Below are 71,031 nucleotides of genomic sequence, written 5' to 3'. Positions count from 1 at the left end.
AGACAAAGTTGACCGCTGGTGTGCAAAATGCTTTTCTGAGACTATCAGAAAGTAATACAATGGATCCCCGATTCTTAGGAGCCAGTGTGATCCAGGCCTTACACTGATCGATCATTATATATAGCTTATGCGTGTACATTCAAGTTCATTTGACATTATGTAGACCCTAAAATTCGCTCGACTTCATGGATTACTCTGCGTCCTCTCATTGAAGGCAGTAAAACTTTTAGTTCTATACTAGAAGTTCATCTATTCTCGCAGCTTAATAATTTCCACTAAATAAATGTTTGTTTGTAAGACTGCTTTATATTTCCATATTTATTGTGCTGAGAGAGCATGTCCCAAAGGACTAATAGTCTTGATCTATCTTATGACATGAAAATTTACACCGGCATTGCATGCGAGTTATAATTGTTTTCTAACATTTCACAATCTTGTGCTTGTTTCGCGACCATCATATAAAAATTAATAGTGTCAGGTGCAGGTATATGGGATGCTTTTTCGACAATCCTATGCTACAAAATTTATGGAAAATACCGAAAATATAACGAATTTTGAAAACATTGCAATCGACTATTTACTTTTAACGAACATCAACATGCTTACATGCATACATCGTCTCATTTGCAATTATTATACATCTAGCCAATCACAATTAGAACTTTTACGTTCGTACATTTGCATAACTGAATATAACGTCGCTTACGGTCTTCGGTGCATGTTAACTATTATGAACTGAAAAAAGTTTAAGTAAAAAACATCGTCAATTGTCTCCCAAGTTACCAGTCGATGGTTCGAATCCGAGTGTACCTATTTTTCATTATATCCTTCGAAGAAAGGATAAAGTAAATTAAATAATCATAACCGTTCAGCACAAGTTCCAGTAGTCTCGTGGCGAAAGCAATGGTTTCCAATGTGGTAAGTCGATGATTCGAATCCAAATATCGCTGTTTTTTATTATGTCCTTCGAAGAAAGGATGAAGTAGTTTAGTGGGGAAGACAATGGTCTCACAAGTGGTAAAGCGATGGTTCGAATCCTACCATAACCGTTTTTCATTATGAACTTCGTGAAAAGGATCAAGTAAATTAAATAACCATAGCCGTTCAGTAAAAGATCTTCTAGTCTAGTGGCAAAGACAATGATCTCCCAAGTTGTAAATCCATGGTTCGAATCCTACCATAACCGTTTTTCATTATGAACTTCGTGAAAAGGATCAAGTAAATAAAATAACCATGGCCGTTCAGCAAAAGCTCTTGTAGTGTTGTGGCCAAGATGTTAGCCTCATGTATTGACAGTCAAAGGTTCGAATCTCGTTTTAAATGAAAGTTGATGTTTGTGTCAGTTTTCAAGAACCGAGCCCAAAGGGCAGGGAAACAGGGTCAACAGTAAACATCGATGGTAGATCTGTACGATTGATCTTTAATCTGTTATGTTTGCGCTCTTTATATCTTCTTAAATTGTCTTTGATAAGTCTCAAGAGGCCTGCAAACTTAACACCAATTCCCGTAATGGATCTGAGCTTGAAAGATCAACAAATCATCAAGATTGTTATCCAGTTTATTGTAGCCTTGGGCATTTGTCCCAACCTTTTTGAAGGAGTGGGTGCAGCCTTTAAAGAAAGAAATGTATTTTGTAGCGGTACGTAATGCACAACAATTGTCGGTAGACAATGTGATAATCCCCACGGGGATTACATGGTGGAGTATTTCCGAGTGATCAGAGTCATTCGAAGGCATCTACCTCTAGCTACTTGGTTAAATTTAATTAAAATTGTGATGGCGACGTCGGATGTGGAACGAGAACTCCTCGCTAGTGGTAACGAAACCAGTGCTGTGCCGATTAATTTCGCTCAACCCGTTACACAACCGTCGGGATCCGCTTCGCAATCTACAGTAAACATGGCTAACAACGAACACGTATTCCATCGTCTTGCCCAAATCTTGGACAACAAACTAGACCAAAAGCTCGCGAGTCTTAAAAGAAACTTCGACGAAAGGGAAGACCTTCATGCCTCTCAGCTTAAAAAATTGAAGACGGAATCAAAAGCTTCGATCAAGTTCATTCAAATTCAAAGGCAACAAAATTCAATATGAATTCAACGTGGCCTCATTAGACAGGCTTGCTACGGTCTCAAAGTGTTTACTAAACGGAGATTTATCGAAGGCGAACGCTCAGCTAGAGAAGCAAAGATCTGCCATCGAGAAAAAAAATAAGCTCATTCGATTCGCTGATAAAAGCCCTGCTGGTTGGACGGCCGTAGATGAATACCAATCGGACGACTTGGCCAAAAACTCCAAAGATGAGAAAAAAATACGTGCTGCTGAACGCAGAGCTTTGACGAAGATAAAACTGGAAAAGCAGTCGAAAAAATCTACTAATATGAGAAGAGATACTCCGCAGTAGCGATCGTCCTTTCAGTCCACTTTGTCGCAACCGGCACAATCATTCCGCGGTTTCCAGCCCTTTCGTCCGTCCTTTCGTCCGTCCTTTCGTGGCAACCGACAACCCCAACCAACCGACAAATGTTTTAGCTCTGGGCAGTATGGCCACTGGGCAAGCTCCCCTATTTGTGTCAACAGGCAGCGAAACGAACGTCGACATACTGTATCCGTCCCTCAACACTGACTTCCTTACGGAAAAACGACAAAAAGCAGCGGCTGAAAGATTGAGTGCATTTAGTTCTTTATTTTTTTATATAATCCTCAAACCAATTACATTAAAATTAGGTAAGGATCGCATTGCAACCCCTAAAGAGAAAAGTCACATGCCAAGCAAGACACAATCCCACGAGAATCCCCTACGAAATTTTACGCAACGAAAGACCGAAGTAATACTTGATGAAAATAAAGTAAAAAATGATGGAGGTCTTAAATTACCTGATAAAGTTTCAGGAAAAGTTTCAGAGTTTAAACTGGAGACGACGACCGATACAAATTCTAAGATGCAGGAAGAAAATAACGATAATGAGGATAAGATACGAAAAGAAGGTTCTGGAATTAATACAAAAGGATGCACCAAAAGATTCCTAAAAGGTAGGAGTGCTTATTCGTGGTATTCGTTTATTATAGTCTAATATGTAGGTACATCAGGCCCATAAAATTATATTTATGTATTTTATAACGATGTAAATAAGGCAATTTGATTGGCTAAGAAGCGTTTTACAGCAGGCCGATATTTTTCATTCGAAGTTCGGGTCTCGTGGTGAAACCATATATAACTGACTGTATAACTTTGTTCCCTATTGATTTTGGTTGTTTATACGCTTATAGAGACAAAGATGAAAGGTTCTATGTTAAAATACAAGCAAAACAACCCGCAGATTCAGGTAAGTAATGTAATTTCTTATAACATCGAGAAGACTGCAATTACCTTTGCAGTGTGCTTTTTCACTAAAACCGGCTTACATCATGAAATTATTCAGGTAAATAATTCTGCACTACCAACGCTGAATGCTGCAGAGAACAGAACATCTGTAAAGGTAGATACTGACGTATTCTCTTTGACGTATTATAAGCTATACAGCTGATAGTCTAGCTAGTCATACCAAGGTATTATTCCATGCATGGAAATGAACAAAGAGTAAAATCGTCTCTCGATTATAATTCGATTAAGGCGACTCAAATGCAGAGCGAATACCCTGGGGACGAGGTTAGCTAATAACACGGTACACTAAGGGTGAAATAAAGACATCCCCCGTCATTCACAGGCTGTTATTTTGTGCATCGAACTTCATTTTCCCAAACATTTCTTCTTGCTATAGCTATCTCACACACCTGAGAGAATGGATAAGATATTTCATTGGATACAGAGGTCAAGTGGGAAAGGTAGCATACATTATGTAAACTGCTTTATATTTCACTATTTGTTTAAATATATTAACTTCTTTTCATATAGAACGGGAAGTGGCATTTAATTTACTGTCCACGTTCAGCACTAGTGAGAAATTTCAAACCAAAACAGCGAAGAAGAAGGAAAGAGTGAAAATTACACTGCAAGTGTTGGAGAGGTTTGTCACTATTACACTTTTTTTCTTTGGTTTCCATTTCTTTTTTGGAGTTTATCGAATTGTCTGTTGCTGCTTCAAGCTACTGTATAATATAATACTCGGCAAATAACAAGTGAAAACGTACTAGACCTCTTGTTTCAACCAGGAGTAAAATGCCCAAATCCATGGAACCAATGCAACTAAAGACGTCGAAACGAGATTCAACTGCAATGAGACTTGGTCACAGAGAAAGCTATAATAGGCTTGTGAAACAAAGAGAGAAAGAAGAGATGAAGACATGGCATCATGTACCATTGTACCATCACAGTAATACAAGTAACAGAAGCGCGCTGTTTCTCCAACCATCAAAAAGATATCAAAGTCATTTCTCAATCCACCCAGATTGGGGCCTTCATTCACAAGCGAGATTTACGAAGTCGATAAAAACATAGTGTATTTGTACATAGTAACATTAACTAAGTTGCATGTTTTGGTTTATTTCAACCTCTAAAACACACCAGTATATTGACTATTGGAAGAGAAACTGTAGTTTATTGTAGAGTCAGCATTAATTAACTTCCGAAGCTTGAATTATAAGTTCTGTAAATACATCAAATTCCAAATTCAAATTTTTCCCGGATAGTATCAAAATTAATGATCAGTAAGAGTTCGTCATTAAATATTTTTTGCCCTTTGAACACATTTTCACCGCTTCATAAAAAGTGCGTGCTCTAGCTGCTAGGCGTTAAAGCGATCCAATTTTGAACAAAATGACTATTTTCTTTTAATTGTTTGCGCCGCGCGAAAAAGCTGAATTAACCCTACGTCATTGCATCTTTCAATCAACCTCGTGAGGGTGAGGTTGTAGACCTCTCAATATATTCTGATAAGGCGGGATTAAACTCGTGGTCAGGTTGCGAAACCCGAGGAAAAAGGTTTAAACTTTATATTGAACTGTATACATACAATAAGCTTTCATTCAGAATAAACCTGACACAAGCTCATATAGATATGTGAATATTTTAAATGTACCTTTTCAGCAGAAACATATTTTTCCTAGTCCAGGATATCCAAGCCATATTCTTCATACATCATTTTAGTCGTTTTCCCTTCAATATCCGCTATAAAGACAAGAATTGACAATGAATAATTCTAAAGACAAATATATACAGTATATATAAAATTACGAGTTGGCAATGTCCTTAGGTAATTTTATAAAATAAATAAATCTTGTCAATTTCATCTTCGATGACTTCAAGAGAAAATAATGATCGTAACAGTCCAATAGACTTGAAACGTAAAAAATCACAATCTTCAAAGCAAATTTTCATTACTTTATATACTTCAATACTGGATACTGCTTTGACTTTGTTTCTATGAGCACACGTTAAAATCTTTGAGCATTTTCATTTTTGTTTTCATGCCAAAACGGTTTCAAACAATAGAAGTTGAAGCTAATTTAACATATTGAGCATAAGTTCTCTTGTTTAAACGATGAACCAGACAAAAGGATTTTGAAGACGCTCAAAATCGTGTGACGCTCTCGTGTGCATGCACGCAGCCTGTGTTCAATTTTACCCTTTATGCACATGGTAAAGCACCACGCTTACCAATTTTCCCCAGCAAAACCTGTCCTACATCTTTAATTTCATTATATTCATGTAGTTTATCAATATGCATCTGTAGTTCGTCTTCAGAATATTCTATTTCCAGTTCATCTATTTCTTTGTCAATATTAGCAATTCTGTCTTTCAAAATATCAACATTGGAGCCCGCTGTTTGAGCAAATCCGTCACAATGTTTCCCAGGTAAGTCTAACAGCTACAAGAAATAAATCCACACATGAAATATTTGATGATTACATAGCTAGGTTAAGGTCTGATGTATCAAGAACTAATCAAGGTCTAATCCACCCAGTAGTAGTACTGAATCACAGGAGCTAATCCAAGCTCTAATCCACCCAGGTATTAGTTGAGATCTGATCAATCACAGGAGCTAATCCAAGCTCTAATCCACCCAGGTATTAGTTAAGATCTGATCAATCACAGGAGCTAGTCAAGGTCCAATGCATCATGGAAGCTACTCATTTAGGTCTGATCCATTGTGGCCGGAGGCTTATGTTGATTAAGGTTTTATCCAAGCAAGCTAGTTAAGGTCTGATCTATTACGCAAGCTAGTTAAGGTCTGATCTATCAAGCAAGCTAGTTAAGGTCTGATCTATTACGCAAGCTAGTTAAGGTATGATCTATCATGCAAGCTAGTTAAGGTCTGATCTATCAAGCAAGCTAGTTAAGGTCTGATCTATCATGCAAGCTAGTTAAGGTCTGATCTATTACGCAAGCTAGTTAAGGTCTGATCTATCAAGCAAGCTAGTTAAGGTCTGATCTATCAAGCAAGCTAGTTAAGGTCTGATCTATCAAGCAAGCTAGTTAAGGTCTGATCTATCAAGCAAGCTAGTTAAGGTCTGATCTATCAAGCAAGCTAGTTAAGGTCTGATCTATCAAGCAAGCTAGTTAAGGTCTGACCTATCAAGCAAGCTAGTTAGGGTCCGATCTATTAAGAAAGATTGATGAGGTCTGATCTATTAGAAAATGCAGTTGAGAAAAGATAAATTGGCAGAGCCAATGCATTATGTCATATGAATCTTTGATAATTAATACAATGACTGATTACCACCTCTACCAACTGATAGCAGGTTTGGTGAAATATGAGAATGCATATATATATATACTATCAGAAGAAAAAACTGTCTATAGATATGGAAAGATGCAATAGCATTATATTAAGCAATGTTCAAACAGGATACTTACTGGAGATTTGAAGGGTTGTCTCAACCTTGATCTTGATTTTGGTCTACTATCACTGTAAAATAGACACCAGTAAACTAATATTAAACCTTGTGTCAAATATGACTGGCCAAATCACTTGCTAAAATTTAGTGGATATATAGCTATATATTTTCCTGAAATTTTATGTAGAGATGTTGATGTGATCTTTAAAAATTATATATTATACCTTGTTGGTGTGGAAAAGTTGGATTTCTCTTCATGATGGGTGTCAATTTTCCCAGCCATATACCATGATAACTAAGGAATAATATTTATTAAAAAATAAACCAAAGAGCCCCAGACATATTTTCCCAGGCTGGAGTTGTTCAAAGCCTGACTATTAACTTGATTTGACATTAATGTATGTAGCCAACAATTTAAAAAAGTAAGGTAAAAAGCAAATTCCAAATAAACAAGACATCGTGAGAATCAAAATATAATTCAAACAATTGCTTTTTACTTTACTTTGTTAATGTATGTATTTCAGGAGTTTCAGCTTCCGGGAAAAAAATCTCTTTTGAACCAGGAGTATTACGTCTGATACAAGTCAGAACACCTATTCAACTTTATAAACTGTTGGAAATTTGACTTGTGGAGTGTGAATTCATATTAATCCACTAAATCCAGCCATCCAGGGTTATACAAATTGCAAACTAGTTTTTGAACAATCATTGAATTACTAGTATTAATACATTTAGAAAAAACAATCGTACTCACATTCTCCTTTCTTAACAACTGAAAGTTTAATTGCAAAAGTAATTTGCTAAATACTAGCACGAAAAAAAAAGCGGCAAATTTATTTAATTTTTATCTTTATCAGTTTGTCTGCTGTGACAGCTGTGTTTTCAATTTACAAATTTCCCGCATTTAAGAAGCGACATTTGCTTCGGCGTATTTTTTGACGCAAAAAACGCAGCCCTAACACTAACATAAACCATACCAACTGACATTTCTCGGGCTGAAGGCACTAACGAGAATACAGAGTTAACTGTCTGAATGTCTCTGTCGCTGTTTTACTGCTGTAAGGTTGATGAAGATGTTTGATGTTCATGAATGATTTCTGGTATTGTGCTATTGTTTAATTCAGAGACTCAGCCATGCAGAGACTGGGGAGAGTATTCAGGGGTTAATTAAGGTGGTTTTTAGTCTATATAATTTTTTTTTCGAACCATATATGTTTAATACCAGTATTTTTTTGTATGTAAAAGAAATTGGAAAGCATGCCAAAAAATTTCGGGAAAGAGGATAAAAACACCCAAAAAAGATTAAAGATCATCCAGCCTATGCCACAATCTAACTTGATGATACAACCAGCTGCAATATACCAGCATAGATTACAACTGCGAAAGGTGCAAGGACAGTTGCTATAGGAAGATCTCTCCCCCCCCCAATAACTCACATCTTTACGGCCGCCTAAGGAGGAGATGCACTACGGCCCCCAGACCATGATGTATGTGCACCTAACCGTTAGTGCGTTATGTGCACCACACGCCTAGCATAGCAGTCGGAAGAAACAAAATATTCATAAAAACTAGGGCGGAATCTGCTTTAGTGGTCTCAGAATTGAGCCTGGTCAGTGGTAATTACCATGAGCAAAGGGGACCAGGTGACGTCAAAATGACGCCAAAATCCGTCATGTTTTTTGCTTCACTTTTTGAGCAAAAACATTAGGAGCAAGTCCTCCAGGAATATAGCAGCAAGCCCTCGTCGCTACTTTATAGCTAATATCACTGCTCAGTTAAAATATAATGGGCATAACGAATTGCTGATTGTGCATTTATTTCAGTGAATATAGCTCAGTGGACAGAACATAGGCGAATCCAAAGTTGCCCTAATGTCACAGTGAAATGTGATAGCTCAGTGGTCATGGACATTCAATGGCACTGAGCTATATTAAATTCCTGGAGGACCGGCCAATGGTCCATAGAGATTATAAATAACACAGTGTTATTTATAATCTCTATGCATCCATTGAGTTCACTGTCTCTATGCAATGGTCATGGTAGTTGTGCGCATGCGCGAAATTTGAACGAAGAAAGAACTGTCGTCTACAACTTGCTGATTGGCTAAGACAAAAAGAGAGCATGCATGAGAGCGTCAGCATTTTAACTGTCATTTTGCAAACTATTTTTTGAAAATATAAATGAAATCATGGAGTCAAATATTAAAGCAATAATAAAAGATTTAAAGATCATCACAGCACAGAAACAATTGGTGAGATAGGAACGACTGGTAGTTTATAATCTTTGAAGTGGTAGGTGTCTATATTTTGCTTATTCAGTGTTTGCTGTAAGAATGCATTGTTATTTTGACAAGTACGAACTTGGTATGTCGTTTTACAAGGAGCTAACCGACCGTTTAAGGCTTTACATCATCGCTTAAACTTTAAAAAGAGTTCTCAAAAGTGTACTTCAGAGTTTTGATAAAACAAATATCACTTTGCAGCTTATATAGTCATTAAAATCATTGAATAAAATAAATAATCGAAAAACAATATTCGACGTTTAGTGCTTGTATGGTTATTATAATTATTTGTGCTGCTTTGATGTTTTCAAGGTTTAGCTATAGAAAAGTTTAACACTCGCTTAAACTGCAACGTAATGCAGCTGGCAAACAGGTCATTTCTGTCCACCGACTTCCTGTTTTACGACTGTCTTTGTTTCCAAAAATTTGCACGAGTTATTTCATGTTAGCCTAGAAAGTTAGGTCTGGGTAGCTCACAAAATATTTTGCTTCGTCTTAAATAGCGAGCGGTTGCTGCATACATGTATTTCTAGTTAGCGTTGAATCTATGTTTGCTTTTTGAACTGAGCTCAAAGAGCAGGGGAAAAGGGTCAACAGTAAACAGCGATAGTAGATCTGTACGATTGATCTTTAATCGGTTATGTTTGCGCTCTTTTAATATATCTTCTTAAATTAATATAAACACAAGTTCCCGTAATGGATCTGAGCTTGCAAGATCAACAAATCCTCAAGACTGTTATCCAGTTTATTGTAGCCTTGGGGTATTTGTGCCAACCTTTTTGAAGGAGTAGGTGCAGCCTTTAAACAAAGAACTGGTTTTGGTGATGCTTTTGCGTGCTGAACAAGACATCAAGTGTCCAAAATGTTTGTATAAGTGTGTAATGGTCTAGGTTAACTGTCTTGACGACCCTTCATTGAGCGGAGAGATGTTGAAAAGCACCCATGCACTGTGGCAGTGCTGATGTTAAGTTTATCTATAACTCCGGGTTCAGCTTATGTTACCTGCGGGGTTCGATTCATTCTGGCGAGGATTCGAATGTTCCCGGTAGGTTTGTCCACTTTCTCTGCAAGTGCCGTCCCAAACTTCGAAGTTATGCATTTGAAATTAAATCAACGTTTGGAATATACAACAATTGAATGTGTGCTCTTAAAATTGCCATAAACATGCCGTGTTGCTTGTTGTGGGATGAAAATTTAGCTGCAGAAGAATTCAGGGTGATTTGATAACCTGGATTACCATACTGCACTGGTATACCCAACAATGGTGAAGTCTTTGTTCAAACTATCTCATGGAGTATTAATGAATAAACCAAGTCCACAATTAGTAGAAAATCTCGATGTTTTCAATGTCAGATATTTTGAAATATGAATTTGAAAACTCGCAGGGAAAGCCAGGAGATTTATCCAGACTTTTCATCGACAGTTCTCGGGCTGAAGGCACTAATGAGAATGCAGAGTTGACTGTCTGAATGTCTTTGTTGCTGTTTTACTGCTGTAAGGTTCATCAAAGTGCTGATAATACAGTAAATGTTTGATGTTTATGAACGAACCCTGCTATTGTTTAATTCATTGCCTCCTATATCATGTAGTACTGGGGAGAGTATTCAGGGGTTAATTCAGGTGGTTTTTAGTCGATACAATTTTTTTTTCGAACCATGCATATCCGTTCCATATATGTTTAATAACAGTGTTTTTTGTATGTAAAAGAAAAATTTGAAAAGAAAAAAAAATTCTGGAAAGAACCTAAAAACACCCAAAAGAGATCAACCAGCTCATGCCACAATCTAACCTGGTGATACAACCGGCTGCAATATACCAACATGATTACAACTGCGAAAGGTGCAAGGACAGTTGCTATAGGAAGAACTCCCCCCCATAACTCACATCTTTACGGCCGTCTAAGGGGGAGATGCACTACGGCCCCCAGACCATGATGTATGTGCACCTAACCGTAACGTCTCAGTGAGAAACAGAGTAGGCTTTGCCACACGCCTAGCGCGTCATAGACGAATCAGCTACGGTGGCTAGCCTTGAGAGCGAAGAGAAATTTAACGTATTTAAGCTTTTCCTGTTCTCGGGAGGCGGTCTCTAACAGCATATGCAAAGAAAACGACTAATAAGGCACACGCTTGGAAATGACAAGATTTAAAAGCCTAAACGTTTTTTAAGTGTTTTTAGCGAGAAATTTTAGAGTTTTCATATACTTTTAGTGTTTTGAAACAATCCTTGTTGGTTTTTAACGTCGAAATAATCGTCATTCTCGAAAGGAAACTCAATAGAGCAGGGAATTAAAGGGTCAACAGTAAACAGCGATAGTAGATCTTTACGATTGATCTTTAATCGGTTATGTTTGCGCTCTTTTCTTTTATAAATCTTCTTAAATTATAAAAAACACAAGTTCCCGTAATGGATCTGAGCTTGAAAGATCAACAAATCCTCAAGACTGTTATCCAGTTTATTGTAGCCTTTGGTATTTGTCCCAACCTTTTTGAAGGAGTAGGTGCAGCCTTTAAACAAAGAACTGGTTTTGGTGATGCTTTGTATGCTGAGCAAGACATCAAGTGTCCAAAATGTTTATATATGTGTGTAGTGGTCTAGGTTAATTGTCTTGACGAGCTTTCAATGAGCGGAGAGATGTTGAAAAGCACGCCGGCGCTGATGTTAAGTTTGGCTATAACTCTGGGTTCAGCTTATGTTACCTGCGGGGTTCGATTCATTCTGGCGAGGATTCGAATGTTCGCGGTAGGTTTGTCCACTTTCTCTGCAAGTGCCGTCCCAAACTTCGAAGTTATGCATTTGAAATTAAATCAAAGTTGGGAATATATAACAATTGAATGTGTGCTCTTAAAATTGCCATAAACATGCCGTGTTGCTTGTTGTGGGATGAAAATTTAGCTGCAGAAGAATTCAGGGTGATTTGATAACCTGGATTACCATACTGCACTGGTATACCCAACAATGGTGAAGTCTTTGTTCAAACTTTCTCATGGGGTATTAATGAATAAACCAAGTCCACAATTAGTAGAAAATCTCGATGTTTTCAATGTCAGATATTTTGAAATATGAATTTGAAAACTCGCAGGGAAAGCCAGGAGATTTATCCAGACTTTTCATCGACAGTTCTCGGGCTGAAGGCACTAACGAGAATGCAGAGTTGACTGTCTGAATGTCTTTGTTGCTGTTTTACTGCTGTAAGGTTCATCAAAGTGCTGATAATACAGTAAATGTTTGATGTTTATTAATGAACCCTGCTATTGTTTAATTCATTGCCTCCTATATCATGCAGTACTGGGGAGAGTATTCAGGGGTTAATTCAGGTGGTTTTTAGTCGATAGAATTTTTTTTCGAACCATATCCGTTCCATATATGTTTAATAACAGTGTTTTTTGTATATGTAAAGAAAAATTTGAAAAGAAAAAAAATTCTGGAAAGAACCTAAAAACACCCAAAAGAGATCAACCAGCTCATGCCACAATCTAACCTGGTGATACAACCGGCTGCAATATACCAACATGATTACAACTGCGAAAGGTGCAAGGACAGTTGCTATAGGAAGAACTCCCCCCATAACTCACATCTTTACGGCCGTCTAAGGGGGAGATGCACTACGGCCCCCAGACCATGATGTATGTGCACCTAACCGTAACGTCTCAGTGAGAAACAGAGTAGGCTTTGCCACACGCCTAGCGCGTCATAGACGAATCAGCTACGGTGGCTAGCCTTGAGAGCGAAGAGAAATTTAACGTATTTAAGCTTTTCCTGTTCTCGGGAGGCGGTCTCTAACAGCATATGCAAAGAAAACGACTAATAAGGCACACGCTTGGAAATGACAAGATTTAAAAGCCTAAACGTTTTTTGAAGTGTTTTTAGCGAGAAATTTTAGAGTTTTCATATACTTTTAGTGTTTTGAAACAATCCTTGTTGGTTTTTAACGTCGAAATAATCGTCATTCTCGAAAGGAAACTCAATAGAGAGGGAATTTAAGGGTCAACAGTAAACAGCGATAGTAGATCTGTACGATTGATCTTTAATCGGTTATGTTTGCGCTCTTTTAAATATCTTCTTAAATTAATATAAACACAAGTTCCCGTAATGGATCTGAGCTTGAAAGATCAACAAATCCTCAAGACTGTTATCCAGTTTATTGTAGCCTTTGGTATTTGTCCCAACCTTTTTGAAGGAGTAGGTGCAGCCTTTAAACAAAGAACTGGTTTTGGTGATGCTTTGTATGCTGAAGCAAGACATCAAGTGTCCAAAATGTTTGTATAAGTGTGTGTGGTCTAGGTTAATTGTCTTGACGAGCTTTCATTGAGCGGAGAGATGTTGAAAAGCACCCGGCGTGAGTGTTAAGTTTGGCTATAACTCGGGTTCAGCTTATGTTACCTGCGGGGTTCGATTCATTCTGGCGAGGATTCGAATGTTCGCGGTAGGTTTGTCCACTTTCTCTGCAAGTGCCGTCCCAAACTTCGAAGTTATGCATTTGAAATTAAATCAAAGTTGGAATATATAACAATTGAATGTGTGCTCTTAAAATTGCCATAAACATGCCGTGTTGCTTGTTGTGGGATGAAAATTTAGCTGCAGAAGAATTCAGGGTGATTTGATAACCTGGATTACCATACTGCACTGGTATACCCAACAATGGTGAAGTCTTTGTTCAAACTATCTCATGGAGTATTAATGAATAAACCAAGTCCACAATTAGTAGAAAATCTCGAGTTGTTTTCAATGTCAGATATTTTGAAATATGAATTTGAAAACTCGCAGGGAAACCAGGAGATTTATCCAGACTTTTCATCGACAGTTCTCGGGCTGAAGGCACTAACGAGAATGCAGAGTTGACTGTCTGAATGTCTTTGTTGCTGTTTTACTGCTGTAAGGTTCATCAAAGTGCTGATAATACAGTAAATGTTTGATGTTTATGAATGAACCCTGCTATTGTTTAATTCATTGCCTCCTATATCATGCAGTACTGGGGAGAGTATTCAGGGGTTAATTCAGGTGGTTTTTAGTCGATAGAATTTTTTTTTCGAACCATATCCGTTCCATATATGTTTAATAACAGTGTTTTTTGTATATGTAAAAGAAAAATTTGAAAAGAAAGAAAAATTCTGGAAAGAACCTAAAAACACCCAAAAGAGATCAACCAGCTCATGCCACAATCTAACCTGGTGATACAACCGGCTGCAATATACCAACATGATTACAACTGCGAAAGGTGCAAGGACAGTTGCTATAGGAAGAACTCCCCCCCATAACTCACATCTTTACGGCCGTCTAAGGGGGAGATGCACTACGGCCCCCAGACCATGATGTATGTGCACCTAACCGTAACGTCTCAGTGAGAAACAGAGTAGGCTTTGCCACACGCCTAGCGCGTCATAGACGAATCAGCTACGGTGGCTAGCCTTGAGAGCGAAGAGAAATTTAACGTATTTAAGCTTTTCCTGTTCTCGGGAGGCGGTCTCTAACAGCATATGCAAAGAAAACGACTAATAAGGCACACGCTTGGAAATGACAAGATTTAAAAGCCTAAACGTTTTTTACTGAAGTGTTTTTAGCGAGAAATTTTAGAGTTTTCATATACTTTTAGTGTTTTGAAACAATCCTTGTTGGTTTTTAACGTCGAAATAATCGTCATTCTCGAAAGGAAACTCAATAGAGGAGGGGAATTTAAGGGTCAACAGTAAACAGCGATAGTAGATCTGTACGATTGATCTTTAATCGGTTATGTTTGCGCTCTTTTAATATATCTTCTTAAATTAATATAAACACAAGTTCCCGTAATGGATCTGAGCTTGCAAGATCAACAAATCCTCAAGACTGTTATCCAGTTTATTGTAGCCTTGGTGTATTTGTGCCAACCTTTTTGAAGGAGTAGGTGCAGCCTTTAAACAAAGAACTGGTTTTGGTGATGCTTTTGCGTGCTGAACAAGACATCAAGTGTCCAAAATGTTTGTATAAGTGTGTAATGGTCTAGGTTAACTGTCTTGACGACCCTTCATTGAGCGGAGAGATGTTGAAAAGCACCCGCCCGGCAGTGCTGATGTTAAGTTTATCTATAACTCCGGGTTCAGCTTATGTTACCTGCGGGGTTCGATTCATTCTGGCGAGGATTCGAATGTTCGCGGTAGGTTTGTCCACTTTCTCTGCAAGTGCCGTCCCAAACTTCGAAGTTATGCATTTGAAATTAAATCAACGTTTGGAATATACAACAATTGAATGTGTGCTCTTAAAATTGCCATAAACATGCCGTGTTGCTTGTTGTGGGATGAAAATTTAGCTGCAGAAGAATTCAGGGTGATTTGATAACCTGGATTACCATACTGCACTGGTATACCCAACAATGGTGAAGTCTTTGTTCAAACTATCTCATGGAGTATTAATGAATAAACCAAGTCCACAATTAGTAGAAAATCTCGATGTTTTCAATGTCAGATATTTTGAAATATGAATTTGAAAACTCGCAGGGAAAGCCAGGAGATTTATCCAGACTTTTCATCGACAGTTCTCGGGCTGAAGGCACTAACGAGAATGCAGAGTTGACTGTCTGAATGTCTTTGTTGCTGTTTTACTGCTGTAAGGTTCATCAAAGTGCTGATAATACAGTAAATGTTTGATGTTTATGAACGAACCCTGCTATTGTTTAATTCATTGCCTCCTATATCATGTAGTACTGGGGAGAGTATTCAGGGGTTAATTCAGGTGGTTTTTAGTCGATAGAATTTTTTTTTCGAACCATATCCGTTCCATATATGTTTAATAACAGTGTTTTTTGTATGTAAAAGAAAAATTTGAAAAGAAAAAAAATTCTGGAAAGAACCTAAAAACACCCAAAAGAGATCAACCAGCTCATGCCACAATTAACCTGGTGATAACAACCGGCTGCAATATACCAACATGATTACAACTGCGAAAGGTGCAAGGACAGTTGCTATAGGAAGAACTCCCCCCATAACTCACATCTTTACGGCCGTCTAAGGGGGAGATGCACTACGGCCCCCAGACCATGATGTATGTGCACCTAACCGTAACGTCTCAGTGAGAAACAGAGTAGGCTTTGCCACACGCCTAGCGCGTCATAGACGAATCAGCTACGGTGGCTAGCCTTGAGAGCGAAGAGAAATTTAACGTATTTAAGCTTTTCCTGTTCTCGGGAGGCGGTCTCTAACAGCATATGCAAAGAAAACGACTAATAAGGCACACGCTTGGAAATGACAAGATTTAAAAGCCTAAACGTTTTTAAGTGTTTTTAGCGAGAAATTTTAGAGTTTTCATATACTTTTAGTGTTTTGAAACAATCCTTGTTGGTTTTTAACGTCGAAATAATCGTCATTCTCGAAAGGAAACTCAATAGAGGAGGGAATTAAAGGGTCAACAGTAAACAGCGATAGTAGATCTTTACGATTGATCTTTAATCGGTTATGTTTGCGCTCTTTTAATATATCTTCTTAAATTATAATAAAACACAAGTTCCCGTAATGGATCTGAGCTTGAAAGATCAACAAATCCTCAAGACTGTTATCCAGTTTATTGTAGCCTTTGGTATTTGTCCCAACCTTTTTGAAGGAGTAGGTGCAGCCTTTAAACAAAGAACTGGTTTTGGTGATGCTTTGTATGCTGAGCAAGACATCAAGTGTCCAAAATGTTTGTATAAGTGTGTAGTGGTCTAGGTTAATTGTCTTGACGAGCTTTCAATGAGCGGAGAGATGTTGAAAAGCACGCCCGGCGCTGATGTTAAGTTTGGCTATAACTCTGGGTTCAGCTTATGTTACCTGCGGGGTTCGATTCATTCTGGCGAGGATTCGAATGTTCGCGGTAGGTTTGTCCACTTTCTCTGCAAGTGCCGTCCCAAACTTCGAAGTTATGCATTTGAAATTAAATCAAAGTTGGAATATACAATTGAATGTGTGCTCTTAAAATTGCCATAAACATGCCGTGTTGCTTGTTGTGGGATGAAAATTTAGCTGCAGAAGAATTCAGGGTGATTTGATAACCTGGATTACCATACTGCACTGGTATACCCAACAATGGTGAAGTCTTTGTTCAAACTATCTCATGGAGTATTAATGAATAAACCAAGTCCACAATTAGTAGAAAATCTCGATGTTTTCAATGTCAGATATTTTGAAATATGAATTTGAAAACTCGCAGGGAAAGCCAGGAGATTTATCCAGACTTTTCATCGACAGTTCTCGGGCTGAAGGCACTAACGAGAATGCAGAGTTGACTGTCTGAATGTCTTTGTTGCTGTTTTACTGCTGTAAGGGTTCATCAAAGTGCTGATAATACAGTAAATGTTTGATGTTTATGAACGAACCCTGCTATTGTTTAATTCATTGCCTCCTATATCATGTAGTACTGGGGAGAGTATTCAGGGGTTAATTCAGGTGGTTTTTAGTCGATACAATTTTTTTTTCGAACCATATCCGTTCCATATATGTTTAATAACAGTGTTTTTTGTATGTAAAAGAAAAATTTGAAAAGAAAAAAAATTCTGGAAAGAACCTAAAAACACCCAAAAGAGATCAACCAGCTCATGCCACAATCTAACCTGGTGATACAACCGGCTGCAATATACCAACATGATTACAACTGCGAAAGGTGCAAGGACAGTTGCTATAGGAAGAACTCCCCCCATAACTCACATCTTTACGGCCGTCTAAGGGGGAGATGCACTACGGCCCCCAGACCATGATGTATGTGCACCTAACCGTAACGTCTCAGTGAGAAACAGAGTAGGCTTTGCCACACGCCTAGCGCGTCATAGACGAATCAGCTACGGTGGCTAGCCTTGAGAGCGAAGAGAAATTTAACGTATTTAAGCTTTTCCTGTTCTCGGGAGGCGGTCTCTAACAGCATATGCAAAGAAAACGACTAATAAGGCACACGCTTGGAAATGACAAGATTTAAAAGCCTAAACGTTTTTTAAGTGTTTTTAGCGAGAAATTTTAGAGTTTTCATATACTTTTAGTGTTTTGAAACAATCCTTGTTGGTTTTTAACGTCGAAATAATCGTCATTCTCGAAAGGAAACTCAATAGAGCAGGGAAATTAAAGGGTCAACAGTAAACAGCGATAGTAGATCTTTACGATTGATCTTTAATCGGTTATGTTTGCGCTCTTTTATATATCTTCTTAAATTATATAAAACACAAGTTCCCGTAATGGATCTGAGCTTGAAAGATCAACAAATCCTCAAGACTGTTATCCAGTTTATTGTAGCCTTTGGTTTGTCCCAACCTTTTTGAAGGAGTAGGTGCAGCCTTTAAACAAAGAACTGGTTTTGGTGATGCTTTGTATGCTGAGCAAGACATCAAGTGTCCAAAATGTTTGTATAAGTGTGTAGTGGTCTAGGTTAATTGTCTTGACGAGCTTTCAATGAGCGGAGAGATGTTGAAAAGCACGCCCGGCGCTGATGTTAAGTTTGGCTATAACTCTGGGTTCAGCTTATGTTACCTGCGGGGTTCGATTCATTCTGGCGAGGATTCGAATGTTCGCGGTAGGTTTGTCCACTTTCTCTGCAAGTGCCGTCCCAAACTTCGAAGTTATGCATTTGAAATTAAATCAAAGTTGGGAATATAACAATTGAATGTGTGCTCTTAAAATTGCCATAAACATGCCGTGTTGCTTGTTGTGGGATGAAAATTTAGCTGCAGAAGAATTCAGGGTGATTTGATAACCTGGATTACCATACTGCACTGGTATACCCAACAATGGTGAAGTCTTTGTTCAAACTATCTCATGGAGTATTAATGAATAAACCAAGTCCACAATTAGTAGAAAATCTCGATGTTTTCAATGTCAGATATTTTGAAATATGAATTTGAAAACTCGCAGGGAAAGCCAGGAGATTTATCCAGACTTTTCATCGACAGTTCTCGGGCTGAAGGCACTAACGAGAATGCAGAGTTGACTGTCTGAATGTCTTTGTTGCTGTTTTACTGCTGTAAGGTTCATCAAAGTGCTGATAATACAGTAAATGTTTGATGTTTATGAATGAACCCTGCTATTGTTTAATTCATTGCCTCCTATATCATGCAGTACTGGGGAGAGTATTCAGGGGTTAATTCAGGTGGTTTTTAGTCGATAGAATTTTTTTTTCGAACCATATCCGTTCCATATATGTTTAATAACAGTGTTTTTTTATATGTAAAAGAAAAATTTGAAAAGAAAAAAAATTCTGGAAAGAACCTAAAAACACCCAAAAGAGATCAACCAGCTCATGCCACAATCTAACCTGGTGATACAACCGGCTGCAATATACCAACATGATTACAACTGCGAAAGGTGCAAGGACAGTTGCTATAGGAAGAACTCCCCCCATAACTCACATCTTTACGGCCGTCTAAGGGGAGATGCACTACGGCCCCCAGACCATGATGTATGTGCACCTAACCGTAACGTCTCAGTGAGAAACAGAGTAGGCTTTGCCACACGCCTAGCGCGTCATAGACGAATCAGCTACGGTGGCTAGCCTTGAGAGCGAAGAGAAATTTAACGTATTTAAGCTTTTCCTGTTCTCGGGAGGCGGTCTCTAACAGCATATGCAAAGAAAACGACTAATAAGGCACACGCTTGGAAATGACAAGATTTAAAAGCCTAAACGTTTTTTACTGAAGTGTTTTTAGCGAGAAATTTTAGAGTTTTCATATACTTTTAGTGTTTTGAAACAATCCTTGTTGGTTTTTAACGTCGAAATAATCGTCATTCTCGAAAGGAAACTCAATAGAGGAGGGGAATTAAGGGTCAACAGTAAACAGCGATAGTAGATCTTACGATTGATCTTTAATCGGTTATGTTTGCGCTCTTTTATATATCTTCTTAAATTAATAAAACACAAGTTCCCGTAATGGATCTGAGCTTGAAAGATCAACAAATCCTCAAGACTGTTATCCAGTTTATTGTAGCCTTTGGTATTTGTCCCAACCTTTTTGAAGGAGTAGGTGCAGCCTTTAAACAAAGAACTGGTTTTGGTGATGCTTTGTGCTGACAAGACATCAAGTGTCCAAAATGTTTGTATAAGTGTGTATGGTCTAGGTTAATTGTCTTGACGAGCTTCATTGAGCGGAGAGATGTTGAAAAGCACGCCCGGCGCTGATGTTAAGTTTGGCTATAACTCTTTCAGCTTATGTTACCTGCGGGGTTCGATTCATTCTGGCGAGGATTCGAATGTTCGCGGTAGGTTTGTCCACTTTCTCTGCAAGTGCCGTCCCAAACTTCGAAGTTATGCATTTGAAATTAAATCAAAGTTGGGAATATAAACAATTGAATGTGTGCTCTTAAAATTGCCATAAACATGCCCTGTTGCTTGTTGTGGGATGAAAATTTAGCTGCAGAAGAATTCAGGGTGATTTGATAACCTGGATTACCATACTGCACTGGTATACCCAACAATGGTGAAGTCTTTGTTCAAACTATCTCATGGAGTATTAATGAATAAACCAAGTCCACAATTAGTAGAAAATCTCGAGTTGTTTTCAATGTCAGATATTTTGAAATATGAATTTGAAAACTCGCAGGGAAACCAGGAGATTTATCCAGACTTTTCATCGACAGTTCTCGGGCTGAAGGCACTAACGAGAATGCAGAGTTGACTGTCTGAATGTCTTTGTTGCTGTTTTACTGCTGTAAGGTTCATCAAAGTGCTGATAATACAGTAAATGTTTGATGTTTATGAATGAACCCTGCTATTGTTTAATTCATTGCCTCCTATATCATGCAGTACTGGGGAGAGTATTCAGGGGTTAATTCAGGTGGTTTTTAGTCGATAGAATTTTTTTTTCGAACCATATCCGTTCCATATATGTTTAATAACAGTGTTTTTTGTATATGTAAAGAAAAATTTGAAAAGAAAAAAAATTCTGGAAAGAACCTAAAAACACCCAAAAGAGATCAACCAGCTCATGCCACAATCTAACCTGGTGATACAACCGGCTGCAATATACCAACATGATTACAACTGCGAAAGGTGCAAGGACAGTTGCTATAGGAAGAACTCCCCCCCATAACTCACATCTTTACGGCCGTCTAAGGGGGAGATGCACTACGGCCCCCAGACCATGATGTATGTGCACCTAACCGTAACGTCTCAGTGAGAAACAGAGTAGGCTTTGCCACACGCCTAGCGCGTCATAGACGAATCAGCTACGGTGGCTAGCCTTGAGAGCGAAGAGAAATTTAACGTATTTAAGCTTTTCCTGTTCTCGGGAGGCGGTCTCTAACAGCATATGCAAAGAAAACGACTAATAAGGCACACGCTTGGAAATGACAAGATTTAAAAGCCTAAACGTTTTTTACTGAAGTGTTTTTAGCGAGAAATTTTAGAGTTTTCATATACTTTTAGTGTTTTGAAACAATCCTTGTTGGTTTTTAACGTCGAAATAATCGTCATTCTCGAAAGGAAACTCAATAGAGGAGGGGAATTAAGGGTCAACAGTAAACAGCGATAGTAGATCTGTACGATTGATCTTTAATCGGTTATGTTTGCGCTCTTTTAATATATCTTCTTAAATTAATATAAACACAAGTTCCCGTAATGGATCTGAGCTTGAAAGATCAACAAATCCTCAAGACTGTTATCCAGTTTATTGTAGCCTTGGTATTTGTGCCAACCTTTTTGAAGGAGTAGGTGCAGCCTTTAAACAAAGAACTGGTTTTGGTGATGCTTTGCGTGCTGCAAGACATCAAGTGTCCAAAATGTTTGTATAAGTGTGTATGGTCTAGGTTAATTGTCTTGACGAGCTTTCATTGAGCGGAGAGATGTTGAAAAGCACCCGCACGGCGTGCTGATGTTAAGTTTCTATAACTCGGGTTCAGCTTATGTTACCTGCGGGGTTCGATTCATTCTGGCGAGGATTCGAATGTTCGCGGTAGGTTTGTCCACTTTCTCTGCAAGTGCCGTCCCAAACTTCGAAGTTATGCATTTGAAATTAAATCAAGTTGGAATATACAACAATTGAATGTGTGCTCTTAAAATTGCCATAAACATGCCGTGTTGCTTGTTGTGGGATGAAAATTTAGCTGCAGAAGAATTCAGGGTGATTTGATAACCTGGATTACCATACTGCACTGGTATACCCAACAATGGTGAAGTCTTTGTTCAAACTATCTCATGGAGTATTAATGAATAAACCAAGTCCACAATTAGTAGAAAATCTCGATGTTTTCAATGTCAGATATTTTGAAATATGAATTTGAAAACTCGCAGGGAAAGCCAGGAGATTTATCCAGACTTTTCATCGACAGTTCTCGGGCTGAAGGCACTAACGAGAATGCAGAGTTGACTGTCTGAATGTCTTTGTTGCTGTTTTACTGCTGTAAGGTTCATCAAAGTGCTGATAATACAGTAAATGTTTGATGTTTATGGAACCCTGCTATTGTTTAATTCATTGCCTCCTATATCATGCAGTACTGGGGAGAGTATTCAGGGGTTAATTCAGGTGGTTTTTAGTCGATAGAATTTTTTTTTCGAACCATATCCGTTCCATATATGTTTAATAACAGTGTTTTTTGTATGTAAAAGAAAAATTTGAAAAGAAAAAAAATTCTGGAAAGAACCTAAAAACACCCAAAAGAGATCAACCAGCTCATGCCACAATCTAACCTGGTGATACAACCGGCTGCAATATACCAACATGATTACAACTGCGAAAGGTGCAAGGACAGTTGCTATAGGAAGAACTCCCCCCCATAACTCACATCTTTACGGCCGTCTAAGGGGGAGATGCACTACGGCCCCCAGACCATGATGTATGTGCACCTAACCGTAACGTCTCAGTGAGAAACAGAGTAGGCTTTGCCACACGCCTAGCGCGTCATAGACGAATCAGCTACGGTGGCTAGCCTTGAGAGCGAAGAGAAATTTAACGTATTTAAGCTTTTCCTGTTCTCGGGAGGCGGTCTCTAACAGCATATGCAAAGAAAACGACTAATAAGGCACACGCTTGGAAATGACAAGATTTAAAAGCCTAAACGTTTTTTAAGTGTTTTTAGCGAGAAATTTTAGAGTTTTCATATACTTTTAGTGTTTTGAAACAATCCTTGTTGGTTTTTAACGTCGAAATAATCGTCATTCTCGAAAGGAAACTCAATAGAGCAGGGAATTAAAGGGTCAACAGTAAACAGCGATAGTAGATCTTTACGATTGATCTTTAATCGGTTATGTTTGCGCTCTTTTATAATATCTTCTTAAATTAATAAAAACACAAGTTCCCGTAATGGATCTGAGCTTGAAAGATCAACAAATCCTCAAGACTGTTATCCAGTTTATTGTAGCCTTTGGTATTTGTCCCAACCTTTTTGAAGGAGTAGGTGCAGCCTTTAAACAAAGAACTGGTTTTGGTGATGCTTTGTATGCTGAGCAAGACATCAAGTGTCCAAAATGTTTGTATAAGTGTGTAGTGGTCTAGGTTAATTGTCTTGACGAGCTTTCAATGAGCGGAGAGATGTTGAAAAGCACGCCCGGCGCTGATGTTAAGTTTGGCTATAACTCTGGGTTCAGCTTATGTTACCTGCGGGGTTCGATTCATTCTGGCGAGGATTCGAATGTTCGCGGTAGGTTTGTCCACTTTCTCTGCAAGTGCCGTCCCAAACTTCGAAGTTATGCATTTGAAATTAAATCAAAGTTGGGAATATATAACAATTGAATGTGTGCTCTTAAAATTGCCATAACATGCCCTGTTGCTTGTTGTGGGATGAAAATTTAGCTGCAGAAGAATTCAGGGTGATTTGATAACCTGATTACCATACTGCACTGGTATACCCAACAATGGTGAAGTCTTTGTTCAAACTATCTCATGGAGTATTAATGAATAAACCAAGTCCACAATTAGTAGAAAATCTCGAGTTGTTTTCAATGTCAGATATTTTGAAATATGAATTTGAAAACTCGCAGGGAAAACCAGGAGATTTATCCAGACTTTTCATCGACAGTTCTCGGGCTGAAGGCACTAACGAGAATGCAGAGTTGACTGTCTGAATGTCTTTGTTGCTGTTTTACTGCTGTAAGGTTCATCAAAGTGCTGATAATACAGTAAATGTTTGATGTTTATGAATGAACCCTGCTATTGTTTAATTCATTGCCTCCTATATATGCAGTACTGGGGAGAGTATTCAGGGGTTAATTCAGGTGGTTTTTAGTCGATAGAATTTTTTTTTCGAACCATATCCGTTCCATATATGTTTAATAACAGTGTTTTTTGTATATGTAAAAGAAAAATTTGAAAAGAAAAAAAATTCTGGAAAGAACCTAAAAACACCCAAAAGAGATCAACCAGCTCATGCCACAATCTAACCTGGTGATACAACCGGCTGCAATATACCAACATGATTACAACTGCGAAAGGTGCAAGGACAGTTGCTATAGGAAGAACTCCCCCCATAACTCACATCTTTACGGCCGTCTAAGGGGGAGATGCACTACGGCCCCCAGACCATGATGTATGTGCACCTAACCGTAACGTCTCAGTGAGAAACAGAGTAGGCTTTGCCACACGCCTAGCGCGTCATAGACGAATCAGCTACGGTGGCTAGCCTTGAGAGCGAAGAGAAATTTAACGTATTTAAGCTTTTCCTGTTCTCGGGAGGCGGTCTCTAACAGCATATGCAAAGAAAACGACTAATAAGGCACACGCTTGGAAATGACAAGATTTAAAAGCCTAAACGTTTTTACTGAAGTGTTTTTAGCGAGAAATTTTAGAGTTTTCATATACTTTTAGTGTTTTGAAACAATCCTTGTTGGTTTTTAACGTCGAAATAATCGTCATTCTCGAAAGGAAACTCAATAGAGGAGGGGAATTTAAGGGTCAACAGTAAACAGCGATAGTAGATCTGTACGATTGATCTTTAATCGGTTATGTTTGCGCTCTTTTAATATATCTTCTTAAATTATATATAAACACAAGTTCCCGTAATGGATCTGAGCTTGCAAAGATCAACAAATCCTCAAGACTGTTATCCAGTTTATTGTAGCCTTGGTATTTGTCCAACCTTTTTGAAGGAGTAGGTGCAGCCTTTAAACAAAGAACTGGTTTTGGTGATGCTTTGCGTATGCTGAGCAAGACATCAAGTGTCCAAAATGTTTGTATAAGTGTGTAATGGTCTAGGTTAATTGTCTTGACGAGCTTTCATGAGCGGAGAGATGTTGAAAAGCACCGCCTGTGGCAGTGATGTTAAGTTTATCTATAACTCCGGGTTCAGCTTATGTTACCTGCGGGGTTCGATTCATTCTGGCGAGGATTCGAATGTTCGCGGTAGGTTTGTCCACTTTCTCTACAAGTGCCGTCCCAAACTTCGAAGTTATGCATTTGAAATTAAATCGTTTGGAATATACAATTGAATGTGTGCTCTTAAAATTGCCATAAACATGCCGTGTTGCTTGTTGTGGGATGAAAATTTAGCTGCAGAAGAATTCAGGGTGATTTGATAACCTGGATTACCATACTGCACTGGTATACCCAACAATGGTGAAGTCTTTGTTCAAACTATCTCATGGAGTATTAATGAATAAACCAAGTCCACAATTAGTAGAAAATCTCGATGTTTTCAATGTCAGATATTTTGAAATATGAATTTGAAAACTCGCAGGGAAAGCCAGGAGATTTATCCAGACTTTTCATCGACAGTTCTCGGGCTGAAGGCACTAACGAGAATGCAGAGTTGACTGTCTGAATGTCTTTGTTGCTGTTTTACTGCTGTAAGGTTCATCAAAGTGCTGATAATACAGTAAATGTTTGATGTTTATGAATGAACCCTGCTATTGTTTAATTCATTGCCTCCTATATCATGCAGTACTGGGGAGAGTATTCAGGGGTTAATTCAGGTGGTTTTTAGTCGATAGAATTTTTTTTTCGAACCATATCCGTTCCATATATGTTTAATAACAGTGTTTTTTGTATAAAAGAAAAATTTGAAAAGAAAAAAAAATTCTGGAAAGAACCTAAAAACACCCAAAAGAGATCAACCAGCTCATGCCACAATCTAACCTGGTGATACAACCGGCTGCAATATACCAACATGATTACAACTGCGAAAGGTGCAAGGACAGTTGCTATAGGAAGAACTCCCCCCCATAACTCACATCTTTACGGCCGTCTAAGGGGGAGATGCACTACGGCCCCCAGACCATGATGTATGTGCACCTAACCGTAACGTCTCAGTGAGAAACAGAGTAGGCTTTGCCACACGCCTAGCGCGTCATAGACGAATCAGCTACGGTGGCTAGCCTTGAGAGCGAAGAGAAATTTAACGTATTTAAGCTTTTCCTGTTCTCGGGAGGCGGTCTCTAACAGCATATGCAAAGAAAACGACTAATAAGGCACACGCTTGGAAATGACAAGATTTAAAAGCCTAAACGTTTTTTAAGTGTTTTTAGCGAGAAATTTTAGAGTTTTCATATACTTTTAGTGTTTTGAAACAATCCTTGTTGGTTTTTAACGTCGAAATAATCGTCATTCTCGAAAGGAAACTCAATAGAGCAGGGAAATTAAAGGGTCAACAGTAAACAGCGATAGTAGATCTTTACGATTGATCTTTAATCGGTTATGTTTGCGCTCTTTTATAATATCTTCTTAAATTATAATAAAACACAAGTTCCCGTAATGGATCTGAGCTTGAAAGATCAACAAATCCTCAAGACTGTTATCCAGTTTATTGTAGCCTTTGGTATTTGTCCCAACCTTTTTGAAGGAGTAGGTGCAGCCTTTAAACAAAGAACTGGTTTTGGTGATGCTTTGTATGCTGAGCAAGACATCAAGTGTCCAAAATGTTTGTATAAGTGTGTAGTGGTCTAGGTTAATTGTCTTGACGAGCTTTCAATGAGCGGAGAGATGTTGAAAAGCACGCCCGGCGCTGATGTTAAGTTTGGCTATAACTCTGGGTTCAGCTTATGTTACCTGCGGGGTTCGATTCATTCTGGCGAGGATTCGAATGTTCGCGGTAGGTTTGTCCACTTTCTCTGCAAGTGCCGTCCCAAACTTCGAAGTTATGCATTTGAAATTAAATCAAAGTTGGAATATAACAATTGAATGTGTGCTCTTAAAATTGCCATAAACATGCCGTGTTGCTTGTTGTGGGATGAAAATTTAGCTGCAGAAGAATTCAGGGTGATTTGATAACCTGGATTACCATACTGCACTGGTATACCCAACAATGGTGAAGTCTTTGTTCAAACTATCTCATGGAGTATTAATGAATAAACCAAGTCCACAATTAGTAGAAAATCTCGAGTTTTCAATGTCAGATATTTTGAAATATGAATTTGAAAACTCGCAGGGAAAGCCAGGAGATTTATCCAGACTTTTCATCGACAGTTCTCGGGCTGAAGGCACTAACGAGAATGCAGAGTTGACTGTCTGAATGTCTTTGTTGCTGTTTTACTGCTGTAAGGTTCATCAAAGTGCTGATAATACAGTAAATGTTTGATGTTTATGAATGAACCCTGCTATTGTTTAATTCATTGCCTCCTATATCATGCAGTACTGGGGAGAGTATTCAGGGGTTAATTCAGGTGGTTTTTAGTCGATAGAATTTTTTTTTCGAACCATATCCGTTCCATATATGTTTAATAACAGTGTTTTTTGTATATGTAAAAGAAAAATTTGAAAAGAAAAAAAATTCTGGAAAGAACCTAAAAACACCCAAAAGAGATCAACCAGCTCATGCCACAATCTAACCTGGTGATACAACCGGCTGCAATATACCAACATGATTACAACTGCGAAAGGTGCAAGGACAGTTGCTATAGGAAGAACTCCCCCCATAACTCACATCTTTACGGCCGTCTAAGGGGAGATGCACTACGGCCCCCAGACCATGATGTATGTGCACCTAACCGTAACGTCTCAGTGAGAAACAGAGTAGGCTTTGCCACACGCCTAGCGCGTCATAGACGAATCAGCTACGGTGGCTAGCCTTGAGAGCGAAGAGAAATTTAACGTATTTAAGCTTTTCCTGTTCTCGGGAGGCGGTCTCTAACAGCATATGCAAAGAAAACGACTAATAAGGCACACGCTTGGAAATGACAAGATTTAAAAGCCTAAACGTTTTTTAAGTGTTTTTAGCGAGAAATTTTAGAGTTTTCATATACTTTTAGTGTTTTGAAACAATCCTTGTTGGTTTTTAACGTCGAAATAATCGTCATTCTCGAAAGGAAACTCAATAGAGGAGGGGAATTAAAGGGTCAACAGTAAACAGCGATAGTAGATCTTTACGATTGATCTTTAATCGGTTATGTTTGCGCTCTTTTATAATATCTTCTTAAATTATAATAAAAACACAAGTTCCCGTAATGGATCTGAGCTTGAAAGATCAACAAATCCTCAAGACTGTTATCCAGTTTATTGTAGCCTTTGGTATTTGTCCCAACCTTTTTGAAGGAGTAGGTGCAGCCTTTAAACAAAGAACTGGTTTTGGTGATGCTTTGTATGCTGAGCAAGACATCAAGTGTCCAAAATGTTTGTATAAGTGTGTAGTGGTCTAGGTTAATTGTCTTGACGAGCTTTCATGAGCGGAGAGATGTTGAAAAGCACGCCCGGCGCTGATGTTAAGTTTGGCTATAACTCTGGGTTCAGCTTATGTTACCTGCGGGGTTCGATTCATTCTGGCGAGGATTCGAATGTTCGCGGTAGGTTTGTCCACTTTCTCTGCAAGTGCCGTCCCAAACTTCGAAGTTATGCATTTGAAATTAAATCAAAGTTGGGAATATATAACAATTGAATGTGTGCTCTTAAAATTGCCATAAACATGCCGTGTTGCTTGTTGTGGGATGAAAATTTAGCTGCAGAAGAATTCAGGGTGATTTGATAACCTGGATTACCATACTGCACTGGTATACCCAACAATGGTGAAGTCTTTGTTCAAACTATCTCATGGAGTATTAATGAATAAACCAAGTCCACAATTAGTAGAAAATCTCGAGTTGTTTTCAATGTCAGATATTTTGAAATATGAATTTGAAAACTCGCAGGGAAAGCCAGGAGATTTATCCAGACTTTTCATCGACAGTTCTCGGGCTGAAGGCACTAACGAGAATGCAGAGTTGACTGTCTGAATGTCTTTGTTGCTGTTTTACTGCTGTAAGGTTCATCAAAGTGCTGATAATACAGTAAATGTTTGATGTTTATGAATGAACCCTGCTATTGTTTAATTCATTGCCTCCTATATCATGCAGTACTGGGGAGAGTATTCAGGGGTTAATTCAGGTGGTTTTTAGTCGATAGAATTTTTTTTTCGAACCATATCCGTTCCATATATGTTTAATAACAGTGTTTTTTGTATGTAAAAGAAAAATTTGAAAAGAAAAAAATTCTGGAAAGAACCTAAAAACACCCAAAAGAGATCAACCAGCTCATGCCACAATCTAACCTGGTGATACAACCGGCTGCAATATACCAACATGATTACAACTGCGAAAGGTGCAAGGACAGTTGCTATAGGAAGAACTCCCCCCATAACTCACATCTTTACGGCCGTCTAAGGGGGAGATGCACTACGGCCCCCAGACCATGATGTATGTGCACCTAACCGTAACGTCTCAGTGAGAAACAGAGTAGGCTTTGCCACACGCCTAGCGCGTCATAGACGAATCAGCTACGGTGGCTAGCCTTGAGAGCGAAGAGAAATTTAACGTATTTAAGCTTTTCCTGTTCTCGGGAGGCGGTCTCTAACAGCATATGCAAAGAAAACGACTAATAAGGCACACGCTTGGAAATGACAAGATTTAAAAGCCTAAACGTTTTTTACTGAAGTGTTTTTAGCGAGAAATTTTAGAGTTTTCATATACTTTTAGTGTTTTGAAACAATCCTTGTTGGTTTTTAACGTCGAAATAATCGTCATTCTCGAAAGGAAACTCAATAGAGGAGGGGAATTAAAGGGTCAACAGTAAACAGCGATAGTAGATCTGTACGATTGATCTTTAATCGGTTATGTTTGCGCTCTTTTAATATATCTTCTTAAATTATAATATAAACACAAGTTCCCGTAATGGATCTGAGCTTGAAAGATCAACAAATCCTCCAGACTGTTATCCAGTTTATTGTAGCCTTTGGTATTTGTCCCAACCTTTTTGAAGGAGTAGGTGCAGCCTTTAAACTAAGAACTGGTTTTGTTGATGCTTTGTATGCTGAGCAAGACATCAAGTGTCCAAAATGTTTGTATAAGTGTAGTGGTCTAGGTTAATTGTCTTGACGAGCTTTCATTGAGCGGAGAGATGTTGAAAAGCACGCCCGGCGCTGATGTTAAGTTTGGCTATGACTCTGGGTTCAGCTTATGTTACCTGCGGGGTTCGATTCATTCTGGCGAGGATTCGAATGTTCGCGGTTTGTCCACTTTCTCTGCAAGTGCCGTCCCAAACTTCGAAGTTATGCATTTGAAATTAAATCAAAGTTGGGAATATAACAATTGAATGTGTGCTCTTAAAATTGCCATAAACATGCCGTGTTGCTTGTTGTGGGATGAAAATTTAGCTGCAGAAGAATTCAGGGTGATTTGATAACCTGGATTACTACTGCACTGGTATACCCAACAATGGTGAAGTCTTTGTTCAAACTATCTCATGGAGTATTAATGAATAAACCAAGTCCACAATTAGTAGAAAATCTCGAGTTGTTTTCAATGTCAGATATTTTGAAATATGAATTTGAAAACTCGCAGGGAAAGCCAGGAGATTTATCCAGACTTTTCATCGACAATTCTCGGGCTGAAGGCACTAAGAGCAGAGTGACTGAATGTCTGTGTTGCTGTTTTACTGCTGTAAGGTTCATCAAAGTGCTGATAATACAGTAAATGTTTGATGTTTATGAATGAACCCTGCTATTGTTTAATTCATTGCCTCCTATATCATGCAGTACTGGGGAGAGTATTCAGGGGTTAATTCAGGTGGTTTTTAGTCGATAGAATTTTTTTTTCGAACCATATCCGTTCATATATGTTTAATAACAGTGTTTTTGTATATGTAAAAGAAAAATTTGAAAAGAAAGAAAAAAGGAAAGAACCTAAAAACACCCAAAAGAGATCAACCAGCTCATGCCACAATCTAACCTGGTGATACAACCGGCTGCAATATACCAACATGATTACAACTGCGAAAGGTGCAAGGACAGTTGCTATAGGAAGAACTCCCCCCATAACTCACATCTTTACGGCCGTCTAAGGGGGAGATGCACTACGGCCCCCAGACCATGATGTATGTGCACCTAACCGTAACGTCTCAGTGAGAAACAGAGTAGGCTTTGCCACACGCCTAGCGCGTCATAGACGAATCAGCGGTGGCTAGCCTTGAGAGCGAAGAGAAATTTAACGTATTTAAGCTTTTCCTGTTCTCGGGAGGCGGTCTCTAACAGCATATGCAAAGAAAACGACTAATAAGGCACACGCTTGGAAATGACAAGATTTAAAAGCCTAAACGTTTTTTACTGAAGTGTTTTTAGCGAGAAATTTTAGAGTTTTCATATACTTTTAGTGTTTTGAAACAATCCTTGTTGGTTTTTAACGTCGAAATAATCGTCATTCTCGAAAGGAAACTCAATAGAGCAGGGAAATTAAAGGGTCAACAGTAAACAGCGATAGTAGATCTTTACGATTGATCTTTAATCGGTTATGTTTGCGCTCTTTTATAATATCTTCTTAAATTATAATAAAAACAAGTTCCCGTAATGGATCTGAGCTTGAAAGATCAACAAATCCTCAAGACTGTTATCCAGTTTATTGTAGCCTTTGGTATTTGTCCCAACCTTTTTGAAGGAGTAGGTGCAGCCTTTAAACAAAGAACTGGTTTTGGTGATGCTTTGTATGCTGAGCAAGACATCAAGTGTCCAAAATGTTTGTATAAGTGTGTAGTGGTCTAGGTTAATTGTCTTGACGAGCTTTCAATGAGCGGAGAGATGTTGAAAAGCACGCCCGGCGCTGATGTTAAGTTTGGCTATAACTCTGGGTTCAGCTTATGTTACCTGCGGGGTTCGATTCATTCTGGCGAGGATTCGAATGTTCGCGGTAGGTTTGTCCACTTTCTCTGCAAGTGCCGTCCCAAACTTCGAAGTTATGCATTTGAAATTAAATCAAAGTTGGGAATATATAACAATTGAATGTGTGCTCTTAAAATTGCCATAAACATGCCGTGTTGCTTGTTGTGGGATGAAAATTTAGCTGCAGAAGAATTCAGGGTTATTTGATAACCTGGATTACCATACTGCACTGGTATACCGAACAATGGTGAAGTCTTTGTTCAAACTTTCTCATGGGGTATTAATGAATAAACCAAGTCCACAATTAGTAGAAAATCTCCAGTTGTTTTCAATGTCAGATATTTTGAAATATGAATTTGAAAACTCGCAGGGAAAGCCAGGAGATTTATCCAGACTTTTCATCGACAGTTCTCGGGCTGAAGGCACTAACGAGAATGCAGAGTTGACTGTCTGAATGTCTTTGTTGCTGTTTTACTGCTGTAAGGTTCATCAAAGTGCTGATAATACAGTAAATGTTTGATGTTTATGAATGAACCCTGCTTTTGTTTAATTCATTGCCTCCTATACCATGCAGTACTGGGGAGAGTATTCAGGGGTTAATTAAGGTGGTTTTTAATCGATATAATTTTTTTTCGAACCATATCCGTTCCATATATGTTTAATAACAGTGTTTTTTGTATGTAAAAGAAAAATTTGAAAAGAAAGAAAAATTCTGGAAAGAACCTAAAAACACCCAAAAGAGATCAACCAGCTCATGCCACAATCTATCCTGGTGATACAACCGGCTGCAATATACCAACATGATTACAACTGCGAAAGGTGCAAGGACAGTTGCTATAGGAAGAACTCCCCCCCATAACTCACATCTTTACGGCCGTCTAAGGGGGAGATGCACTACGGCCCCCAGACCATGATGTATGTGCACCTAACCGTAACGTCTCAGTGAGAAACAGAGTAGGCTTTGCCACACGCCTAACGCGTCATAGACGAATCAGCTACGGTGGCTAGCCTTGAGAGCGAAGAGAAATTTAACGTATTTAAGCTTTTCCTGTTCTCCGGAGGCGGTCTCTAACAGCATATGCATAGAAAACGACTAATAAGGCACACGCTTGGAAATGACAAGATTTAAAAGCCTAAACGTTTTTTAAGAGTTTTTAGCGAGAAATTTTATAGTTTTCATATACTTTTAGTGTTTTGAAACAATCCTTGTTGGTTTTTAACGTCGAAATAATCGTCATTCTCGAAAGGAAACTCAATAGAGGAGGGGAATTAAAGGGTCAACAGTAAACAGCGATAGTAGATCTGTACGATTGATCTTTAATCGGTTATGTTTGCGCTCTTTTAATATATCTTCTTAAATTATAATATAAACACAAGTTCCCGTAATGGATCTGAGCTTGAAAGATCAACAAATCCTCCAGACTGTTATCCAGTTTATTGTAGCCTTTGGTATTTGTCCCAACCTTTTTGAACGAGTAGGTGCAGCCTTTAAACAAAGAACTGGTTTTGGTGATACTTTGTATGCTGAGCAAGACATCAAGTGTCCAAAATGTTTGTATAAGTGTGTAATGGTCTAGGTTAATTGTCTTGACGAGCTTTCATTGAGCGGAGAGATGTTGAAAAGCACGCCCAGCGCTGATGTTAAGTTCGGCTATTACTCTGGGTTCAGCTTATGTTACCTGCGGGGTTCGATTCATTCTGGCGAGGATTCGAATGTTCGCGGTAGGTTTGTCCACTTTCTCTGCAAGTGCCGTCCCAAACTTCGAAGTTATGCATTTGAAATTAAATCAAAGTTGGGAATATATAACAATTGAATGTGTGCTCTTAAAATTGCCATAAACATGCCGTGTTGCTTGTTGTGGGATAAAAATTTAGCTGCAGAAGAATTCAGGGTGATTTGATAACCTGGATTACCATAGTGCACTGGTATACCCAACAATGGTGAAGTCTTTGTTCAAACTATCTCATGGAGTATTAATGAATAAACCAAGTCCACAATTAGTAGAAAATCTCGAGTTGTTTTCAATGTCAGATATTTTGAAATATGAATTTGAAAACTCGCAGGGAAAGCCAGGAGATTTATCCAGACTTTTCATCGACAGTGCTCGGGCTGAAGGCACTAACGAGAATGCAAAGTTGACTGTCTGAATGTCTTTGTTGCTGTTTTACTGCTGTAAGGTTCATCAAAGTGCTGATAATACAGTAAATGTTTGATGTTTATGAATGAACCCTGCTATTGTTGAATTCATTGCCTCCTATATCATGCAGTACTGGGGAGAGTATTCAGGGGTTAATTCAGGTGGTTTTTAGTCGATAGAATTTTTTTTCGAACCATATCCGTTCCATATATTTTCAATAACAGTGTTTTTTGTATGTAAAAGAAAAATTTTAAAAGAAAAAAAAATTTTGGAAAGAACCTAAAACCACCCAAAAGAGATCAACCAGCTCATGCCACAATCTAACCTGGTGATACAACCGGCTGCAATATACCAACATGATTACAACTGCGAAAGGTGCAAGGACAGTTGCTATAGGAAGAACTCCCCCCCATAACTCACATCTTTACGGCCGTCTAAGGGGGAGATGCACTACGGCCCCCAGACCATGATGTATGTGCACCTAACCGTAACGTCTCAGTGAGAAACAGAGTAGGCTTTGCCACACGCCTAGCGCGTCATAGACGAATCAGCTACGGTGGCTAGCCTTGAGAGCGAAGAGAAATTTAACGTATTTAAGCTTTTCCTGTTCTCGGGAGGCGGTCTCTAACAGCATATGCATAGAAAACGACTAATAAGGCACACGCTTGGAAATGACAAGATTTAAAAGCCTAAACGTTTTTTAAGTGTTTTTAGCGAGAAATTTTAGAGTTTTCATATACTTTTAGTGTTTTGAAACAATTCTTGTTGGTTTTTAACTCAAAATAATCCACATTCTGGAAAGGAAACTCAATATAAAGATTGAACGGCACTTAACACTTAGTTTGCTTAAATGTTTTGTTAATTTTGTGTTTAGTATAGCCGCTTGATTCGCCTGTACAATTTAGGCCTAAATTGTATGTATTTTTTTCACAAGTTTTTATTCATTCTGTTCAATCACTGTTTCGTTCACAATACCCGGTGGTAATTGAAATGTCCGGGCGGAAATAGTACCATGCAGGCATGCACGGTAAACGAGTTACTACAGGCAAGCACCTCTTTTACGAACACATGCAAGACAGAGGGGATGCAGGCATGAGGCATTTATCATCTATAGGATGCCCTAAATCAGTAAATCTCTCTCTTTGTCTTACTTTGTTCATTACAAATTGGCTGTTGTGAGTGTTTTAGTCACTCAGATGGCTTAGCCGATAAGGCTTCGTGTCGTGGTTCTTGAAAGAACTGTAAGTTTTGTCCTGGTGACAAATATTGCTGTAAATAATGACATAATCAAAATTTACGCAATTAATTCAACATTTTTGTTTAATATACATTATAAATAAAAAAATGACCAATTAAGATTTTTAAAGTCAATTGTGAGACTTTGAGTACGATCATGGTTGTGATGATTCATCTTGTTCCGAGGCAAATTTGAAACGTTTTGCTGGTGACGTTTGTGGATCTTCGAAGAATTGTTTTAAAGCATCAAGGGCTTGTCCACGATGAGATATCTTATTTTTTACGTCGGACTCCATTTCGGCATAGCTAAATAATCCAAATATGAGATAGACCATTGTCAGTATAGGTCCTCGGGCAGGAATCGAACCTAGTATGTACGCTTTTGCGATGCCGGTGCAATGCAACATACGGTGTAGCTTACGTTTTATCATAACCATCAGGTTGAAAACATGGATCCCAGCCAAATGTCCTAGGCCCTCTTGGTTCAACAATTGTACCCTAAATTGGAAAAAAACAAAAGGTTGATTCTTCAATTGCAATATGCAACTGTGTGAAACCAGGTGATATATGCAATGCAATCCTAAGAAAAAATACAAAACCAGTAAACATACACTAGTTTTTCCTTGAAATAACTCAACAGGTTTGTCAATGTCACCATCAGAATAAGCAAAGGTGCAAAGTGCGAAAGCTGATTTATCCTCCCAACCAGTGAGTAAGCGATGCAGACCTACATTTAGAATTGATGTTAAAACATCATCTATAAACCATGAGATGGTTTTGCTATTGAACTTAGCTCATGATTTAAGAACTTGTAATTAGATTATAAGCTACAGGGATTTCTATGAGATGATAGTTGATGAAGGTACTGTAATGCAAATGAAATTGACGTGCTAGCAACTAACCTAATTGGTTTAGGTTCTTTTGTGAAGAAAACATTGTTTCCAAACATTTTTCACCATATTTGCATGAAAGATGCTTTTCATCAAAAACCAAGTCAAAACTAAGCATTAATTATAATAAAATTCAAACATATTCAAACATACCTTCAGGTTTTAGCTTTTTAAGAAACCACTTTCTACAAAATATAAAATAATGATACGTTGCTTCATCATATATATATGCTCATTCATAAAAACCAGTCTTAATCATAATCTAAAGTTGCTTACATATATGGACCAGGCATTCCTCCCAAAGCATTAAAACACAAGCACGTATCTTCAACAATCACAGGAGCCCTTATCTAGAGAAATTGTGGTAGAAAGTTAGCAATTCAAGCCTGGAATGCAAAATCTCTCAAAATGTGAGTTCAGGGAGAGATGTAAATCATGTAATGCAGTCTATTTACTGTATTTACATTTGCCACAACATACTAATATTACAATACACAAAAAAGACGACATGGTATTTGATAGCCTTTCTCTAAAACCAATATTAGGTTAGTTAGTAAAGCAAGTAAAAGTTTAAACATTATTGACTATCCCAAAGCCCTGTTTACACTTTCTGCTGCGACTTTATATGTGATTTTCTTCTTTTGACAGATGTGAAGAGTAATAAGTCACAAATGCTCTGATGTCTACATACTCCTATTTGAACATTCGTATCTAATTCACTCACTCATATCCATCAAACGAGGACAATCACAGCAAAAATTGCAAGTGTAAACAGGCCTTAATACTTTCCACATTATTTCCAGTCTGGCATGCCTGCATACCCGCTGTGCTGCCACTTTACATTTCTCTATTGATATTTCATCTGGTTCTCCTTGAAATTCTGGTACTAGCAAATAAAATTTACACAATTACACTTAAATAAAAAAATTTATATGATTTAAAAATTCACAGCTTACAATCAATATTTTTCGCTTCTAATTTCCAAGGGAAACTTTCACCAAGTATAGCTTTCACCTATAAAGTGAAATAAATCTCAAAATTTCAAATCTAATCTACACTAATGCATGGGCATTAATGCTGAACTGCAGACCTTTGCATTGTCTACCATGGTAACAAAAGTGCTAAATTGATAATAATGATAATAATGATATTCTTGGAATTTTGCATGGTGGATATATAAATCATCAGCTTACAGGAACACTATGTGTATTTATTACATGCAGAGCCTTCGGTCCATGAACCTGGGTCTAATTATCAGTGTAAATTAAAAAAGTTAATTTTTTGTCACGTTTTTGCTCGCAACTATAAAACAATTCTAAAAAGTGAAAAGTTGTTCTAAATAACCTTCCAATTAAATAATGGGTGTGCAGAAAACAACCCGAATAGCGTTTATTGAGAAGAGAAACTAGCGTATATTGAATATGTAAACACCAAACAATTGATCAAGACGAAAAGCCACTGGACAGAGCCTGGCACATGTTTCCTTTATGAGCACTATTTGGGGTTAACCCTGGTTTGGCCCTTACTCCTTAGTTGATGAACCATCAGTGGTGCCTTACCTCCTTTTATAGCTTATTTGAATTTCCACCATCAGTGGTTCCTTACCTCCTTTAGCTTATTTGAATTTCCAGTTACAAAAACCAACGTCTTTTTCCCAGAAGAGCTCATGATTTTCGTTAAAAATTAGCAGTTTACTATCGTCTAAATTCTCTCACTATCGCTGGCCATATTGGATTTCAATGTGGCGCGCAGACTAACTGAGCTGTATATATTATTCCTTGGCGGAGTGCCTCACCTCCCCCCCCCCGCTCTTACGCACCTCATTCCAGGCCACCAAACCTCGATGATGGTACCTGTATGAAGCTATAATTTATAAACACCCATAACATTTTAAAAAAATGCTCTACAATTCTGTTTTACAATTTAAGCTAATGAACGTTTAAGCTCTCTGTCATTTATTCCCAATGAAAAACATTGAAAATACGTCGCTCCACGGTATTTGAATGTCGGAAGATAAAGTTTTTGATTTATTTTTTAATTGTCTCAGGAAGTCGGCTGGCCGTGGGAATAAGTTGTCAGAATGGCGTGAGAAAGTACTGGCTGGGAAAGGTATAAATAGAGAGGATCGGCACGATATTGAACCATGAAAGTTGGTCCCACAAACTATGGTAAAAAGCTCCTGATATTTCATATTTGTGTCATGAATCTGAAACAAATATCCACAAACCACATCATTTGACTAAACGTCCTTGAGTTTGCCTCTTTCGTTGGCTTGGAAACAACTTTACTATTATACTAGATAATAGACATCCAACTGAGCATTTGTTCAAAACTATTTCTGGCAGAGCTGAGATGTGAAGAACAGTGAATAATTAAAGGTAATTATGAAATTCTTTGCTTATGCCGGAAGACGTGAATACTGAATATACAGGAATACGTTTGTAACACTTCTGGTTTCATAACAGGTATAAAAATATAAACAAAAAATATCTCAGTAAACCGAAATTGATGAAGCTAATTAACGGATAGTATGTAATATCTTTGGTGGATTATTTTGTTTTCCGATCAACCATAACTGGAATTTATTCAGTGAGGTATGGACCGTATATGGCGCCTATTTTGTTTACATTGGTTATTAAATTTTTATAAATTGAATTTTTCATGTTGAAAGGGTACACTTTATACTATGATCATCTGACTCTTTGGATCGATCATCGATATAACTTGATTCCAAAACCAGAACTGATCATGTTGGAAAATCTTAGTTGGTTGTATAATCGTTAGGCAAACTCATCATAATTTCATAAACCGGCGTTCATGTATTCAACTTGGCAAATTGCAGAAGTCGATTTGTTGTAGCCAGCTATTTGCGTCTTATATTTATTACATATAGTCTGTCTAAACGGATATATATTACTAAAATTACCAAAGACCTAAGAAAAATTCAAACCTAATTTGCCCCCTCACTGATTCCTTGGTATTAGCGTATATAGACCGTCTCTATGAAGCAAAATGCGATTATAGTAGTGCGTTAGTAATAAATAATGATAGCTATATAGAGGTGCCAGTACGTGTGACCATCACAGTCATTAATATAGTCTTGTACTCCGCAGTTAGTATACTCAGCAGTCAGAATCTCTCTGCACGCGTATAACAATGTCAGGCTGTTTCCGGGTTGATTAAAACTGGATTGAGCTAGGAAACAGTGTTATGGTTCAACCCACTTGGTTTTCAACATCGTTCAATAAGAAGATTATTAGTTTTGCATGTCATAGCATTGACCGAACAATATATGAAATATAAGAGATACATGAAATATCTAGGATGCTCTGTAGGGTTAGTGTTAGGGCTAGTATAGTCAAATACCTGTGACACAGTTAATTACCACCTATCATACCCTGAGATAACGTAAATAGGGTGTTGGATGATAATCTTTTTACCCTTAGAACTGACCTTGAGATGCTATTCTTCTTTCGTGTATTTTGAATTTTTGCATATCGCCATTGTCTTTATAGTGCATTACCGAATGCAGCCTCTGTTCAGTGCAATCCATGTTATGAATTCTCTGATATTTGTCTGGTAATTCTCGTGGTTTCGGGTTAATGCAGGCTTGGTTGCCTGTTATTCTAGTGTGGTTTGTCTCAATCTTCGCCAGTACATTCGCGGTCTTAACATGCATTTATAAACATTTAGCTCACGGGAATAACAGGTTGGTGAACTTGGTTGGTTTAGTGGTTGGTTAGGTGCATGAGGTGGGTGGTAGGATGATGGATTGATGGTATATCTTAATAGTGAAAATAAGTTGTAGTGACTGATTTTAGAAACTCCATTTATTCCGTAATATAAATTGTGATACTTCTTAAGTTGTGATCACAAACCGCCTATATAGCACTCCATCTTGTTCAATGTTTATATACTACACACTGGGTATTTTTCTTCATCTTGTTTGTGAGACAACATGCATGTTTATTAACGTATCTCATGTCTCTTGTATCTCTTATAGTTGTGCAGGTCGATTTTCAGTCATATATCAATGATTTCGACTTAAATAAATACTAATGCACAGAAGTGCAATTTCCTTACCAACTCAACTGATTGCATCTGACGAACTACAATGTACATGAAGCTCCCAGCTTTCAACAAGTTCTTTAGATTTAAGTGAATTTATAATCATGCATAACCTGCAATAATATCGACACTTTCTGCTGCGTATAGGTGGAAGAATATTCAGCACAAATATCTGTCTCCCTGGATCTTATTAGCTCTTTTAACTGCAGCATTTATGGTCGGAAATGTATGGCTGCTATCAAGCAGCAAGGAATCTGATGTTGATAGGTAACTGCATGAGTAAAACTTTACTGACAACATTTGTACCCTTGTCATGGTGAACTGCTCCACTTACTCATCCCCAACCATCATTCCTTTAATTCTTTAAATATTTGGTCTTAATTCTATTTTTTTTAGGATAGTGAGACACGCCTGGCTTTTTATTGGCTTATTTGACGGAATATTTCTTGTTTTCTGCATTATAACAGCTCTTGTATGGAGCAAATATAAAGGGCGAATGTCAAAAAACAGGTACGTTGAACATGGATTTTTGTCGTGGTTGTTGTTGCCACTTAATTATCGGACAGCTTGAAACTTCTACTCTTTGTAGAATGGTTGAAGATATAAAATACGAGACGCAATCAACTAGATTGAAAAGGATTCCTGCTCAGGAAAATTATGAGTCAGCCACGACTTTGTATAAAACTAACGAACAAACTTTGAACACAACTCAGCAAAAAGTGAATTCAAACTCTGATTTGAACTTCTGTCCAAATGACGATATTCTCATTTTGAGAAATCTTTCTAAACCGAATGAAGAGTTTTGTTTAGATTTATCCAACCCCAATACCCCTGTAGTTCAAAGAAAATCTCTGAATTATATTGAAGATCGTTTTAAAGATAATATTTTAATGAAGAAAGAAATTGTCAACCTCAACGATCATGCATATGTTGTCACCTGTGACATCGAATGCTAAAGAACAATATTACAAGAAACAACTTTCAACATCAACTTTCAAGGCAATGCAATTAACAATAAGCAAAAATCTAAACAACAATGTTGTGTGGGATAAAAGCAGTTTAGAAACTTTCAACTTATTTCCAAAACAATTTCTGTGTTACAAACTAGCTCATATATATCATATTTGACGTGTAAACCATTTTCATAACATTGTTGCGTTGCGAGTTGACGTTGAAAATTGTATCGTGTAACATTACCTTAATTTTAAAAGTCTGAACTGACAGTACTGAACAGTGGTACTGAATTGACCATTGGTGGCCTGGGTTGATGAATTATAATTATCATAATTAGTCTGAAAACCCAACGCTCTACAACATCATTTTGAATTATCCGCATGCAAAAACACCGCAGAAATTGGTGTTTATGAAGTTTCAATCCAGAAAATCACTGTTTCACAATTATGCATATCTGTATCACCATAAAAAGAATACTATTGAATAATTTGAATATGTTTGATGCGTAATCAGGATCGCAAAATACATATTGCAAAATACAGACGTCAGTTCTCTGGTTAAAATATTTTCTCCACCCGTTGAAGACTGTAGACTGACTACAATTGAACAGGTTAAAAAAGTTCAAGTCAGTTTCCGCGGTGTCGCATGCAAAGAGAAAAATCAAATGTGTCATAATAATAGACCGAGAGTAGACACGCGTACACGCGCGAGCGTCACGAGAACGTAAACATTTCTGGGCTCCTATGAACTGACCTGCAAAGCCTTTTTCAAGGTCACAACTTCGGCTCCAACAGCGTTTGAATTAGTATACATCAGTTTAGGTAACTTTTTCGGAAATTGAAATATTAGAATACTGCATGCCGAACCATTTATTCCGTCTCCCAACCAACCATCTACAATACTGCACGCATAATTTTCAGTATTATATATTTTAATTTAATATTACGTATATATTCTAATAAACATTTAAAATTAATATAAAAATAATAATCCTAGTCAATGATACCTAAAACTCACACCATCCCACAAAACGTGAATTATATTGCCATGCATATATTGCCACAAGCGAGTCACCAAATATGTTTTCGGTTGTTTTTATAACGTGCTAACTAAGATGAAAGAGCTATTACAATGATTATGTTTGCTAACTTTAATAAAAAACTTGCAATTACCCGTTTCAGTCAATTATTTAGTTAAGAGATCAAGAACAACGCCTGAAAATTTGAAGGTTGGGCGGCAAGTTGGGGAAATAATAGCGACGCCATCATTTACTCGGCTGTGTTGCAGCTTTCATATGCGTCGTTGTTATGATTCGTTTCTAATATGCTTCTGATTCTGCATGCTTACAAAATTTATTCCTAATCAAAATGAGAACAAATGTTATTTTTCCCTGGTCTCACATTCCGACAAACAGACTAAAAGCCAAAGGAGAAGGTGGATATTACCTTCAATGTATGTAGTAGTTGTCAACATTTTAATATACAACAGTATGTCCATGGACGATTATAAACTAATGTAGGTCACTCAGAAACATTATTTTTTCTAAACAGTTGCTCTGAAACGTACGCAAATTACAAGGAAATACGTACGTGCTCAAGTTCATGCTCTGTATTAAAATTCAGTACAACATTCGACGCCGGTTGAATAACACTTGAATACCCCTGATATAACTGCTCCCATTACTCTTTCGGAAGCAAACAAACAAGTACTTAAATAAAATCAAGCGATGCTGTCATTGTTTCACCAAACAATAAAACACTTTCACCCCCACAAATAGCTATGCAAAGCACGTTTAGATTCGATGATGTGGCTAAAACTTGTTTTAGCTTTAAGTTCGCGTGCCACAAGTTATCTCAAGTGTTCATCTTTGCCTTATACATTGTAAGTGTGGTTTAGGAAGTTTCAACCCGAAGGAAAAGGAAAATTAGCAACAGCGTAATTGGATAATTAAAGATCTGAAGTGAATAACAATTAACAATCGCTTGTTACAATGAATAGTTCCATACAATGCGGGGGTCACATTTGGTTGCACATTTTAACTGTCTCTTCTGTATGAATATTATATTTTAATATAAATGACTTTACTATCAGCTGGGTGACAGATCAAGTCAAAACGTGTATCATCAAGCACTTTGATTCCACTTTCATTTTCAACGCGTTATCAATAAGGTAAGCTAATGTTTCGTACCTTATAGGGTGGTCAACATTATGGGTGAAACAGATGTCGTATAAAATCAGAACTTATAGGTTAAAATTAATCCTTTGATAGCATGCAATGAGTTATTTGAAAGCACCGTCAATGTTATGACTTCATCTACCACATTGAAATGAGATATAATGAATTTTCTTGCTTCAAAGTTGATCACTAATGACTACAAAGCTTTTTAACCGTCATTATAGTGTTGTTTCGTTCATATGAGAAACTATTCGTCAACACATATTCATCGCTTTCAATTTCAGTTTCAATTTCAATCAGATTAATATCGTAGTCTTGCGGTATGATTTGGCCGGTCAGGATAATAAATTAGGCTGTATGCGAATATTCTGTCCCGGGAAAGATTTTGTCAATCGGATGAACCTAATCGACTCTGGATGGGAAAATCTTAGGCGGCCGGACTACCTCGTCTTACCATTTCCCTGTGTGTGATTCTGGGAAATTACGATTGACTTTATCTTTATGATTGCTGAATGTGTACATAGTCATAGTTGATGTAGATTAAACGATTCAGAATCTACTGATATGATTGAAGATTCAAGACGAAGTAAAAAAAATTCCTGTTTTTGCTGAACAATGGCAGTGCAGATTGAAGTGGCTCATGACGTAATAAAATTAATGTGAGAAGTGTCTCAAATATAGAACTTTCTTGATTGTGAAAGCTGAATATAGCTTCAATGGTTATATAATTTATTGACCGATATGATTAACGTTTTCGACCAGCCAATTCTCATGCAACAAAACGTACGTTAGAAATTGGCTATTTAGCCCATGTTTAAAAACTGCTTACTATTAATTTTAATGTCAAGTTAACGTCGTCACTGTCAAATTTCTCTAACGAATTTCTTATCTGATTTGAAAAACTATTTTCATTTTCGCTTTCTCTCCTTTAATGTTAAATCCTGAAGGCTTCCACCGCACCAGTGTACGGAAGGTTCTTATTTTTTTAGGCTAACAAAATTATGGACACGCTATACTATAGCTACATACCCAAGACTACGAATTAATTTTGTTTTCTTTTTTAATCTACCAAAGGCAAAGTGTATTTGTTTTTGTTGAGTGTTGGCGTTGGCGTGCATGGCGGTACAGCCATATCTTGTAAGCCTAGGACTTGAGCTTCAAAGCATTAAGGCAACAAACAACATTGTTGTTGCCGGTTTACATTGTTGTCTTGTTTAAAGCTCACATGCAGACACAGGCATATGCCATAGTTGTTATTGATTGCATGACTTGTGCCACGGTTGTGGTTTAATTTCTGTAAAAGTTTTACCGCTAATTCAAAAAAGCAGTCGAATGAAATGAAGATTATACTAAAAAGCGTAGGTCCGATTCCTGCCAGAGGACAGATAATTGAGTCATTCTTCTTTCAACTGTTCCTGGCTTGAATTTACTAGGCAAATTGAGAAACTGAGAAACCATAGTTTACCGGCGAATCGTGTCATCGTGACGTTTCGTCAGTTCTTTCGATCAGAGACGTACATGCAGGGATAAAATCAAAAATGACAATGTCATTACGCATCATGTCAATCAATACTACATTTTACAAAATACCTAAAAAGTTTCTAAAGAACTAAAACCTCAAGCACAGGTAAATAATAAAGAAGTTGAAGTAAATTTTGCCTGCCGCCAAAGGCTAATTCTTGGCGCAAACTAAACTAAATTGGTTCCTCACCGACCTCACGTGCAAAACTATTTGATGCTTTAGGCCTTTAATCTTTGGTATCTTTATCTGAATTATCTTTTCAGATCTTGCAAGGATAAACTACTGTTTGGTTCAGACATACTCAAGGTATATATAATGAGATACTGAAATGCGTGATATTCAGGAGTATTTACCAATAAAGGCCATAGCCATGGATACACTGCATGTATTTTCTTTCCGTTGACTGTTATGTAAATTAATGCCGATGATTTCCGACTAAAAAGCTTTTGCTGACTTTGCTGTTTGGCCAGTCTATCGTAAACTGATGAAAACTACAATTCATTTTTGCAAACCGTTAAAATCATCTCAAACTGCTATCATATATACAGTGTCTATATAATTCAGACATTTATTAACTGTAATTTATTCATCAAGCATCAAAAATCCTAACCACCTGCTGCCCGTGGTTTCATCCAATCTTTTCGCTTGCTTGTAAATGTAAGCTAGCTGAAGCAAAAATATGATATAGCGTTGTGGGATTTAAAAATGGTCTTGGATCTATCGTATTCTTTTATGGTAAAAAATATTGTTATTTTTTATGTCAATATAATTAGAACTGATACTATAATATACTGTCAGCTATATAGAATAGAAATACACAACGCTCTTTGTGAAAATTGTGAAACAAATGTAGCTAAAATTTCGTCAACATAAAAACGATATTCAAAGAAGAAAACCTTTTGCCTATGACATGCAGAGGTCAGTGCTAAATTAACTGACATGGACCATGGTAAATTTTTTTTCAGTCGTATTAAACATAAATATACTAGAGTCTAGACACTTTCTATAAGGCAATGTAACAGAGTTGGCATGCACGCATGCATGTATACAAAATTTATAAAAGTTGGTGTAAATTTATGCATGCATGTAGCTAGCTATATACATAGTATTCATTATAGTATATTATGATTATATCAGTGTCATCATTAGCAATACACAGAGTAATATCTGTTTTTTACTCGCCTCAATGCATGTGGATTAGTCTAACTGTCTATAAGGAACACCTGAACCGAATATATATAATATAATAGACCCATAGTTAATGCTTGCATAACAGTGCATGCAGTACATTATGTGACTGTCAGTTATAGAACACGCCTGTATGACTTGTGATACCGGGTATATACAAAACTTCATTTTCCATAGATTTTCACGCACTTACAAAAGTTATAATTAATATTTTGAAAAATAGAGCTACGACGGCATATGATATTCTTCCCCATGTATTCATGTCCATTCTTCTCCATATATTAGTCGTGGCATGCCGAAGACTTATATAATATAGACATGCACAACCACAGGCGCACGGCCCTATATAGTACATGCATTCAGTTTAAAAAACGTCCATACATTTCCATTATTGGTATTGCAATTGTCATTGGTTGCTTAAAATTATCTGACTAAAACATAGTAGCCATATAGCTGTATCATCAGTACATAAAGCGTCCATATTTAATATTGATTTTATCGAAAGGTAAACATTTCACCATGCAGACTTCTGCAAACTATGTTTATTTGTATCACCTCCGGCCAGTCCAGTGCAATATAATTAATAAACTATTCAAGTGTTGGGGTTTTTTACCGCTAGTTGCTTGCGACGTGATAATGTGCATGGCGGTATTAAAGGCTTGATCTAAGCGTTAACCTCACGGGTGGTCAATGACAATGCATCTTTAAAAAACTAGGAGATACATGTCTGAGACCGAAAGTCAAAATGAGGCATTTCAACTAAATACCAGACAAATTCACGAATATAATATGTATAAAACATGTCTATACCAGGTTATAATAGATTTTTCCCTCCTCGCCCTTTGGACAATTATTTTTGTATATTTTAGACTTTTTGAAACTTGACGTGAACTGGTTCTGACTATATAGAACAAGTTGCTTGCTAGATCGTGCAAGACATGCTGTGTTTGGTCATTTGTCTTGCACTGTTTACAAGCTTTGCAGGTAAGACAGCACAATTGAGAAATTTATAATTTATTTTCGACTTTGACTTTGTCTTTGAATACCGCGTGCATATAAGTGCATGTGATTGCATGCATGACTATATTATTATGACGGTATATAGCCATAGGCCCTATCTATCTTTTATTCTCTGTCTATATATTCTCATTAAACCGTTTTCATGATTGAAGAACCATGCAACATGAGCCGCATTGTTTTATTGCATGTTCTTTTATATTTTATCTCATTTTGGTTTAGTAAAAAGTCAAAGGAATTCACTGCACATGATCTATACCTGCTTGAGTCTGTTTCATGCATTTTAACTTTACTCCCAAATAGAACTGATTGAAATTTCTTGTTAATCATTCTCATATATTACTTGTGATTTGAATGCATGGATAACCATTTTAACAAAGGTTGCGCTGAGGACGTTTTAAAGAGTAGCTTAAAAACGAGTTACCAGATGTTTCCATATAGCCATGCAATTGAGATATAATACTTAAAAAAATAACTTTGTAATTGATTGTGATGAAAAAATTGTTTTTACGTCAAAATCTTAGCAGCCATGCAGAGACAATTGAAGTGTTGTCGTGGGCAGCTCAAACAAATTTTAATTTTTCGTGGGCATGCAAGTTACAGTTGAATTCCTATACATATACAACTGTGCAAAAACAATACGTGTGTGTTTTGTTTTATAATTACCAAAAGGCATCAATCCCTATTTGGCTATCAAGTCGAATGATGTTTTCGTAACCATGTAACGATGGCCTGCTGTTTGCAAACTTCATGCACGCGCGTCATCAGTTACGTGACGATTTCCAACATACCATCTTTAAATATTACTCATGACAATAACCCCCCCCCCGTGTATAGATGCACGTAAGGCGTTTAAATTATATATAAGATCCACAATAATGTTAACACACGGATATACGCATGCGAGCGAGTTTCAACTTTTCCCGAATTCCCGAAAAGTTTGTTTTGAACTTTGGCAATTCAGTTTTATTCATAGACTTATAGGAGCGGACCATTAGGAAAGTGGGAGTAAAATATTTGTTGTTCCGATACAATACTACAAGCAATTTTTCCTACACCAGATTTCCAACGCGAATTAGAATTTAAAAGGCGTTTTGAGTGTCTAAGGTTTGACTTGAAGAATGAGCGTAAGAAGAACACATTGTGTTCAGCGATGCGTTCCCAACGGCGCCATAATCTCATAAGAAAATTAAGTTTTCAACAGTCTTTTATTTTAAAAATTGCATGCAACACTAATAGATATTAATATTGTAGTCAAAATTCTTTCAGAGTATTTACAGCACATAATAATGAATAGTTTATAAAATGCAAAGAGCTGAACCTTCATAATTAGATTTAAGAACGCAACTTGTATATAGTTTTATATATGTATATAGTTTCATTCTAAAACTCGAATTTTCGAATTCAACTGATTTGTGAGCGGCTTCGAATTATAGACATGTTTCTTCAGATTTCATTTAATTCATTGTTCTCTAATATCAGATGCCCTTCCCTTCCTTTATTGATTTTCTTTTTTAACTCGTGTCTCGTGACGCAGGTGAAAATAATTTTTTTGATTAACAGATGCTCTCCCCCCGGAACCTTATGTCCTCTATTCCAACATCACAAACCTTCATATTTTGGATTTAAACACCCTGACACGGACTAATGTGTTGAGAGGACTGGACAGAGCTGTACCTATAGGTATAGACACTAAGCAACAGCACATCTACTTTGGCGAGCACACCCTGGGCCTTATTTATCGTGTGAATTACGATGGGACGAGCAAAACACTGATAATGAAGGATGTTGTGTACGTTGAGGGTGTGGCAATAGATTGGATCGGACGTAAGATGTACTGGACCACTTATAAATCAGGGACGATCGAGGTCGCAACGCTTGATGGGAAATTCAGAAAAGTTTTGCTAAATACTGGTCTTGAATACCCTCGTGGCATGGCAGTTGATCCAATTGCAGGGTGTGTATGAAAGATTCCATTACATATGAATTATAATTCAATGCACTCGCTAGATAATAAATATTTTTTAATATCTAGATATCTCTTTTGGTCTGACTGGGGAGCCAAAGCAGCTGTTGAAAGATGTGATTTAGACGGTACTAACCGTGTTGCTTTGGTCAAAGATAACATCACGTGGCCAAACGGTGTTACCCTGGATACCTCTGCAAGACTTGTCTATTGGATCGACGCGTATCATGATAAAATAAGTTCTATTGACTATGACGGAAATAACAGAAGAATTATCTTTGAAGATAAATCATTGGCTCTTTCACAGTTCCATGGATTTGACTTGGATATCACAGGAGATTCAATCTATTATACAGACTGGTTGACTAATTCCATCAATGGCATTAACATAAACACTGGAGTCATGTTCGTAAACATAACTGTACCAACTACAAACTCGATCAAGGGGGCTATGGGACTGCGTGTGATTGACTCTTCAAAACAGAAAGATGGTATGCAGAAAAATATCTTGATTGAGGACAGAAATGCTGTCAAAATGCCTTATTGGCTGGGCTTACTAGTTACTGCTGAATACAGCTAACATTGTCTGAAATAGTTTATAATACAATTTATTTTTGCACTCAAGCTCATAATCCAGCTGATTATAAACTTATGGTGAATAAATAAGCCCGATTTGGATAATAACAAGAACTATTACTATTACTATTTTAGGCGTTACCAATTGTGGAAGTAATAATGGTGGATGTGAACATTTATGTTTCCATAAGGTTCCATCTGGAACATCGTGCGCATGTCAGCTGGGTTTTAAACTGGCAAATGATAACACAACGTGCGAAGATGCTTTCAAAGACGGTAGGTTGAAAAGAAATGAATTGTTCCATCATGGAGCGTATGCAATTATCTAAATATTAGAGGGCAGCATGTAAAGGCTGGTTGTAAGACTTTGTCATAACTCATAACTCGTCGTATTAGGTTGTATTTTATAATTAATTGTGGTCGTTGTGATACAGTAATTAATTGTGGTCGTAGTGATAACAATGATTTGCAACGAATTGCATCATGTGATTTACATGACGTATCAAAACGAGCGGCGTAAAAGCCGACTGCTGACCTAATCTTTGCAAATAAAGGCCCAAGAACAGGTTGTATATAATCTGAATAGTTTGTTTTGAATATAGTTGAGTATTGTATACCCCGGCCTGGCGGCAGAGACACCTTAACAATATGAAAACGCAAAATAGGAAACACGTCCAAAAGTGGCTACGTACGTGGTAGTTTTAAGCCCCGTTACACTACAGTCAATTTATTGGCACGGCGCGGCTGAAATGGGTACCCGTGCCCAATCTTATTAGTTCTCAGGCTACTAAAACAAAGGCCGGGTACAGATAAGACGGGCACGGGTACCCATTTTAGCCGTGCCGTTCCAATAAATCGAGTGTATAGTGTGAGCTTTAGTTCTGCAAGTTAATAGTTACCATTCTCAATTTTTGTTTTAAAGAATTCCTGATGTTTGCTGACGCTGACGCTGGTAAAATCTACCAAATGCAGCTGGACAGCGTGAATGTAAAACCAATTGCAGTCCCATTTGATAAAAACACCAAAATTACCCGCCCCGTGGCGTTGGAATATGATTGGGTTGAAGATCGTGTGTACTGGACGGATGTTACCCTTAAAATCATCTGTAGGGCATTCAGAAATGGAACAGGATTCGAGGTGTTGTTCAATGATATTGGTGTGGCAGATGGTCTGACCATAGATCTTGCTGGTCGCCAGTTATATAACGCACAACAACGTTGAAACTTCTAAGCTGGATGGGTCGTTTAGGAGGACTTTAGTCCGGTGGAATTTAGACCAACCACGGGATATTATTGTGGATGCGATTGATGGGTAGGATGTAAATTTAATGAATGATTACCTTGGATTTTAATTGGACTACATCTAAAGAGCTCTTTTGTTGAAAAGACCTTATCTAGATAACAGGCTCTGTTTGTAAAACCGCGCGGTCCAACATTGCATCACAATTATTAACTCATACACCTGAACAATTTGTACTATCATACCACTTTCATTTTGAACGAAATATGGAAGAACTAAATTGAGTTCAGTCTGAAATATCGCCTATTCGAACAGTCTTGACCTAGTAGCTTAGTTGGAAGAGCTTTAACTGGACTAACTAACCAAAGGTCGCGGGTTAAATTCTCACCATGTTTAAGCTAATTTTTCAGCTTGCCTCGTTGGTAACTCAGAGTAGCACCATCACATGAATGCAACAATTATTAAGTTAATAATTGTTGAATTGTTGCCAATCTCATTAAATAATTCTGTGAAACGTTTTTAAATGGAATTTAATCTCGGCGATTATATAACCCGTCCAAATAATGGATCAAAATTTGAAGGAAAGAAATATCTTATCTTCGAATGTGCATAAAAAATTATGAATCCCAAAACTATTATTCCGTATACTGGTCAAAAGGATTATAGTTTTCAGCGCCCGAGATTAAGCTGGCAACAATTTTTTTCTTTTCAGTTATATGTACTGGACTGATTGGGGAAAGTTACCAAGAATCGAGCGTGCCTACATGAACGGAGAAAACAGAATGGATCTGGTAAACACTGCTCTTCGTTGGCCAAATGGTCTCACCATTGATCATGTTTATAATAAGTTGTATTGGGTCGATGCTTATGAAGATAATATTGAAGCAATTGACCTCGCCACACTCGAACGAAAGGTTGTGTTGAACAAAAAGACATTATTTTGTAAGTTCAACATTTTTTAAAATTGTTCTTCGTCATTGGCTCCAAGAATACTTCACCGATTGTCGTTCAGTGATCATTAATGAAATGCTATACTCTAACGTCGCGTCGTTTTTCGTTAACGCGATGCGATTTTCCCGATTTTTGAAGTATTTAGAAGCAAACAAAACGTGGTAGAATATACATTTAGAATATACTTTCATATTAGCTACTTATATCGATAGTGCATGCATTTAGACTCACCTAGCGTCCATGAGATTCAAAATATCATAGCATACAGGTATAGTGGTATTTGACCGAAAAATACCGAGGATTTGGGTGTTTCAGGCATTCTTAACCCCCCTCCCTGGCTCGCCTGAAAATGAAATGCCATGCCTTGGCACAAAATTTAGATTCGTGTTATTTTTAGTTGGCTTCTTGTTTGGTCTTACAACCGAAGTGAACCATCCCTATGGCTTGACAATGTTAAATGATCATCTGTACTGGACAGACTGGAGATCTGACACAGTTTATCGTGGTGACGTAAATACTGGCGCAAGCATAAGAGTAATGGCGACTAAGCTGGGCAAACCAATGGATATACATGCATATAGTTCCATACCAAAACAACGTAAGTGCGTGTTTTAGAAATCTCCAGTGTACCAAAAAACCCCAATGTCTTGTTTCAGTTTTCCCAGAAACATAAGACAATTGAGAGAAACTGTAAGAAGAGAAGAGGGTTTCCTTTGATAGGGAAAAAATACAGCGGAAATATGGCATGGCTCCCAACACTTTAAAGCATCGTGCAAAAGCTGTAGCTAGGTAGGTTGATTAACATTTAACTTTATTTTTAGAAAAACGGCTACACTACACATTTTCGTTCCCACAACGTGGCAGCAATTTCACCTGCATCTCATCTCGATCATGTCCTGTAACTCCTGTTATCAATGCACCTCCATTATGTCCGTCAGGATACTCACACGTCAGGGAGAACTCAAAATGCGGGTTGAACTGTCGAGATATCGTGGGTTACACGTGGCGATGCCCGTGCAATGACTGGATGTCGTGTGCTGTGAAAGAAAGATACTTGTGGGGCTGTGCTGCTGGTTATTACAGCAGTTTTAGGGTTCGAGAGTGTGTCCAAGGTTTGTTTCTGTGAAACTTTTCTTGATATTCTTTATATAATACTAGCTATATATTATATTTCAGTAGTATATCTGAATTACACGTATTCATTTTTCAGTCCTATTGATTTCAGTTCTTTATAATTCATAACCGAACATTAAATAATTTTTTCCATCTTCGTTAGATGTAAAAGCTGGACGCTGTCCTTATGGTGGAGGCAACGGAACGTCGTGTGTCAGTGACTCAGATTGCCCGAGTAACGATAAATGTTGTAACTCGAAGTGTGCAACACCAGCAACAATAGGTAAGAACGATTAGTTTTTCGTTTATTGTGTAATGGCACTGGATCGGTTGACTGGTATATAACGTAATATGAATTTGAAATCAGTGTCCTCGTCGGAAACTTACTTTGAATTAATCGGAAATTTGTTTAGCTACATTTTCAGACTAAGCCAGTCGCAACTAGTCCGGATATCAATGCATTCTGATTGGGTTACTAAAAAATATTTGCAGGGTAAACGAGATTCCTCCAAATCCTCCTTGTTCCTTTGGTGTTTAAATTATTTCAAATTTTGCTTGCCATTTAATTTATTCAGCCGCTCATCCATGCCAGACAAACAACGGTGGTTGTGACCAGCTGTGTTTCGGGATTCCTGGTGGACACAAATGTGGTTGTAGAAATGGTTATAGCTATGACAAAACTCAATCTAAGTGCTTAAGTGACACAAGAACTACAATAAGACCAACCACGCCTCCTGTTAGAAGTGAGTGGAAACTTAAGTGTCTAATAGTGTATTAGGGAACCCGTACCGCACGATACGTGGTGTAGGATGTCTGTGCTGACAGATTTGACGAATGACCAATTTTCTACTCTTGTGGTATCCTTTCCTTTTCATAATTAAGACAAATTACGTTTAGATTGCACGCTCCAACCATCACCAGGAAATGGCTCAGTGGTCTGTCGAACACAATCCGGAAGTTTAACATGTTTCTTCTCGTGTGACCCAGGATATGATCTCCTTGGTTTAAGTTCAATCACGTGTTTTGGTGGTAAATGGCGTGCCAAAGCACCAACATGTAAACGTAAGTTCCAAGTCATGGAAGACGGGAGGGGTGAGGTTATTTCGTCTTGCTTGTAATTACACGGCCTAATGAAAAACAACGATGTTGTAAATATAGTTACCGTGTATGAAGATGTTTTAATAACAGTAATAATAATAATACAACAAAAATCACCGGTAACTTTTCTGTTCTAAATACCGTATTTTAAGGAGTGAAATTATTTTCCGTGATGTAAATTTCAATAATGAAAACTGGCGTTATCGGTCGTACACGCGATGTTAATGAAGTTTTTTCTTCTTTTTTAGCCACAACCAGGCCTACGCTCTCGCACTGTCCGAATGACATTGTTGTTCCTACGATCCCAGGAAAAGATTATGCAACCGTTAATTGGAGGGTCCCCACAGCAACTGACCGAGATGGAGCAAACCTAAAAGTTGAAATCAATCCATCTATTTACTCTCCTCCTGTTAATAAGAGTATTGGTAGACAACTGGTCAGAGTCTCTGCAAAAGATAAAAATGGAGAAGACGTTCAATGTTCATTTAATATAACAGTCGAAGGTACAGTACTCTCCAGAAATAACCTAACAATAACCGCGGTTAATCTAGGTCAAACCTCGGTCTGATCGTTGCTGAATCGAGGTGAGACGGAAGTTTAACCTCGGCCTAACTCGATCTGACAGGCATTTCTTAAGATGTTTTCGATATGATTATTGTGTTGTCGTTTTCAGCTGTTCATAATATTTCGTTCGGACGGGAATGGCAACCGCGATCGTATTTTCCCCTTACGGTCGTCTGCGGTTTCTATCGGTCCACCGCAACCAAAACACAACCGCAGTGTTAGGTTATTATTTGATTTTTAACATTGCCACAGACCTGATCGAATATAGTTTGACGTTGATCAAAAGAGAATCGGATTAGGTTGAGAATATCGTCAACGCGAGATAACGATAAAAACGATTTAACGATAAAAAATCTTTTATAGATCGTGAACCCCCGTCATTTGGCTCAACCTGTCCGTCCAACATTCAACTATACACAGATAATGATGACAGCATCCGACAACCAGAGTCCTTCAAAGAACCAACAGCTACAGATAATGCCAAACCACCTTCTGTTCACAGTTCAGGCTTTCCTTCTGACTCATTCTTTCCTATTGGTACAACAGTGGTCAAATATACTGCAACAGACGATGCTGGATTAACTGCAACTTGTACTTTTAGTGTCACTGTTGTTAGTAAGTATTTCAAAGAATACCTCAGTTAGATACAATGGTCAGATATTTCTCCCTGCGCATGCTCTCATGAATATTACTGCTGAGGAACACATATCCATTTTTAGATGTTTGCAATGGTGTCACGTGTACTAAGGGAGCAAATTGTCGAGTGGACCAAACAACAAAAACTACACACACGTGTGCCTGCAGTACCATCTGCCTGCAACTTTACGACCCAGTTTGCGGGTCCGATGGTCAGGATTACAGCAATGAATGTCTCCTAAATGTATCGGCTTGTACGACAAGAAAAGATATCACAGTTGTTAAGAAAGGAAGATGCAAAGGTATCGTTTGGGATTAATGATATACTTTTATCGCTACTCTTTATTCAAATATCGTTATTTTTATATGCACCTCACCAAATGCAAATATTCATCGTCATGACGTCATCTAACCATAATTAATATTCGTTACGTTGTAATGCCTACTTATTAAGATGTTCAGATATAATATGGTACAACAAGAACTCTTTTCATGTTAAACCTGCCGATTAAAAAAATCGAAAAAAACTAGCATAACGACGTTACATCATGATCGAAACAGAATGATCGAAACCTGTTTTGTGAAAAAGACTTTGAAGTGCTTGATTTAGACCAGCGTCATATTCCATTATATTCTCAAGATTTCTTGTGTAATTTTAGCGGAATCTTTCTGTCTGTGTTATTTTGACTTTGAACCCATTTGTTTCTCTCATTTTTCTCGATAATATTAAACTTTTCCATGTTGTAAATCAGGTATGATTTTTGGTACCTCACTCGATGTAGGTAAATTCTAGAGGTTTAAAGGGTCTTAATTTCGAGTGGAATTATACACACTTCAAATTCAAGCCATGCAGGAACAGTTGATAGAAAAATGAGTCAACTGTAGGTCCTCCGGCTCGAATCGAACCTACGCTATTGCCAAGAGGCAAGAGCATTGCACCGGCATCGCAATAGCGTAAGTTCGATTCCTGTCGGAGAACCTATAGTGGACTCATTTTTCCATCAACTGTTCCTGATTTGAATTTCAAGTGTGTATAATTCCACTCGAAATTAAGACCCTTTAAACCTCTAGAATTTTCCATGTTGTGTTTAAATAAAGTCGATAAATATGTGTCGATAAATCTCGCTAAGCTCTACCCTTGTTAAATAATTTTTGTTTTCTTCGTGTTTATTAGACTGTACAAAGAAATGTGATTTTGGAGCGCAATGTGAAATTGTGGGTGGAGAAGAAAAATGTGAATGCAAGCGTACATGCGCAGATGTTAACGCTACTGTTTGTGGCTCAGATGGGAAAACGTACAAAAATGAATGCGAATTACAAAAGGAAAAATGCGCTGAACAGAAATATATCATTGTTATTAGGAATCAGGCATGTGGTGAGTTGTATAAACTTTGTGTACTTACAATATATTGTCGGCATAGTAAGTCTGTTTATTTGACGTAAAAATTTTGTTTTATCTTCGACTAAGTTAACTCTCCCCTCTCATTTCAATTCGTTCCTTTTCAACTGGCAAAGACTGTAAATGGGATGAAAGCTCAAGGTGTGAACGAGATGCCATAAAAAATGGTCTTGAATGGTCAAAAATGATTTGGACTATCTCTGCATGACCATCTATAACTGAAAGATGATAACGTGCTAAACTGCTCTGAGATGGAACAAGGCGTTTTTAACGCTATCTGTTACTTAATATTTCGGAACGTGATGAACTGCGTCAGCAGAGGTTTCCGGGGACAAAAATCTCGAGTTTTCATTTACTTTACGTCCCACCCTCAGGTTCAGTGCGCATGCTTGGCATTTCCAGAGGAAAATCTCAAAACGGAGACTGATGAACATCCAGTACAAAGGCGGGAAAAACTGAATATTATATGTTTACACGAATCTGTGTTATAATTTCATCATAGGCTGTGATGACCTCAATTCAAATGCAAAATCTTTCAACCGCTCGAGCACAATTCAATGTCAAGACAATGATAATTCCGTACAGTGTGTAGTCAAATGTAAAAGTGGATATAATGCAGTTTTCAACGATTTCTTGAAGTTACAATGTTATGAGAAGCAGTGGATAAGAGGAAACAACGCTGGGACATATGTCAGACTTGCTGACGTGAATAGTCCTCCGAGATGCTACGGTAAGTTCTTGATTGTCTTATTTGCTTGCAAAAAATCTGTACAATATGAACACGCATGCAATAATATTTCAACAATGATTAGTTTAGATTTTCTCCTACAATATGATACAATGATATTGAGATGATGAATGTTGAAGCTATCTGAAACAAAAAAGTTTAAATTGATACATGGAGATCGATGCAATGAAGAAATTATTCAAATTATTTCTTCAGAACCGACCACAAAACAAGCTAAAATTCCACACTGTTCGGAAGGTTTTATTACTGCAGTGTTTGTGTATACCAATCTCAATAATAATTCTTGGTCTTCTAAAAGCTTTGTTTCAATCTTATTCAGAAAATGTGAAATGTCCACAAGGCAGTTATTTCGATCAAAGCAAAACAAAGTGTGAATCATGTCCAGTGACTGAGTATCAAGATTCAGCAGGACAAACTTCTTGCAAGAAATGTGAATCCCCCAAGACGTCAACTACAACAGGAGCTGAGAATTGTTTCTTTGATTATGGTATGTTGTAGCTATAATGACACGTTTATATTGAGTAGCTCATTTACAAACATCGAGAAAAACGGCTAAATCAGTGAATATTAAACCTACTTTGGTCAACATTTTCGGCAGGGCTGCCGACCATGCCTCCTAGAGATCTTTCAATTTGCGGCAGTATATAGTGCGCATATATATAAATTATAGTGCGCATTCTTGAATTCTGCCCTAGTTCTTTCTTGTAAATCAAGGCATATCAAAGTTTCCGGTGTAATGTTTTTCTGGTATAGGTTTATATCAACTCTGCATTCTTAGTTAATTTCCACAAAGTATCGTTTTGTATGGTATTCAACGTGATAAATGGCTAAAATTTTGGGTTGGAAAATCAGGAAAATACTGATAACAATTTGGAAGGTCTACCTCAAAATATTTGGAGTAACTTGTTCAGTTGTTCTGCAACTATGGGCAAATGATAACCGACCTTCTAATAGTTATATTTTAGCGTTTTAGTACTTTGAATTACACAGTTTACTAGCTATAAATACACGCGGCTATATAGTTTGACACCATATATGTGTAAATTTTTCGCCGAAAGTACAATATTGATTTTGTCCTAATATTTTGGCCATGTTGGCCACAAAATATAAGGAACAAAACTTTCTGAAAACCTCCAATGAAATTTCGTTCCATGCACACAGCGCTGGTTTATGGTTAAACGACACCATAATAATTATAATGGGTCGAGTCTACAAAATAGCAAGTGTTGATATACCGAGTACCAGAAAGATGCCTCAAAGTAATTTTTTGCCCAGTGGTTCCAATGTAATGCAGAGTTGTTCTTCTTACACAAGTATCGCACTCTTTGGGGCAAGCAATGTCTTTGTTCTTTTACTAACATTCTGTTCAATAAATCATTTGTAAGTACTATCATCGATGTGATTACTTACGTATTTTTCCTGTTTTAGGCAAAAGCTACATCGTAATGAAGATTGAAGAGAAAGTATGTAGTTTAGAATTCTAATACATTCCGCTTTCCAGTTTTTCATGACTGAAAAGTTCCAGTTTCAATAATCCTTAAGACTTAACGGCCATTTTTCTTATTTATGCGCGCTCAACGTTCCATGGGCATAATCACTACTCGTATATTGTGAACTGTTGTAAGAAAAATATAAAATTTGTGTTTTTACTGATGTTTCATTGTCTCAAACTTAGGCCTCCAAAGATGCAATTCGCAATGATATTGCCAAAGCCCTGACGAATGTTTGCAAGAATTCTGCTAACATCTGTGAATTTGAAGAAAACGCGACAAAGTATGTGCTAAAAATATTCTACCTTACCTATAAACATGCATGATCTGTTGACTTCATACAGTTGTTGAATATGAACTTATAATGATGGAGAATTTTTTTTGCGCATATCTGCTGCTAAAGATAAACTAAGCAAAATTTCAGGCGTTACGACATAAAAGTGACCTTAAAGCCCGTTTTCCACTGGGCGAATGAATTTATTCGCGCGAACATATAAAAGTAGGAAGCGATTCTACTTTTTCGCGGCGAATTTTTTCGCAAACCAATCAATTCACCGGATTTTAAATATCGCTTCGCGTCGCGCGAATAAATTCGCCTAGTGGAAAACGGGCTTAAATTTCAAACGTGGAGAGGCAGGTATAGAATTGCGAGCTCTGGGCACGAGATTGACATCTAGAATGCTGCTTAATTTGTTTAGTTACGAGCACTGGGCTATATAATAATTCCTATATATATATATATGTAGCTCAGTGTCGTTACGAGGCATAAATATGCGCAAAACGGACCGCGTTTGCATAAATGCGGGCTCAACATTTTAAAATATTGAGTCGATTTCATTAATTTTCCTTTTAGTCGTAAAAAACGTAGCAGCAAAACATATGAATTCAAAGAGAAACATGTCATCATTACGAACACGATAGAAAGCGATTCAAAGGAAACGGAAGTCTATTTATTTGTTCTTGATCCAGACTCAACCTCATTACTTCCAAACAAAGCTTTCTCGTCAAAAAATCTTAAAAACATGATGGATCGAATAGAAAAGAACGATCTCTCGTATCCACTGAAATCTATCACCATCCCAAGGAATTCAGCATCCACTTCGTCAGAAGAAAAGTCGGCCTCAGTGGCGTCAGTGGTGGGTGGTCTTGTTGTAGCGGTTCTTATACTAATTCTTGTTGTGTTTGGTGTCTGGAGGTACAGACGTCACATCAAGAATAAAAGGTATTATAATTTATTAAATCCAAATAAAAACGAGGGATGTGGATTTATGTAATGTTTGTAAATTACGTTATTGAATCCCGACTAAATTTTTCAGCACTATCCCCCCAGTACAGTTCAACTCTTCTGGAGAAATGCAGATTGGTCATCCAACTGTCGATACTTCAAATCAGACTTTCGATGATCCTGATAGAATTAATGATGGCATTAGACACGGATTTGTCAACCAAGGTGAGTGTATTGTATAGTACGGCAAGGTATGTCATTGTATGGTATGAAAGAGAGAAGTATGAGCAAGGAATGGCGTAGAATAAGAAAAAAGTAGGTATTAAAAAGTCAGTGAGTGTACATGTATATTCCAAAGCCAAAACAACATAGCAAAGCTGGTATGGAATTCAGGAACTGTGTTCTAAGATCTATAAAAATGTTGTTTTTAGTATACAACGATGTTCATGCACCTCCTCCCTCTTATTATGCAAGCTCCCCCGTACACCAACCTACTGGCGAAGTTCCGCCCTGCCCTGTGTACGAAACTCCTGATGACGACCAGGCTGGTGCATTACCCGTGAAGGAGAAACTACCAGAAGACGCAGTGGTTGATATAATTCCTCCTAAACAAGTGAACGTCACAAACGAGAAGCCACTCAAAGCTGATTCTCCTGTCAAATTCTTCCATAAACGAACGAATCCGAATGTCTACGAGGTTCCCGACGGATCATTCTCGCAGCCTGCTGCGGATACTGAAGCTGAGTTAAGGTTAGCGAATGATTGTTATTTTGTAGTGGTTTGTGAATGCGTCTTTATGGCTTATGCGTCGCCATGTATGTCTGCATGTCCGTGACTAAGACATTTATGATCGTGCTTTTATGATCTTGCGAATTAGACAGGTATCATTTAGAGTGGAGTTACCTAAGGCTGCAGTATGAATATTATAGTTGCAATCTTGTAAACTCTTTCAGATTGGAGCCTCCGCCAAAATTTGATGATGCTAAACTCCAAGTTATTCGAGAAAAAACAGCCTCCTCTATTTTACCAAATGTTCCTCGAAAATCCAAGAAAAAAATCGATCCTGTAAGTGCTAATGCGGATCCGGACGAAAACACAGGTCACAAAGAACGTTCCGAATACCAAAATATCAGCGACGTGACAAAAGAACAAAGCGAAACCTAGGCATGCTGGTCATATGGCACCTACCTTTCCAAAACGAAAGGTTTTCAATTTCGTGGTAATTCACGTGATTAGCACGTGAGTACAGACATATCTTAAGACATTTATTTCATTTCATATCATGTAAATCTGTATTTTTAACTGTAACATGTATAAGCACGCTGCAATCTTCAGATATCAGGGACGAATTTTGAGTTCTTCCAGATATTTTTAAATCCACATTGTATAATATTCTTTCAACAACATGTTCTAAAGAAAGTTAGAACATTTATTTATAAATTACGCGTTGCAGGAGCACGTTTTGCTCATTTTACATGCAAGCGGTGGCACGATCAACGAAACTTGTATAGAATCAATCCAATTGTCCATTCTCATAATGGCTTCAAATGCGAAAAGCCTGGTGTTACACGACGTTTCATTGGCTTGTTAGTTTAATTTGCGCGGAGCCAATCAAACTTGGTGTAACTCTACTCACCAGGCTTTCGCGTTTGACATCATTATAAGAAAAGTCTAATCCTTTGATTCGTCCAAACGATTTAATAGCAAAAGACTTTGTCCATTATGAGAGCACTTATTTTCTGAAAAAGAATTGTACTTTATATCTTAAATGACTGTGTGCTCTAACTGATAATGTGTGATCTGCAGTATAAAAATTTCCCAATAATATTCTTAATAATATTCTCTATAATATTCACAAAAAACTCAATAATATTCCGACAATAACAACTAGGTGTAATACAGGGTATTAAAAAAAACGCAACATTTGATGAATTTGGTCTATTTGATGGCTTGTGTATGCGTGTGACGTCAGGATCGGATTAATTCGCTGTTGAGCCTGGAATCTAGGGAGATGTGTGGACCTAATTTTATTATCTATTGCTACGCGGACTCATTGCACTGACTCAGTGACTCATGCAAACTCATTATTGTTGTTTCCAAAGAAAAAGGCCTAAATCTACGTCATGGCCTTGAGATCTCGCCGCATCTACCCCTACGTTAGGCCGGCCTTGTTTTCGATCACTTCAATTGTAGCTGGAAATCCCAGGTGCGAAGCGCGTATTTAAAGACAAAAGGGCGGTGTTTTTTTGAGGTTACATGCATTTCTTTGCAACCCTTATATTTAATACGGAATTCGTTGTTATGCGAAATACGACATATTGAGACCGAACATCAACACTGAATTACACCATGCTTGTGAATTACGACGCCGGAATTATCGTCGACGAATTATGTTATATGAAACCAGCGGCAAGATTCAGTCCCCGTTCATAAAATGTTCGGCTTTTGTTTTATTCTTTTGTTAATGTTTTTGCAAACTTGTTCAGGAATAAAACAATAATAATTCCTTTATAATAACCATCGTCAATTAGCATCACATCAACCAATCGCCTTACGTTTGTAATATGCAAAATTTTAAAACAGTGCACGTTGAAGCCGTCTGATATCAAGATTTAATAGCCGGTGCAAGCAATACTGCTTTCATTTCTAATAAAAACTCTCCAGACTATGGACAAATACAACGTCAACGTTCTCGTCAACTATTACATCATTGACATTGATTCTCGAAGGACGAACGTGAATGAAACACTCCGATTCACACAACGCGACATCTTCGTTTGCCGTTACGGAGCAACGGTAAGTAGAAAATGCTTATTTGATATTGAATTGGCGAATTTTTTCAAGTCTCTGACATCTAAGATCTTCGTTGTCTTTTATTACTAACAAAAGTTGGTCCGAGCTACTTCTGGTAGCTACGTGCAGTCTGTAAACATGGAGGGACGAAGTTGTTAAAACTTTATGTGATTCAACATGCATGATTCCCAAGTACATGCATGCATGCGTTCGATGTTATTTATTTGAGTGTTCTAGCCTCTAGGCGTAAATATATAGCACTGAGGCAAGATTGCTGATGCTGACTCGCGTATTCAGTGATCTCTGATGGAGATTGCCAGACTTCAGATGGCGCGGGAACCAGACAAAACGTCAAGTGTATACTTGTCAGGATTTAATATGGGAAACTACAAGCGTAGGAACTATTATTTTTTTGCAATTCATTTTTTTTTCCAACTAACTCCAACTCAAAATTTGTAGTCAAATGTTATAAATGGCAATCGTATATTGCTCAAAACAGCCACTGAAACGCTTGCTTATAATTCACAAGATTTCTAATTTCTCATTATATTGTTCAAATATTTTTCAGGAATATTCTGAGTCAAGTTTCTATATCACATATCATCATGGTGAGTGCTAATCAAATCATACAGACGATATAAAACTAATTACTAATATCATATATATAATATAGGTACACCGAGCAAATCAACTGGGCAAATTTTGCGTAAAGGTCACGTCTCAGTTAATCACAAGGGACTGACTTCAAGCATTTCAACGGCAGCGTGGCGACGACGCGCCTGAAACATATTCCTTCATATTAAAAGCTACGCAATGTGAAGAGTTGTTGCATTTTATCAATGGTATGAATTTAATTAATTTTATTTCAGATTTAACATACCAAATCTTCAACAGAATCCAATCTTATGCGTGCATCTATTCAATCGTAGATTTTGTAAGAATCGTTTAAATGATTTTAATATTTTTACCTGTATATGCATGCGTGTGGCGTACGTGCAAAAACACGACAATGAAAAGCAGACCAAAGTGGCAGAGACCTCCTCTATCTGCGGCCGTGTTTAAACTGGGCCTGGCTTAGATTTTAGTAGCGTAACGGCACTTTGGCCTGGCTAAAGTCTGACCTCGACCACGACATTATAAGGAGAAGGCTTAGACCAGGCGTAGGCTTGCAGTTTAATAATGGCATGCCATGTGGTTCTGACTGGTATAGGCGAATTTGTTGTCAATATCTTGTTTTAAGGGATGTTTGCGGTGAGAATGTGGAAACCTAAAAGAAAAATCATGTTTATGATATGACGTTACTTTGCCTCAAATGCAACAATATTTAATTTAATTTTTACCACTGGTGTTGCTGTTGCCCTTCTAGATTGTCAAACCCTCCAGTATTGATCAGGCATGTGCTATTTCTGCATGGGTATTGCCTGTGACATACTATAAGTGGATATAAACTAGGCAAGATGGAATAGTCTTTGGGAAAATATATAGTATCATTGATCGCTGATGCTTGCTTGACCTATAGCTGCATGTGTCAACTATCTATAGTTAAATTATTTATTTCATGACTATTATATATAAAGAAGCAAATAAGGTTTGTGAGTGAATCGGGAAAATCGTGCATGGTACAACAGGTATAACATTGCAGTTGCGATTCAGAAGCAAGAAGACATTTTACAATGCCGGTTATAGAACTACCAAGATACAGTCAATAAACAAAGCTAGAAACAAAAAAAAAATTTCTTTTGCGAGGTCCGGTACTCTATATATTAACTTGGGAGAATTGATGTTCTTGGCTGGCGCAACGACAACTTGAGTTGGCGTCTTTAAAAAAAATCCATTCGCTTTCCACAATACGACCCATCTTGAATTGTAGGGTAAGAATTCAAATTCCAATTAATAAAGGCTGTTAATGTTTAGAATTTTCGTTGATACTTTTACGAGGCATTATAATCGTTATGAAGCCTTCGTTTTAACGCGTAAAGGACACGCATAAGTTGAAGGTGCGTCATTATAATTGATGAAGTGAATATCGAAGAATCGTAATAATAAAGCACAACATGCATCATGGCCGCCACCCGTTTCACCTATTCTAAAACGCTATAGAGCGTATATTCTAAAATTTAGAACAGCGCTCGATAGCGTCACTGAGTTGCAACCTGAGCAACCCACAACGGGCTTCGACCACATGTGTGCAAGATGGCGGAACGTTCGGAGAAGTACGATCTATTAGACGATGACCAAAAAACGATTTTGCGTGGTTTCTTCGAGCGAGGGATGACAACGACACGCAAAGATGTGAAGGAACTAATAGAAGAAGCTGCAGTAAAAACAAATGTTAGCGTTGCGCGTGTGAGGGTAAGTTTTCTTTGTATTATATATATTGTATGTCTGATATTGTCATTGATTATTTATCATTATGTGCGCCAACAAAATACTAGGACGGTGGAGCCAAAGGCTAAATTTCAATAAATTTGCATTTATTACTACAAAACTATATTTATATAGACTTGTACCGACGCGCTTTGCCAGTGCGTACGATGTTCGACCACCATTTCCATGGCATTATCATTCATTTTACTTAATTCTCGTGCACTCTGACTCAGTAGTCAGTATAATTACTGATCGCTTTATTCAAATTTTCAATGTCTGCTACGGTACGTACAGTATATGAGATTTAACTCGGAAGTACTGTAGTGTAGTTCAGTAGTTGTAGCAAGGTTAACTTATTAGTATTACATATTTTGTGATCAGTTATGTAACTAATAAAGCTGCAATGTTCACAGCTCACACTGCATTTACTGATTTTAATAGTCTGCCAAAGCATTCACAAATTTAACCGAGTCAATGTCCAGCTATTTGCTGCCAAATGGATTTCCATGAGTAATATGTATCATCATCAATGATGTTTACTATCATGGTTGCTGCTGTCTCTATCTTATAACCAAATTAACCCTTTATCAGCAGTTTTTCTGGGTTTCTCCCCTTGACAAGTACAAATTGTTCCCTGGAAAGCTTGAAACAGGTTGCCGATACTGAAAAGTAAGACTACCGGTACTGATCTGACAGGTTTTGCTGGTACTCAATAGACTAGTCAATGCATGTGAAGTGTGAACACAGCTAACTACTTGCAATCCAGCCACAGCACAATTAATTAGTGATAAGGCCAGACAACTTTATTAAGTAATCCATTACAGCTCCCAGTAGGAAACTGCCTCTTAATAGATTTTACTCTTGCTAACACAACACAGTTTTATTGTCATCAAGGGGAGATTTACCCCTGGCAGAATTTCATGTTCCATCTAATTTTTAAAACCTACCTGTATAGCAGATTTGACTGTGAAAATAGTGAGATAATTAATTAATTATGAGACATTTAAACCAACCCAATTTTAACTTTAGAAATGGATTGGGAATGAGAGAAAAAGAAAGAAGTCGGGGCAGGCACTGGATGATACAAACCAACAAACAAAAAGGCACTGCAGAAGCAAGCCACAGACCACCGGGTACAACTTGTTTTGCTCATATATACTGAATTCAGGTAAGAATACAATTAAAATCATGTGTTACAATATTAACCTTGGTTTCTGGGTTAAATATTTCACATTACCATCGGGGTTGCCAGGTATTTGTGTTCAGGGGTCCAGTTATCATTATACCATATGCAATAATTTCTCAGGAGGGGTTGTGTACTTGTACAATTGCTACCTTTCTAAAGTATTATGTACATTTCTCTTGGCAGATACATGCCAAGAGCTGAGCAATAACTCTGACAAATTAAAAATGGCTGTAACAACCTGGAACTCACTGACTGTCGAAGAACAAGAATGCTGGAAAAAAAAAGCAAAGGATGCTCAGTCTGCAAATCCCATAGACCTTTCCAACAAAGAGCGCCATACCAAGATCAAAAAGGCAAAGAAGCAATTAATTTCTCAGGTATGCAAAAACAGGTGTCAATAGCGTCATTCAGACAAGTGTATGACAGGCTTCTTGACCTCAAACCAGTAAAGATCTTTCTTCATTTCTGAAATCCTAAATTTTTATATCTCTTTATTACTGTAAGTCGTGTAATATAATGGCATTTATACAGTTTCACCACCATTATTAAATAAAATTGTCTCTCTCTTCTTTTTTTTGTTATTTCTTTCATTGTATCTTTTGTTCTTTCTTTTGTTCTTCCTTGTTTTCTTCCTTTAGTTCTTCTTTTTGTTCTTCCTTTCTTTCTTCTTGTCTCTTTCCTTGCTTGTTTGCTTGCTTCCTTCCTTCCTTCCTTCCTTCCTTCCTTCCTTCCTTCCTTCCTTCCTTCCTTCCTTCCTTCCTTCCTTCCTTCCTTCCTTCCTTCCTTTCCTTCCTTCCTTCCTTCCTTCCTTCCTTCCTTCCTTCCTTCCTTCCTTCCTTCCTTCCTTTCTTCCTTCCTTCCTTCTTTCCTTCCTTCCTTCCTTCCTTCCTTCCTTCCTTCCTTCCTTCCTTCCATCCTTCCTTCCTTCCTTCCTTCCTTCCTTCCTTCCTTCCTCCCTTCCTTGTCACATTGCATTTGACTGTTGATTGTTATCAGCAAATAATACACAATATACTCTGCATTGTTTCAATATGAAGGAATTATAAGAAGACCCATTGCAGTATGCATATTAGATGCAAGTACAGTGACTATTTTAATGAATTGTGTCTACCTTCCTTTAGCCGCTTTTTGTCCTGACAGGACTAGTAACTAAACCATGATATGTCTACTTCTTTTAGCTTGCATATTTAGAAAGCCTGGGGTGCACAGCATCTGTGTTGCTTCTGGAGCCAGGGGAATCCCCCTTGCTTCAGCAGTATGGGACAAATGAAGGCCTACATTTCTTAGAAGAAAACCAAAATGTTGCATTGAAGTTTATGGAATACATGAGTAAGTAGTGGCACAAACTTTTAGAAGTAAATGTGTACAGCCAATAAGATAATACACAATCGTATAAATCATGACTTCCACCTGTAACAACACAACCAAGTTGCCTGGTATGTACAGTTTGATAATTTGATCTTATCTCCAGGTATATATATATATATATATATATGGAAATATGGAAATATGGAAATATAGAAAATATAGAAATACAGAAATACAGAAATACAGAAATACAGAAATATATATGGAATATGTTTTTTCTTACATAGATTCTCCACAATGTGTCAAATACACCATGCACGATGTTCGTGAATTGTTTCGTCGGAAGTACAGTAAGTTTCATACGTACGATGTACAGTACATGTAATTATTGTTTACTGTGTTTCATACAACATATTTTCGGATGTGGTAGCTCGTCGTATTACAATGTGATAACATTGTAATGTGAATAACAATGTGATAACATTGTAATGTGAATAACAATGTGATAACATTGTAATGTGAATAACAATGTGATAACATTGTAATGTGACAACATTCTAATCTCGGTGATATCACTTTTATCGCATTCAGGACAATGTCATAAATGTCCCTCCCTCGCTTCGCTCACTCGTGACATTTTGTGATATTGTTCCTCATGCGATAAAAGTGATATCACCTCACTCCTCATATGATAACCTCTACATAATTATATATACATTTATAATATAACATTTATAGTACGCGCGTGCTGATTGGTCGAGAAGCGTGTTTCTATAACTGTATAGAAACACGGGAATTTTCCCGCCGAACTGGTCAAGCGAAGTAATGTAATGAGAATTTGTAATTGAATCGAATTATAATATTTGTACAAAATCTTTTTATTGAGTTATATTATAAAAGAAATAGAAAACATTTTTTCCTGTGTTTCTATACAGTTATAGAAACACTTGTGGGAGTTTGGGAGAACGAGAAATAATCAGTGGGAAAACGAGCCCGTAGGGCGAGTTTTTCCACGTTATTTCGAGAGTTTTTCCACGTTATTTGGGAGAACGAGAAATAATCAGTGGGAAAACGAGCCCGTAGGGCGAGTTTTTCCACGTTATTTCGAGTTCTCCCAAACTCCCACGCGTGTTTCTATAACTGTATAGAAACACGGAAAATGTTTTCTATTTCTTAAATATATAATGCCAAGTATTTTATTGGAACGGTTATTTACTTGGTCAAAATAATTTACATCAAACGTAAGGAGGGTCTGCGTATGTGTAGTGTTTATCGTATGTGTAGTGTATTTAAGCTGCTCAGGTGCTATGAGTTATTTACAAATGATTGTAAATAACTCATAGCACCTGAGGAGCTTAAATAAAAAAGCGAAAACGTTTGTGCAAAATGAGTATATAGTATGTATTGATACCCTTCACTTTTAATCTTCTTCGTGCCATATATATACTTATATATATGCTTTACTTTTTTTCGTAGGTGAAGCATGTGGAAAGCCCATACAGAAAGTGCCGTATTCCAAAGGTGGTTTCGTCGTTTCAGGATTACCTGATGAAATTGAGTTTAGAAACCCGAGCACTTATGGGCAAAAACAAATCCAGAAAATCATGAACAAGGCTGATGACATCGCCTTTTGTTTACAAAATCCTGCTGTCAAAGTGCCATCACAAGTCACTGTCGCCGAACTTGCAGTACACAAGCAAATTTTGGTAAAATTAGTCACCGAAGAAACCGCTACAGCCAGCCTATCGAACCAACACCAAATCTTAGAGGAGGATTTGGAAGTATGCGAATTCGACCTCACCGCTAGTGAGTTCAATATTCTCACTACACAATTGCGGGATTACTTCCATGAAGATGCAATCACCGCACTAGAAAGTAATTTTGAGGCAGGCAGGGGTCATCAAGGGTATATATTACCCGTGTATACAACCACCAGTGATGCATACTGGTTGTTTTACCATCCCGGAACCGCCGATGAGATTGAGAATCTACAACCAGAAGATCCAATTAGCGGTTACTGGCTTGACAAGACCGAACAGGAACTACACTACAAGTTACTGGTTGAGCCCCAAGAAGCATCAATTGTGGCATTGAATTTGATCAACGACAATCTTAGCGAACTTGGGTCTCTTAGAGTTAGAAAACACCTTGATACAGAGGATGAATTGAGGCTCATTGCGGTGTCCGCTGATTTTGACTACTCTGTAAAGGAGTGTTTGAGAAAACATGGCTTTGATAAGTAATTTTTTAAACCTTCGTAAGACCTGTTTCAAACGGCGAGTTTACCATGTGCCTAACCCATCCAACCCAAACAATCGACTTGAGTCTATATGTTAAGCTCGACTACTTTGTTATTTTCGACGTTTGAATCACCAAGCCAACTTGGTCGAGCTCAATATGAATTGAATTCGGCACATGAAAACTCGCCGTTTTGAAACAGGCCTAAATTGTTCTGCCTAGAACTATTGCAAGTTGTAATTACACACCTACATAGGTACGTGAGTCATAATATCTATACTGTTGCAAATGTTGCGTTGTCATTGGCTACGTTACTCGCTGTCTATTCATCGATAGATAGTTGCAAAACGAACATTTAATGGTCCATCTTTCATGGGGTTTTTTCATGGGGTTTTTTGTTATTCAGACCACGCCCATTGCACTGTATGCTGGGTGGGGGTCCAAGCATGTGTAGAAAAAATGGTATCAGCAATGTCACATTTTTGCAATTTTAAACGTTGCTAACCGACTGATTTCAAAGATATGGTTAGAAGAGTCCTTGCTACGTGTCGAAGCGCTGCATAGAATACGGTTTCTGTGACTAGTGATTATTAAAGAATTAAATGGAAATAGATGAAAATTTGTAGAATGTTGTGGGTAAATGTGTCAAAATGATATAGGGAATTCGGTAATGTGCTTACTCGAGTGATGGGAAATCTGACAAGACTGAGGGGCTGTTAATATATGGGGAAGGCTGGCCCGCTTAAGAGGATTGGCCTTTCAGCTGGCGGTTGGCTTTCAGCTCGTGTTTATATGAGATGGGCTTGGCCCTGTTAGGGGGGCTGGCTAAGGAGGAGGGATCTCTTCTTCAAGGGCCAGCTCTCCAGTGAGGGCTGGCCTTCTTCCATATAAACACCCCATGAATAACATAGGAACGAATAAGCAGG

The 71,031-nt window shown here is 37.7% G+C and overlaps 6 protein-coding genes across 11 annotated transcripts in view; 4 read left to right on the top strand and 2 right to left on the bottom strand.

Annotated features, from left to right (window-relative positions):
* Nucleotides 1-7,639, bottom strand: part of LOC114519100 (DNA repair protein SWI5 homolog) — a 13,201-nt gene extending 5,562 nt beyond the window's left edge. For 2 of the 4 annotated variants that reach the window (XM_028539164.1, XM_028539163.1), the window contains exons 1-5: nt 7,532-7,639; nt 7,002-7,072; nt 6,797-6,848; nt 5,597-5,807; nt 5,019-5,107 (exon numbers count right to left, since the gene is read on the bottom strand). In XM_028539164.1, the coding sequence (XP_028394965.1) occupies nt 5,043-5,107; nt 5,597-5,807; nt 6,797-6,848; nt 7,002-7,060 (387 nt within the window). In that variant the 5' untranslated portion in view covers nt 7,061-7,072; nt 7,532-7,639 and the 3' untranslated portion in view covers nt 5,019-5,042. Of the gene's footprint in view, nt 1-302; nt 1,611-5,018; nt 5,108-5,596; nt 5,808-6,796; nt 6,849-7,001; nt 7,073-7,506 lie in introns of those variants that run through there. The other 2 variants (XM_028539165.1, XM_028539166.1) reach the window with 2 other exon arrangements.
* LOC114519097 lies at nt 2,414-4,574 on the top strand. The gene is made up of 6 exons (XM_028539158.1): nt 2,414-3,033; nt 3,271-3,326; nt 3,423-3,479; nt 3,762-3,825; nt 3,896-4,007; nt 4,153-4,574. Exons 1-6 carry the CDS (start codon nt 2,544-2,546, stop codon nt 4,436-4,438), a joined length of 1,065 nt encoding a protein of 354 aa, XP_028394959.1. The 5' UTR covers nt 2,414-2,543; the 3' UTR covers nt 4,439-4,574.
* A 27,820-nt stretch (nt 7,640-35,459) lies between the features above and the next one.
* LOC114519099 (inosine triphosphate pyrophosphatase-like) lies at nt 35,460-38,075 on the bottom strand. Its single transcript, XM_028539162.1, has 8 exons — nt 37,889-38,075; nt 37,240-37,297; nt 37,105-37,169; nt 36,560-36,633; nt 36,437-36,468; nt 36,005-36,120; nt 35,815-35,891; nt 35,460-35,699 (listed from the first exon to the last, which is right to left on the bottom strand). The coding sequence occupies exons 1-8, from the start codon at nt 37,949-37,951 to the stop codon at nt 35,549-35,551; spliced, it is 636 nt and encodes a 211-aa protein (XP_028394963.1). The 5' UTR covers nt 37,952-38,075; the 3' UTR covers nt 35,460-35,548.
* A 56-nt stretch (nt 38,076-38,131) lies between these two features.
* LOC114519098 lies at nt 38,132-42,461 on the top strand. Of its 2 annotated transcripts, none has more exons than XM_028539160.1 (5): nt 38,132-38,661; nt 39,799-39,992; nt 40,499-40,618; nt 40,748-40,861; nt 40,941-42,461. In XM_028539160.1, the coding sequence occupies exons 2-5, from the start codon at nt 39,886-39,888 to the stop codon at nt 41,305-41,307; spliced, it is 708 nt and encodes a 235-aa protein (XP_028394961.1). In that variant the 5' UTR covers nt 38,132-38,661; nt 39,799-39,885; the 3' UTR covers nt 41,308-42,461. The 2 variants fall into 2 exon arrangements, with proteins under 2 accessions (XP_028394961.1, XP_028394960.1); XM_028539159.1 differs by lacking the exon at nt 38,132-38,661 and adding an exon at nt 38,694-38,877.
* Nucleotides 42,462-43,286: 825 nt separating this feature from the next.
* Nucleotides 43,287-61,854, top strand: LOC114519101. Its single transcript, XM_028539167.1, is given in 25 exon segments — nt 43,287-43,474; nt 47,061-47,175; nt 48,772-49,165; nt 49,244-49,665; nt 49,886-50,026; nt 50,673-50,956; nt 50,958-51,061; nt 51,702-51,931; nt 52,338-52,538; nt 52,762-53,052; nt 53,217-53,336; nt 53,629-53,796; nt 53,951-54,115; nt 54,400-54,654; nt 55,079-55,330; nt 55,435-55,653; nt 56,526-56,726; nt 57,253-57,480; nt 57,818-57,985; nt 58,927-58,961; nt 59,174-59,271; nt 59,842-60,210; nt 60,305-60,438; nt 60,645-60,963; nt 61,167-61,854. Coding segments are annotated over 24 exon segments (5,055 nt in total). The 5' UTR covers nt 43,287-43,474; nt 47,061-47,129; the 3' UTR covers nt 61,378-61,854.
* Nucleotides 61,855-65,083: 3,229 nt separating this feature from the next.
* LOC114518980 lies at nt 65,084-70,798 on the top strand. 2 transcript variants are annotated; one of them, XM_028539030.1, is made up of 6 exons: nt 65,084-65,358; nt 66,403-66,541; nt 66,743-66,936; nt 67,738-67,888; nt 68,155-68,217; nt 69,344-70,797. In XM_028539030.1, the coding sequence occupies exons 1-6, from the start codon at nt 65,200-65,202 to the stop codon at nt 70,108-70,110; spliced, it is 1,473 nt and encodes a 490-aa protein (XP_028394831.1). In that variant the 5' UTR covers nt 65,084-65,199; the 3' UTR covers nt 70,111-70,797. The 2 variants fall into 2 exon arrangements, with proteins under 2 accessions (XP_028394831.1, XP_028394832.1); XM_028539031.1 differs by lacking the exon at nt 65,084-65,358 and adding an exon at nt 65,365-65,657 and having other exon boundaries at nt 69,344-70,798.
* Nucleotides 70,799-71,031: the final 233 nt, after the last annotated feature.

This window comes from Dendronephthya gigantea, unplaced genomic scaffold, assembly GCF_004324835.1.
Source record: "Dendronephthya gigantea isolate DGI-Jeju-01 unplaced genomic scaffold, DenGig_1.0 000012F, whole genome shotgun sequence".
Taxonomy (NCBI): Eukaryota; Metazoa; Cnidaria; class Anthozoa; order Malacalcyonacea; family Nephtheidae; genus Dendronephthya; species Dendronephthya gigantea.
The sequence above is the reverse complement of the archived record's forward strand: the minus strand, read 5'-3'. Positions and strand labels throughout refer to the sequence as shown.

What these genes read in the sequence shown, in the direction of transcription:
- LOC114519099 (XM_028539162.1), bottom strand. Translation starts at nt 37,951, where the DNA reads ATGAGCTCTTCTGGGAAAAAGACGTTGGTTTTTGTAACTGGAAATTCA. An exon ending in AGAAGCGAAAAATATTGATT is followed by an intron (nt 37,170 to 37,239) that starts GTAAGCTGTGAA and finishes TTTATTTGCTAG; the next exon opens with TACCAGAATTTCAAGGAGAA. An exon ending in GGAATGCCTGGTCCATATAT is followed by an intron (nt 36,469 to 36,559) that starts GTAAGCAACTTT and finishes TATATTTTGTAG; the next exon opens with AAAGTGGTTTCTTAAAAAGC.
- LOC114518980 (XM_028539030.1), top strand. Translation starts at nt 65,200, where the DNA reads ATGGCGGAACGTTCGGAGAAGTACGATCTATTAGACGATGACCAAAAA. An exon ending in AGAAGCAATTAATTTCTCAG is followed by an intron (nt 66,937 to 67,737) that starts GTATGCAAAAAC and finishes TACTTCTTTTAG; the next exon opens with CTTGCATATTTAGAAAGCCT. An exon ending in GAAGTTTATGGAATACATGA is followed by an intron (nt 67,889 to 68,154) that starts GTAAGTAGTGGC and finishes TTTCTTACATAG; the next exon opens with ATTCTCCACAATGTGTCAAA.
- LOC114519098 (XM_028539160.1), top strand. Translation starts at nt 39,886, where the DNA reads ATGCAGGCTTGGTTGCCTGTTATTCTAGTGTGGTTTGTCTCAATCTTC. An exon ending in AAGGAATCTGATGTTGATAG is followed by an intron (nt 40,619 to 40,747) that starts GTAACTGCATGA and finishes TATTTTTTTTAG; the next exon opens with GATAGTGAGACACGCCTGGC. An exon ending in GGGCGAATGTCAAAAAACAG is followed by an intron (nt 40,862 to 40,940) that starts GTACGTTGAACA and finishes TACTCTTTGTAG; the next exon opens with AATGGTTGAAGATATAAAAT.
- LOC114519097 (XM_028539158.1), top strand. Translation starts at nt 2,544, where the DNA reads ATGGCCACTGGGCAAGCTCCCCTATTTGTGTCAACAGGCAGCGAAACG. An exon ending in CACCAAAAGATTCCTAAAAG is followed by an intron (nt 3,034 to 3,270) that starts GTAGGAGTGCTT and finishes ATACGCTTATAG; the next exon opens with AGACAAAGATGAAAGGTTCT. An exon ending in ACAGAGGTCAAGTGGGAAAG is followed by an intron (nt 3,826 to 3,895) that starts GTAGCATACATT and finishes CTTTTCATATAG; the next exon opens with AACGGGAAGTGGCATTTAAT.